The following is a 72,089-nucleotide window of genomic DNA, read 5'->3' on the forward strand; positions in this document are numbered from 1 at the left end:
TTTGTACACAAATGTGCATATTTAAAAAAATTTGTTTGCAAAATTGGGATAATGCTATGTACGTAATTATATCTTGTTTTTTTAACCTAGTATATCATGAGCATTTCCAATGTTGCTATTTTTAAAATGTTTTTGAATGGCCATATGCAGTTCCATTTTATGGATGTGCCAAAATTTAATCACTCCTCTTCCTGCACATTTAAGCTTTTTTGGGTTTTCCATGAGTATAAATAATGCCACGTTGACCAAGTTCATACAAAAATCTCTGGCCCTCTTGCTTATAATTATCTTAGTATAGACTCTTAGAAGTAGGATTGCTGAGTCAACAAATACACACATTTTAAGAGTATTGCTAGGTATTACCAGGTTGCTTCCAGAGGAATTGTATCATTATACCCTTCCAGCAACAGTTTGAGGGTGCCTATTGCCCCCTCACCAACACTAGAACTATTCTTTTGTTCTATCAGACATGTTGCCTCGTAGTTATCACTTATATTTTTTCATTTTCAGGGAGGTTAAACGTTTTTTAATGCCTTCAACTAATTAGATTTCTTCTCTAACTTGTACCTTTTTGGGTTCCTTTCTCTGTTTGCTTTTGGGGGATTAAATTATTTTTAGTGATTTTTTTAAGCTCCCTTGATTGACATACTAAAAATGTTAACCTGCTGTGTTACTTGAAACTGTTTTTTTCCCAGTTTGTCCATGTTCATTATTGTTTTAAAGAACAGAAGTTTTTCAACTTCTAAGCAGTCAAACCTAGTCATCTTCCCTCAGGAATAGAAAGTCCTTTCTCACCCTGAAGTTAGTTAAATACTTACCTATATTTTATTATAGGCTTTTTTTTTTTTAACATTGCATTAGTTTTGGTTGACAGTTACTGTTACTGTCAAATCCATCTGGAATTGATTTACATGTGTGACCTGAGGCCGTCCTCTGCCTTGGTATTTTTTTCTGCATTACTTGGCTACTTTCCTTCCTTATTGGGTGGTGACTTTTTTGAACCAGAAATTCTATGAATCTCCTTTTTAGTCTAAAGTGAGATTCAGTTCTTTTAAGTACCGTTTTCTTAACTCTTAGTTTTTTTTAAAGTTTTTAAAATGTTTATTTTTGAGAGAGCAGGGGAGGGGCAGGGTGGGGGGGGGAACACAGAAGATCTGAAGCAGGCTCCTTGCTGACAGCACACAGCCCGATGCTGGGCTGGAACTCATGAACGGTGAAATTATGGCCTGAGCCAAAATCAGACGTTTAACCGACTGAGCCACCTAGGCACCACTTCACTCTCAGTTTTAAAAGTCTTTTCTCAGGGCACCTGGGTGGCTCAGTCAGTTAAGTTTCCGATTCTTGCTTTCAATTCAGGTCATGATCTCACGATTCATGGGTTCGAGCCCCACATGGGGCTCTGTGCTGATGGTGCAGAGCCTGCTTGGGATTCGGTCTTCCTCTCTATCTCTCTCTCTCAAAATAAATAAATAACATTTAAAAAATAAATACATAAATAAAAATCTTTTCTTTAGTCCTGAGTGACTCTGTTTAGAAAGACTTGCAATTTCTAGCTCTTTTCTCCATAACAAGAAGGAACCCGAAGAGTCAGGCAGGAAAGGGTCCTGGGAAGAGGCTAGGATTGAGGGATAGCTGGAGACTGTTTACTCAATTCAAGCTTAGCCACTTAACCAACTATATCAAATACTTACATTAGGTAACTTGGAGAAGTAAATTAACCTTCCTGAGTCTTACTTTCCTCATCTGTAATATGAGAAGAATAATTCCTTCCCCACTACATTGTTTTGAGGCTTAAATAAAATAACATGAGATGTGCCTAACACCCTGCCTGATAAACTGTAAGTGCCTGCCAAAGTTTTCCCCTCAGTTACTGCTCAGCTGTGTCATCACAGGCAAGGACTCTAACTTCTGTCACAGTTTCAACTGTAAAATGGTGATAATAGTACTGTGCTGACTTACAAGGTGGATATAAGGATCAAATGAGGTAAAATCTTTTAAATGGTTCTTTGAAAAATTTAAACCACACAACTTGCTGTTAGCCTGTTATACAGATTGGGGCTTTTCTAAACTCTAGCCCTGAATTATTGTGTGCATTCGGTGTAAACCACCCTAATCTCAGGGGCGCCTGTGTGGCTCAGTCAGTTAAGCGTCCGACTTCGGCTCAGGTCATGATCTCGTGAGTCTGTGGGTTCGAGCCCCACATGGGGCTCTGTGCTGACAGCTTGGAGCCTGCTTCAGATTCTGTGTCTCCCTCTGTCTCGGTACCTCCCCCGCTTGTGCTCACTCTCTGTCTCTGAAAGATGAATAAAACTTAAAAAACATTAAAAAACTAAATAAAAAGTTAAAAATTAGAAAATTAAAAAACACCCTAATCTCCATAAAACATGGAAGTTGCTCTTAGGCTGGCATTTCGATCCCTTCTTGTTCTGTAATGTGTCCAGAATTATGATTTATGATCGGGTATTACAAGGCCGTTCCACTGAATTTTAATTTACGAGCGGTCCTTCCCAGGCAAATTGATTTTCCTTTCCTGATTAAATACCCTGGTACTATACTCCCTAATAATGTGCAGTTCAGACCATGTATCAGGAAATCCTCATCGTTACATGGAGTTGGTAGGGAGTAATCAGTCTTTGTGGTCTTCAATTCCAGACACTTAGCCTGCGACGAAGAGAGAGTGGAAGAAGCAAAACTGCTGGTGTCCCAAGGAGCAAGTATTTACATTGAGAATAAAGAAGAAAAGACACCACTGCAAGTGGCCAAAGGTGGCCTGGGTTTAATACTCAAGAGGATGGTGGAAAGTTAAGCAGCTCAGATTCATTCTTCCTGTGTGCGTCTTGTGCTTGTCCCCAGTGCCCTGGAAGCTAATGTACTCGTGCCCAAGGCACCATCTGAAGATGATGGAGGTTTTTCTCTCATCTTCAGTGTCCTATAAATCTGTCAAGTATCGTTCCTGCTGAGGTGTTTGGTCCAAGCTTGCAACTTGCTTTCCAGGCATAGATTAATTGTTGAGATTGTTTTACTCTTGTTGTGTATGATTCTGTACTGAATCTTGGTTAATTTTGAGTAAGCGATTCTGTGGCTGTTGTGAGTCTTTGGCACCCTCCCGCATACCCTCGAGTCCCCTGTGAGGCCGAACAACCCCAGTAGCACCAGGCCATTTGTCCCACCACGAGTTCCTAGGGAGGTTTTCGAATGTTCCCCCTGTCTGGTCAAAACACATCCTGACTTGTCTCTCAAGCTCACTCAGAAGCCTATACCAAATATTTGGTTTTCTCAACAGTACACTGCAACTTTATTTTTGTTACAGGAGAAATACATATATATTTTAAAGGACCAATTTTCCATTGGAAGGCATGCTACCCAAGTTCGGAATTCATAAACTCTAAAATATAATGAAAAATAACAGCCTGTGTACCCATGCATCTTTTTTTTTTTTTAATTTTTTTTTTTCAACGTTTATTTTATTTTTGGGACAGAGAGAGACAGAGCATGAATGGGGGAGGGGCAGAGAGAGAGGGAGACACAGAATCGGAAACAGGCTCCAGGCTCTGAGCCATCAGCCCAGAGCCTGACGTGGGGCTCGAACTCACAGACCGCGAGATCGTGACCTGGCTGAAGTCGGACGCTTAACCGACTGCGCCACCCAGGCGCCCCCCCATGCATCTTTTTAATAAGCCCTTTTCTTCCAAAATAAAATGTGTTGTTTTTAAAAAGGGAGTTTCAAAGTACCTATATTAAGTCACCGTCCTGTACTGCAAAGAAATGTCAAGCTTGTTACATGTAACAAAAATGAGTTCTGATTTGTATTTCAAAAACCAAAAATAAAATGTTAGAATCTTCCAGTTTTTCTTTCAAATCTGTTAGAAACTCATGCAAGCCTTAAAATCCTTCATAAAGACATTTCTCGCTTTTGCCGACTCCAAAGTCCATAAAATTCGTGAAGCTTGAACTGCCACTAAAAATCTTTAAAAATACTCATCTTCTGAATTGCTAATTAAATGTGGAGCAAAAGAAAGTAAGTGGAACCTTGAGTTCAATTTAGGGAAACAACTCAAATGGTTACCAGTCGTAAACTCTAATGGACTCCCAAGTGGCTCTTCAAATTATTTTTTTAATTTAAATCTTATGCTGCAAATATTGCTTAAAGTAAGTGATCCAGGTGAGCCCACAAACTTGGATTAATTTGGGGTCAGAGACTTAACAACCCAGTAGCTAAAATGAGTTTTGTAAGCGTGAACCATGTCGTTGATAAGCAAAACTTTTACATAAATATTGTGAGCACTGATCTTTACAAATATTAATCAGGGAGGCATCTTCTTAAGGAATTAAACTTCTGTTTATTGAATGCCAGGGTTAAAAATGATGACAGGGGAAATCATTTCTTTCCAATCCTTTTTAGCGTGATCAGAGAGTTAAGCTGTGTCTAATTGGGCCTGTCAGTCTGAAGGCGTTTACTTTTCGTAAACGCTGACTTTATTAGTCTGAGGTAATAGGCTTTGTGGGTGTGAAAGAAAACTGATCTTTGATCTTCTTTAATAAGAAACAGATGGAACCAAGCCTCAGTTAAGTTGTGGGCTATTGGCATTTTCAGTGAAGTGGTTTGTTAACAATAAATCACAGATTTGTATAAACTAAGGATGTTAGGGGCACTGGATATTGATCAGATTGTTATCTGTTCATAAAGGAAACCCAATAGAGATGAAGCTGATTTAATGTCAGCAGGTTTTATAGTCACTTCCAAATGAACTGAAGAAAAAGAATTTTAATTGCAAAGCTTAACTGGAAAGAAGTTGAAAGATGTGAGTAAACAGAACAATGGAAAAAATTCTAAGTACCTTGGACGGAACCCGCAATTTGAGTTTTATGATCTTCAGGGTAAATCAGCATTTTACTTCATAATTTTAGACACAGCAATGTAACTGTATGACCCCCATGTTTTGATTTCCCAGTTTCTTAACTATACCGACTACAATAAATTCATTACATGGCTGTGCCTGCTGCTTTCTGTTTCTGTGTCCTATTAACACTATATAGCCGCCAGGTCAATCTGTGAGCAAATCTGATACAGAGTGGGGGCTCCTTGTTTTGGGTTCTATGGCTCCAGGCTCACAGTTCTACTGCAGAAATTTGTATGTGCATTTTTCTGCGAAAAGGGCTCTGTAGCTTTCATCAGATCCTCGAAGGGATCTGTGACTCGCCAAAAGGTTAAGAGTACCCAGTCAAGAGAAAAAAAAGAATACTGAGTCAGTTTTCAGGGGATGTGGTTTCTACAACAGTATAGTTCTCCCACATTATATAGTTTATAAATATTTATAATCCCTTCTCCACTGCAGCCTTTAAGAAAGCAAAAATCATCTCCACTGTATAGTTGAGAAGATACCCAGAGCTAGAGGAATCTAGCTTTCCTCGATCCTGGTCCATTTTCTTTTGACCTCTATTCAAAAAATGGACCAAATGGAAAGTACTATGACATTTTGATAATAACCTGTTAGTTGTAACACCTCCCCCCTGCTCCCCCGCCCCCGTGCTTTGCTTTTAGTTATGTTGGTGGTTTGTTTTTGGTTTCCTGGAACCCTAACATTAACATCTCTAATTCTTTGTTTTGCCTTGTTTTGAAACCAAAGCTCCAAAGACAAGATTATTGACTACTGATTGATTTAAACCTTTCATAAGACCCTCTAACTTGTTTTCCCGCACATAGACATTGTGAAATGATCTTTTCATTACTAAAACTTACGGTTTGGGGACGCCTGGGTGGCTCAGTCATTTAGGCGTCTGACTTCCGCTCAGGTCATGATCTCACGAACCGTGAGAAGTCGGAGGCTTAACCGACTGAACCACCCAGGCGTCCCAGAATGATCCAGCTTTTTAAAACTACATTTACCCCTTCCTGCCTCCCCAAGAAGGTAATTCTGTATTATCTCCCACCTCTACCCCATAATAGGCCATCACAATAACACACATGGTGTGTGTTATTACCCTCAGAGGTGCTGCAGTTGAAAAAGGTCAAGTGCTATTACCTCAAAGCTCCCTTCTAGCTCTTCCACCTTTCCTTACTGAAAGTTCATCAAACTTGAGTTACACAGCGGCCAGTGTAAGAGCTGCAAATATTGGGGCGCCTTGGTGGCTCGTTAGGTTAAACGTGTGACTTCAGCTCAGGTCATGATCTCGTGGTTCATGAATTGGAGCCCAGGGTCGGGCTCTGTGCTGATGTCGCAGAGCCTGGAGCCTGCTTCAGATTCTGTGTCTCCCTCTCTCTCTGCCCCTCCCCTGCTTGCTCTCTCTCAAAATAAATAAACATTTAGGGGCGCCTGGGTGGCGTAGTCGGTTAAGCATCCGACTTCAGCCAGGTCACGATCTCGCGGTCCGTGAGTTCGAGCCCCGCGTCGGGCTCTGGGCTGATGGCTCAGAGCCTGGAGCCTGTTTCCGATTCTGTGTCTCCCTCTCTCTCTGCCCCTCCCCCGTTCATGCTCTGTCTCTCTCTGTCCCAAAAATAAATAAATGTTAAAAAAAAAAAATTAAAAAAAAAATAATAAAAAAAAATAAACATTTAAAAAAATTTTTTAAAGAGCTGCAAATATTAACTTCTCAGCATACAATATTGGGGGTAAATTTCACCTGGTACTCTGAAGGACATTGAAGATATCCATATACATGATTTCTTAGCCATTTGGGCAAGAATTACTATGTTTTAGTCCCTTTTTCATAGACCACTGTGATTTGGAGGCCCTCCCCAGTGCAGCACCAAAGCCCAGGCTTCCTCGCCTGCAGTCAGCACACTACTGTTGATCACATGCACGATTTGTCATAGTTAGCCAAGCTGTAACTCCTCAGGGACAAGAGCTTGCTCTGCTTCTGCTCACCGTTATATCACCTGTCACCGTATCTGGTTCATAGTAGCCATTCAATAAATATCCAGTAGATGACTGAATAAACATGAATTCAAGGAGAATAAGGGCCTATAACCAAAAAGCTTTTCTGGTGACTTGAGCGTATCCTAGTTGCTAAATACAGAAACAGAGAAGTCCCTGGAAGTCTTTTTGGGTAGTGCAAAGCTAATGATTATGAAACCCAAGGCTGTTTTGGGATTTGATTGGAACCACCCACTTAAATTTTAACGACCTACAGCAAAATAAATCTGGTAGTACCCTCTCTGAGAATTAGGCTGACATGTAATCAGAATGTTTGGGTAATGATCTAGTCCATTACTTATTTTCTGATTCACTTTTGTTCTGTTCCCTTATTGGAAAGCTCTTCAACATGAGCCCATTTTCCTGCCCAAGTAAAATTTAGTGAAAATTTTGTTGTGATTTAATATTTTATAGGGTCTCAGGACTGATCACAAACAAATACATGGTGTGTTATGGAAATGCTAATAGGAGATTAAGGACACTGAAATGAAAGTTGCACTTATCCAGAGTGGCCTTGTGCATAGGTAGTGTAGATGGTTAACCCATATGGTTTAATGTGAGAAGAGCTGAGAAGGGTCCTTTTCCCGGAAATCTCTCCCCTCTGGATTGTTCCAGTGCGTGAAATTCCACCATTTAGACTCTTTTCCCACCATTTAGACTCTTTTTTTAAGCTTATTTATTTATTTTGAGAGACACAGAGACAGAGCAGTGGGGAGGGGCAGAGAGAGAGGGGGAGAGAGAGAATCCCAAGCAGGCTCCACGCTACCAGTGCAGAGCCTGATGTGGGGCTCAAACCCATGAAACCACGAGATCATGACCTGAGCTGAAACCAAGAATCCAACACTCAACCAACTGAGCCACCCAAGAGCCCCCACCATTTAGACTCTGGATTAAGTAATTATCTGTATTCAAGAATCTCCTTCTAAAAGGTAAATACTCAAAAGAGAGCTAACTCATTATCAATCCAAGTGACATCACTGGGTGATAAAAGATCATGTTCACTAGACAAGAACAGGTCACAGAACAAACAGCTGCTTTTTTTTTAAAATGGTGTCAAGGGTAGAGGTAGGTCCTGAGCAATGAATTCTGCCTGAGCGATGCAAAACTGAGTGGGTCACTGAGCTAGTAGTTGCATGAGAGTCCTGGGTGTTTGGAAAATAAGACACCAGATGGCTAGGAAGGGTACTGAAAGGAGAGATCCAAAGATACCACTTCAAATTAACCTCACCTACATCCCAACTTTGCCCAGCTAAGGTTTCTGCATGGACAGCATGCAGTCTCTATATTTTTTTAAAGTTTATTTATTTTGAGAGAGAGAGAGAGAGAGAGAGAGAGAGAGAGAGGACATGAGCAGGGGAAGGGCAGAGAGAGAGAGAGAAACCCAAGCAGGCTTCGCACCATCAGCACAGGGCGAGACGTGGGGCTCAAACTCACAAACCATGAGATCATGACCTGAGCCGAAATCAAGAGTCAGAAGCTTAACTGAGCTACCCAGGCACCCCTGTACTCTATATTTTTAAATCCAGTCTTTCCCCTGCATTCTTGTTGATTTCAACTCAGCTTCCAGGCTATGGAGATCATTTTGAGTCACACAGCATCATAACCATTCCCCCACAGGAGGAAGGCATCCACAGATTTATTAAGTGTGCCTTTTGTGTTTTTATCTAAGTTACTAGCTCTTAATCTTGGATCCAGGGAGTCTTAATTCATCTAAAACTGTACATGACACTTTGTGTATATAAATGTTTTTCTATGGAGAGGGGTCCAGAATTTTCAGCAGATTGTTGAGGTGATCCGTGACCTCAAAAAAAGTTGAAAACCACTGATCCAACCATTCACCAGTATTTTGAACAGAACAGTGCTATTAAGGAAAGAGCTCTAAAAGACCACCAAGAGTGACTTCTTTCCTGCTCAGCACTGATCCATCAGAAATTTGGGGGTGTAGTAATTATTATGTATTAGTCTTTTTTCTTCTGATTTGCCTCTATTATAAAAGTGGAAGAGATAGGTGAATTACAGCTACCTTGGTGTTCTGGTCATTGAGATTTTTACACACAGCTGGTGTTTTAGTTTTTAATCTTTAAATATTAGATCATTCTTAAAATCTTCATTATTTTGCTTCCTGGACCCATCAGATACTACTGTATACCATAATATTATATTTAATACAAATGGAATTATATATTTTTTTAAGTTTATTTTAATTTATTTTGAGAGAGAGCACACAGAAGGGGCAGAGAGAGAGGAAAAGAGAGAGAATCCCAGGCAGGCTCCGTGCTGTCAGCACAGAGCCTGATGTGGGACTCAAACCCACTGACTGTGAGGTCATGACCAAGCTGAAGTCAGATGCTTAACTGACTGAGCCACACAGGCACCCCTTTTAAAAAATTTTTTTTAATGTTATTTATTTTTGCGAGAGCAAGAGTGCACATGCGAGTGGGGGTAGCTGAAAATTGACACATTAAAGAAAACACCTAAGTAAAAGCTGTTATTTCTCTCCATGGCTCTGGACATGTGTAATGTTAATTTTAAGTTCAACCTACCCTAAAACAAAAGACTCTACATGAGTTAATGTACAAGTATGATCTCTACATAAAGGGCTTCACAGGGGTGCCTGGGTGGCTCAGTTGGTTAAGCCTCCAAATTTGGCTCAGGTCATGATCTCACAGTTCCTGGGTTCAAGCCCTGTGTTGAACTCCATGCTGACAGCTCAGGGCCTGGAGACTGTTTCAGATTCTGTGTCCCCCTCTCTATTAGCCCCTTCCCCGCTCATGCTCTCTCTCTGTCTCAAAAATAAATAAACATTAAAGAAAATGTTTTAAGTAAGTAAAGGGCTTCACAGCTTAAGAAAATTCTCTACATGAAAATCTGGATGTGGTAAGTTAGAGATTCATTACTTCATTTAAAAACGATTCACCTTGGAAAGAAGTCAGATACAAAAAAAGTACATACTGTATGATCCAATTTGTACAAAGGTCAAGAAAAGGCAAAGCTAATCTCTAATGATCGAAAGCAAATCAGTGGTTGCCTAGGTCCAGTGTGATGGGGGGATTGCACAAAATCGTATAGGAAACATTTTGGATTGATGGAAATGCACTATTTATTATTACTTTTGTTTATTTATTTTTGAGAGAGAGAGTGTTGTGAGCAGGGGAGGGGCAGAGAGAGGGAGACACAGAATCTGAAGCAGACTCCAGGCTCCGAGCTGTCAGCACAGAGCCCGATGCGAGGCCCGAACTCACAAAAGGTGAGATCATGACTTGAGCTGAAGTCGGACACCTAACCAACTAAGCCACCCAGATGCCCCTGGAAATTCCCTATTTAAATTGTGGTTTCATGGGTGTATCTACATCTGTCAAAACTCATCAAATTATACACTGGAAATAGGTGTGGTTTATTGTATGTAAAGTATATGTCAATAATGTTAATAAAACATTCACCTGAGGAGCATTAAAGTAAGATTTTATTAGTATTATTTATTGAACTTCAAAATAAGATAGAAACTCTGATTACAGATGAAAAAGTCTACCTATAAATTTCTTCAAGGTAGGACGTGGGTAAAATATGATCAATGGAAAAGACATTTTAACAGGTGGAGAAGAGGTGACATCAATGCACTTTAGTTAATATTTAGTATTTATACAAGAATAGTATCTATTCACGTGGAATATCCCAAAAGCGAAACAGATCAAATAATTAGTTCATATTATCTAAAATAGATCTTAGGTGTTCATTTAAAACAGTTTCCCATTTCTGGCCCTTCCAAAGTAGATAGCATCGGACACAGTAGTAACGTAATATCTCATTAAAAGTGAAAGTGTACATCCCCTATGATGTGTATTCACCAAAGGAAAATACTATTTGGAATTGTCTACTACCTGGAATGTAATACCTGTACATTATTTTCAATTTAAAATTTAGGTTATTTAAAAATGTTGCTATGCTCAAGATATTGTATAGCAGGGTGGGTCCTTGGGAAATCTAATGTGATAAATGAAACACTGATTTCAAGATCTAGTTTTAAATGCTATGTACCAATTAAGATGTACCCTTTACTTATTCTCCTCCGGAATTTTTGAGGATTGTTTTTTCTAATCTATGACAGAATGCTGGTAAACTCTTGTCTTTGGGGCCAATGTGAAATGTGAAAATGAATAGGGAAGCCTGGACGGCTGATCATAGAAATAATATGGACCCCAGTTAATGCCACCTTGTCATGTGTGCATGTGGAATGTAACAAAGTGTAGCTAAAAATAGAGAAATACGGTTTTTTGAAATACAAAGTAGATGTTGCTACAAAACACTTTCAACTGAATTAGAAATCACATGCCTTATACTTAGTTATGCTTACATGTTAGTAAAATGGTAAGTAATGCAGGAACCCTTGTGCTTATTTAGTAGTTATCTTGACCTGTTTATTTAGGATTGATGGTGGGAGCACCTTGTTAGAAGAGGGTTGGTTAGAATGGAGGGAGGTGGTGGGAGATTGGTTATGTCAGCTGAATTCCAAATCCCAATTATGGGTTCCTTAGTGATAAACACTACTTAGGCTACCGGCCTATGGCTTATTCGCTCCCTTTTCCTTGCCACTCAAGGGCTGGATGCCAATCCTGGGCTCAGGCTCCGGCTCCTGCTCCTGCTCTATCTCAACCTCAGGCACCAGAACAGGCTCAGGACCCGAGGCAGGCTGTGGAGCAGGCTCCTGGACAGGCTCAGGCTTGGGGTTAGGCTCACAATCTGGTCCCAGGATGGTATCAGGTTCATTCTCATGGATGGAAGGTGGCAGAGGCGCTTCTAGGTGGGTAACGTCTTCAGCTGGTATGACCTCGCACTCTGTACTTTGTTTTATCTTTGCCATTGGTCTGCAGGAAGAAGGCCCAAGGGAGGAGGAGTTAGGGTATGCCATTTCACAAGGAACCACAGATTGTGTCGCTTCAGTGACCATGGGTTCCAATCTGTTCAAGACCTCTGTGATTTCTAATATTCTGACTCATTGTCAGACCACAAGTTCATTTTGTCTCCTGACCAGAAAGGATAGATCTCAACAATATAAAGAGAGTTCAAGAGAGAAAAGCCAGTATTCAAAAGGTAGGAAAACTAATGTCAGGACGAAAGGGTCTAAATAATGTGTTTGAGGGCCAAATCCATGGCTCTGAGCCACCGCTAGCTCTCACTCTATCTAGCACAATACATACATAGTTGTGCACAATACAATACATAGTTGTGGAAGCATAGAAATGGAGAGAGAAACAAAGGAACGAGTGTGATACACATTCAAGAAGAAATAGCAGAGTGGTCAAGAGAGTGGGCTGTGGGCAGAGCCACATGCCGATTTCCATGGGCCACAGGCACTCTTGCCTTCATGGTCCTCTTGTTCCAGGAAAAATGTGAAAAATTATTTTTTTATGACCATGTTGGTAGAAAGACGAGTATATCAGCATGATATATTAACACATTTTCTTAGACCTAAAATGGTTGTTGCAGTGGTTCAATGAGTTGATACACATAAAGCACTTAGAACGGAGTCTGGCACACAGGTCTCAAGAAATGGTGGCCATCATCGTTCTCCATATAAGCAGTGAGAGTGAGCAGAAAGATACCCCCGACATGTTAAGCTAAAAAGAGCAATTAGGAAGAGCTGACTGTCAAGTAAAGGCAACAAAATAAGATCTTACTCAAGTTCTGTGGTGGTTTTCGAATTTCTCCTCCTTCCTTTCCCCTTTGCCTTCGCCTTTGCCTTGCTCTTTGCGAAGCACACAACAGAGATGATAATGGTGGCACCTACTACGGTGCCCACCAATGCCCCCAAAATGATTCCAACTTCTGGATCTGGAAGATATAAGCTGCTGGTTGGTAAAGTGGAATGTAGTCTGCCTTTTACATGTGCATTTGTGACCAGTGCAGAATATCTACAGCATTCATACAGTGGGAAAATGACTTGTAGAGCTCGGAAACCCCGAGAACTCGGCCAGACTCATAGGGGGAGAAGAAAGATGACTGGCTTGACTATGTTGCTTACCCATTCACATTGATACACATAAGAAGACATATGCCTACGGGGGGGAGGGGGGTCACTTTCAAAATGGGGCTTAGAGAAGTGGGTTTTCAATGGGCATCTTCTCTTGTTTTTGCTTTTTTTTTATGCTTATATTGATAATTTCTCTTTATTTTGTTTTTGCTTTTTTAAAATGTTTATTTAGAGAGAGAGCGTGCATGGGCACATGCGCATGCGCATGCACACACACACAGGGGAGGGGCAGAGAGAGACAGAGAGAGAGAATCCCAAGCAGGTTCCACACTCAGCATGGAGACCAATGTGGGACTTGATCCCCCGACCCTGGGATCATGACCTGAGCCAAAACCAAGAGTCAGACACTCAACCAACTGAACCACCCAGGCACCCCATCAATGGGCATCTTCTTGACCAATGAAAACCTGTGGAGCTACAATCTGGTAGCCAGAGAAATGACCTCTGTTACAGGCAGGGACGTTTCACCAGGCTTATTCAGAGCATAGGTGAAGTAGTTCCCTAAAAACCTCTCCCACAGATTCCATGCTCACCAAGGAGCCTCGTGCATTCCGACCACTGGAAAAAGATGTGCCCCTTTCCATGAACAGGCATCTGGTTTATTAGATCAGTCTATGGAACAACCCAACAAATGTGAGATGACCCAGCTGAGCACCAGACCTTCCAGCACTAAAGTTCTGTCCCTGGGGGACCCTGTCTGAGCTCCAGGGGGCCCGTCCCCATCTGCCTCCCTTCAAACAAGACTGGACATCTTATACTTTGAGATAAGAGGCTAGTTGAGTTCGTTGATCATTATTTCGACTTTTTATGGTTAAAGGAATCCATGCGTGTAAATTGCAAAGTGAAATGAATGATTTGACTAGACTTCTAGCAAAGAAACAGCAGTCCCTTCCTTCTCCTCTCCCCATCTCTGTGTCCCATTCACTAGAGGCAACCACTCATCTCTCTCTCTTTTTTTTAAATCATCTTGATATTTGCCCCCATGTTTCTATTATGCTTGTTCTAATTCTCCAATTTTTGTCCTTTTTTGATGACTTCCTACCCTGGAAGTTGAAGATTGTATTCTTATACCCACCCCCCACCCACATTCTCCTGATAATATCTATAGCACAAGTTGTTGTTATATCAAAGTTTGCAGTATGCAAATGTTCACAGCTGTGGAACATAGTATATATATTATGATTCTGGTACATTTACAATTTTTCATTGAAGTTCATTATTACTTCATTTGGGGATTTTTTTTAATGTATTACTACTAACCCCCCAAATTTCCACCAAAACTATTAAAAGTCCTTTTCTTAGATTTAAATAGGTCAGATAATCTATCGGTTTCTTTTTTGTTGTGGGGGGGTGCAGAAAGAGAGAGAAGCGGGGCTCACCAGAAGCAGGGCTCATGTTTACCTGAAGCGGGGCTTGAACTCACAAAGCATGAGATCATGACCTGAGTCAAAGTCAGAAGCTTAAGTAACTGAGCTACCCAGGTGCCCTTTATTGGTTTCTTATGTTTTTCCCCCTTGGAGACGTCCCTTCTGGAGCCCTCCATCCTCCTCCCCCAGCATGGACTGTTCGCTCTCCTAAGCCTGCTGCTGTACTGTCATCCCTCTCCTGCCTTTCACCTTCATCCCTATTTTCTAGATAAAGAAACAGGTTTTGCAAGTTCTTTCAAGATCCAGCTCAAGTAGCACTTTTTTTGGTAGAGTTGCCTGGGTTCTATAAGCATAATTGTTTCTTCTTTGGTGTCCTAGAGACCCTGTACAGACCACTATTATAGCATTTAAGACATTTTACTGTGTCCTTCTAGTTAAACTGTGAGTTCTTGAGTGTAAGACATGTATCTTACTAACCTCTGTATCTCTATCACCTATGATAGTTCCTGGCAAATAGTAGATATCCAATTAATTTTTGAGGGAGGAAGATAGGGAAGCAGGGAGGGAAGAGAAGGGAAGGGAAGGGAAGGGAAGGGAAGGGAAGGGAAGGAGAAGTGAGCAGGCAGTCAAATGCCAAAATCATTTAAAAAAGTATTTGAGTGGAAGCAAGGTTCAAGTACAACTGCTGAGTCTCTACATGTGCAGTATAACTGTACCCTTGGAAAAGCAAAACAGGATTGGGAAAGATATAGAGACACACAGAAGAAATGATCAAGGGACTGTGGTAGAATGAGAACACAGACAAAGACCAAAAAGATGTCCCTTCACCTTTGAATAGAAATTAGCTGAATGAAGAAGCAACCTGGAATTGCAAAATGTTTTTGTTTTTTCTTAAGTTTATTTATTTATTTTTAGAGAGAGAGAGAGAGCACAAGCAAGGAAGGAATAGAGAAAGAGAGAGAGAGAGAGAGAGAATCCCAAGTAGGCTCTGCACTGTCAGCGCAGAGCCCAACACAGGGCTCAAACTCAAGAACCGTGAGATCATGACCTGAACTGAAATTAAGAGTCGGATGCTTAAGGGACTCGGCCCCCCAGGCGCCCTTGTAAAACTCTCGCCTCTTTGTTTTCAAGTCTCTTTATTTATTTTGAGAGAGAGTGGGGGGAGGGGCAGAGAGAAAGTGTTCGATTCAGGACAAGTGGAAGGAAGAAACCTTAGCTTCACAGGAGAGCAATGGTCCAAGGGAACTGGCCACCTGGATACGGTATATGCTTAAGTCACAGATCCAAGTGAGTTAGAAATAATGAATAGGTGACATGATCCTAAGTGTTATTAAGTGACCATTCAAAGGTGTGGCAAGATAGCCCTTGTGACAGCTTGCCCCCCGATTGGCCCAATTTTACAACTCCGGGCCCTCAACTCTGTGCTTAGTAACTGAGCACTTTTGAACTGGAAGGTTGTGTTTGTTTTGGGTGTTTTGTTTTGTTTTGATAGAAAGAGAGCATGTGGACGTGCACCTATAAGTGGGGGAGGGGCAGAGAGAAAGAGAGAGAGAGAGAGAGAGATTGAGAATCCCAAGCAGGTTCCACGACCAGGACAGAGCCCAGTGGAGGGCTGGATCTCATGACTGTGAGGTCATAACCTGAGCCAAAATCAGGAGTTGGAAGCTGAACAGACTGAGCCACCCAGGCACCCCTGAGAGGTTGTGGTTTAAAGGCATCCTGGCTGTGCCAGTCACTAACTGGATGACCTTGGGCAAGTCACTTACCTCCTTGAGTTTCAGTCTCCTTTTCAGTAAAATTAGGCTAACAGTACATTGTGCCTCCTCAGCAGGGTGGTTGGAGGATTGAGTGAGATAACGCTCACCACACCTGGCCATGTATCTGGCACACCATTTGTGCTCCACAAATATTAGCTGTAGGTACAAGTGCTATTATTGCTATTATTATTATTAGAGACAGATCTTAACAAATTACTGATGAACTGGAAAGTTTGTGAGCTCCATATGTGACACAGATTGCTAGTTTCACCAGGATTCACCAACAGCATCACAAAGAAAATTCGTTCTGGTAATATCAATGGGGCTGCTGTTTTATTTACTAAATAGTAATATCTACTTTCTAGAAATGTTATGAGGGCTAAACAAAATTTTTGTAAATGACTTAGGGCAGATTACAGCACATATTAAGTTATTAGATTTTAGGATAGTAATTCATCATATCAACCTATAAATAAACCACCAAAATCTCCAGAAAGGCAGGAAGGACTAACCAGGGATCCTAATTCATTTACTGGGTTGGCAGGCCCAGGATACTTGACCTAAGGAGAAACTATTGAAGTTGGATGATCAACTCACGTGAAGAAGTTAGATCAATTTCGCAGGAACTGTTGCCAAGGTTGTTGATAGCAGTGCACAGGTAATAACCTTGTTCAAAATTGGTCAGATTTCCAATAACCAAAATCCCGGTGGCTGGGTCTGTCAGAAACAGGAAACAGACTTTTGAAATCTCTTATGTGGCTACAGATCATACCAATGTAGCAGAATTGCTCAATTCCCACCCACATCCCTACATTGGCCTCCCTTCCTGGAGATGTTCTGGATCCAACTAGACCCCGTGGGACTATTCCAAAGGTAGCCCATCTGGAACCATCCCTATTCTCTCCATACCCACCGCCTCCGAGCCAAAAACAGGCTTGACTTCTACAGGCTGGGGATAAGACCAGACCATAGCCATCTTGTTAGGAGACCTTTTGGCATCCCCTTTCCAGAAAAATTGAAGACTGAGCTCTAAAGATGAGCAACCAGCCCCACACACATACTATCAGCCAACCACACACACCACACCTTGCCAGGGGCTGTGGAGGACGGTACTTTTTTTAAAAGTTTATTTATTTATCCTGAGAGAGAGAAAGAGACAGCAGGAGTAAGGGAGGGCAGAGAGGGAGGGAGACAGAGAATTCCAAGCAGGCTCCGTGCTGTCAGCACAGAGCCCGACCCGGGACTCAAACTCATGAAACTGCGAGATCATGACCTGAGCTGAAACCAAGAGTCAGAAGCTTAACTGACTAAGCCACCCAGGGTCCACAGAGGGCTGTACTTACTGAAGTTTTCTTTCACTGGGACGATGTCTCCTCCTTCAACTTTATACCAGTAGTACACAGGGGAAGGTGTCCCAAGGACCGAGAGGCAAGAAAGAGATATAGGATGGCCAGTTTCTGGTAGTCCTTGGATGCTGCAAAGGGGCTTAGAAGGTTTGACTGTAAGGCAACGACAAAGAGTAAACATCCTGAGGGGGGAATTTGCACTCTGTAACAACTGCAGTCACCTCCTCACTGTCATTTTGTAGAATGTGCGCGCTCCATTTTTAAAGCTTTGAAACGTTAGTTTGACAGTTTTCTGATTGTACCACCAGGTGGGGGTAGAGCACTTCAGGTTCAAGGGCCTTCCAGTCACCAGGCCATTAAGATTCTAACAGCATCTCTTCTGTCGGCCTCCTCCCCAGATTCATAACCATGAATCTCGCATTGTCTTAAAATATGCCTTTATTAAATCTGCCAAATGTAAGCAAACACTAAACGACTAAGGACAGAGTTTACACTTTTGAAGCACAGTTTTAAAGGAAAATAGGACCCTTAAATACGTTGCAATAAGTTGTTAATTATTCTTTTTACAAAATTTGTTTTACTAATGCTATATTTTTCCTTTCCTTTATAAGTCTTTTTTGACATTAATTTCTCTGGGGATGGGTGACACAAAACTATTGGAGGGTTTGAATTTGCCTGTGTCCCTCATCGGTAGGGGAAGCCCATTTTGAGAGGATGTGTTACGTGATGCTGAGATCTTTATTTATCTTTCACTCCACGTGCATTTACTTGTTTGCCTTCTATGTGCCTGGCACTGGACAAGGCACCAAAAATTCAAGAGTAACCCTGAAACACTTCCGAAGTGGGGTGGGGGGAGTAGTGAGAGATGAGGCCAGAGAGCAGCAGAGGCCATAGCTTGGAGAGCTTTGTATTTCGTGTATTTGTCTTAAGTTTATTTATTTATTTTGAGAGAGAGAAAGCACAAGTGGGGGAGGGGCAGGGAGAGAATCCCAAGTAGGGTCCACACTGTCAGCGTAGAGCCCGACACAGGGCTCCAACCCACGAACCATGAGATCATGATCTGAGCCAAAGTCAGACACTTAACCGACTGAGCCACCCAGGTACCCCTCATGTGTTTTATACAGAGAGCAGGAGCATCATGGAAGGAATTTAAATAGGGGAAGGACAATGGTCATTTTTAATGCTTTAGTTGGTTTGCTTGCTCTCTGGGGGTGCGAGGAGGGAAAATCGTCACAAGGTATCAAGGAAGTAGAATCGACAGGACATGGTGACCAGACGAATAGGGGGCATGAAGAAGAAAGTGTAGGCAATGATGATTCCTAGGTTTCTGATTTGGACAGCTGGGTACATGAGTTTGTCATCCTGAGATAAAGAATACAGAAGGAGCAGGTTTTCAGGGAAGGAGGGCAGAGGAGGAAGGGGTGACGATAAGGTCAGTTTGGGACATACTGAGTTCTAGCTGTTTATGAAAACATCTCCGTGGAGAAGTCCCATGGGAAAGTGAGAATCTGAATTTCCTCATTCATCTTGCTGCTCACAGCTTATTCGAAGCCTCGTGTTACATGTAGATAATAATCTAAATTCCAGTACTTACCAACTCACCTTCCTTCTCTTCACCTAGGCCTGAAACCCTCCAAAGACACAGCTTCTCTAGCTCAGGCCAGTTATACCTTGAATGCTCTGGACTCCCCCAGCTCTCCAGCTCTCAGTTTGGAGGCAGCAGTTAAGAGCACAGTTCTGGATCTGCATAGACTGCTCGCTCTGCAGTTTTACTCTAGATGGTGTTTAGGCAAGTAACCTAACATAACCACCCCTCAGCTGACTCATCTGTAATCCAAACCATCCAAACATATTGGATACTATATATCCTAATATATTGACTTTATCTCTGACTAATCCAAATATATTGAATTTATGCAAGTAAAATAATTCCTATAAATGCCTTGCACATGGACTTGCTGTTGGGCATGGTCTCCTACATTTTGTGGCCTGCTACTGAAGTTAAGCTTCCAGTTTCGGACTCTAACCCACTCTACACATGAGTGAGAAGACGGATGCAGCTGTAGCTCTTTGACACCTTTCACTAGCCCCATTGTTTAAACAGGTGTTTTTTAAATTAAAGTAAGTATTTTTCTATTTAGCTCTTTATTCTCTTTTCCTTACCCCATGGCAACCGTCACTAGATTTAGAAACTGATTATCACCATGATGATTTGATCGGATCGCCTTTACAGCAGAATAGAGCATTATGAGCATAAAATTAAATGGGGAGTGTTTCTAGAGCCCAGAACCAAACCCAGATAGGCTTTTTTCCCCCCGCTGGACACATTTCTCTCATTTTATTTTTTTATTAGCAAAACACTTAGCGAATCACTTTGAACCACATCCCAAACCTATATATTTTCTAAAGCTACTGAATCAGGATGGGATTGCCATTTCAACCAGTTAACATCCCCAGTAGAACTTGGATGTTTCACTGGCATAGCCATTGATCTACCATTTAGCATTATTGCTTTCAACAGAACTGGGTTGGGAGGAAGAGGCTTACCTCACAAAGTAAATGAAAATGCTTCATTGTGTTCTCAAGCCTTCTCTAAATTCATCGTTTTCTTTTTATGTGCCAAATCACAGAAGGAATAGGGTGCTTATTCCAAATGTATACAAAATAATTATTCAAACTTCTATCTGGGTATTTTTCAAAGCTTCATTTTCCAAGGCTGTCATACCTAATGGATATCTCTCAAATGAATGGTCGTCCAAACCACCTGCGCCTTTGCTCACTGCTGTTTCCTTTACCTAAAGCGTGTCCTGCCACCCCAGCCCCTATTTTCTAAACTTTTGGAGGGCTGAAACCCTGTCTTTTCTATCTTTCCATCACCATTGTGTAACACAGTAACTGAACACGTGTTCAGGATTTGTTGAATGAATTTATGCACGAATGAGCAAAAGCATGGGATCTACGTCCATCACTGGGTAATGGAATGTCTCTGGGAAATTCATTGCTAGGAAGAGTGATCTCTAAGGAAATATCAACACCTCTCCCCACAGTTGGCCTCCTTACTCCCCACGGCCCCCACCATGCCCAACTCCTCAGACAGAGGCTTGGCTTCTTTAGGTTGTTTCTGGTCAGAAGGACAAGCCAGAGCCAGGGAGCAGTAGAAAAACTTTAGAGGGCTAATTCCCCCAAATGCTTTGAAAGTTGAATCTCCAGTATATCATTTGATCCTCAAACCTGTAAAGACAGGGCAGAGATTACAACCCCATCTCCAAATGGCCAGAGAAAAGTGGACTGACTTGCCTGAGGCTACTGAGTAGTGGAGTATGAGCCAGAACCTAAGCCTTCTGACCCCCAGCATATATACCACACTGTTTAGTTCCCATGTACATGACTAGTCTTCCAAACTGGAGCACCAACTCTCCCAGGAAAGGGCTTGTAATTCTCTTGTCTTCCCCCTGTACCCCAATGCCTAACAAGGGGCTCAGCAAAATAAAAGCATGATTGAGCTACCCCACTCTTAAAAATCAGCTCCTGATGACCTTTCCCTCTTTTCCAGTTGGGTAGATGTGGGCAAACCTCACAATTCATTTTGGGCATCACCTGGGAGGCAAGCTCAGATGATTCTGGATGGTTCTCCTGGATGTGCACCTTGTTACCAACTACTGCTTTTCCAAGCTAGTCAATTATCAAGTCACTGGTTGGATCTAGTTCCTTCTTTCCTGTGATGGATGTACACAGCTCAAGAGGAACAATGACTGGATCAGCTCCATTTGGGATTACTTAGAAATGGGAGATCCCTTAGCTCAAATGGTTGATTGGTGAGGTTTGACAGCCCTTTCGTTTCTCCCTTCAGTACTTCCACAGGCCCGCAACAGGAGCAAAACTCTCATTGTCCTTTTAGAGACTGGAAGGAGTGCTAGAAACCACCAAAAATTGTGAACTCTCCAAGAGCAGAAACTATGCCTCCATCACTGTAAACCTCATGGGTCCTGGCACAAAATAGGCACTCAATAAATACTGTATAAATGAACCACTCCAAATGCATTTGAAAAGCAGATATGACTTGCTGAGTGCCACATAACGAATATCTGTATATAAATAAATTCTCACTATGGCTTAACATGTGGTCCTTTCTCCAAATAGTGCTAACTTTTTTTTTTTTAAATATAATTTAGTGTCAAGTTGGCTAACGTACAGTGTATACAGTGTGCTCTTGGTTTCGGGAGTGGAATCCCATGATTCATCACTTACATACAACACCCAGTACTCATCCCAGGAAGTGCCCTCCTCAATGCCCATCACCCATTTTCCCCTCTCCCCCGCCCCCACATTTTAAAAGGGACTCTCCCGCCTTGATTCAAAAGAATGGTTTAATGGTGGGAATTGTGCCCGGCTTAGGAGAGATAATAAATTGACAGTTCTCTCCCCCAGGTAGGACTGGCTCCATTTGGAGGTTCCCTCTGAAGGAGTTGCTAGTGATCATTTAGTGGCAACTGTGCATTGTCCCTCTGTTCCCATTCTACCCATCAGAGATACAGATCCCGGAGGTTGGGTTATCTTCTGCTTTCTGCCATTTTGGCAACACGGTTTCAACGTGTTTTGTGAGTGATTTCTCAGTGTTACTATGAAGGTTGGGATGGTGGTGTGCTTCTCTTTCCCTGCTAATAAAAGGAGCCGGGAGGATATTTACCCCCTGGGACTTAATTAGCACCATAACTCACTGCTCATTTAAGGTCTTAGTTGTTCCAAGAAGAGAAAAAAACAAACAAAAAAAATTGCCCGTACCTAACACATTGACTTTGAGGATGCCTTGATTTTTTCCAACAAAGTCAGGGGGGTTGTTAACATCACAGACGTAGACACCACTATCTGTTGGTTGCATATGTGAAATAGTGATAGATGCGTTATCTGGGTCGTTGGACCCTACAATCCGACCTTTAAATTGCCCGATGGCTGTAGCTTGTCCACCTTCAGAATAGTAAATCTAGGACATAAAAATGACAGAAATGAGAATTGGAGAGTGGCCAAGGCTAAGGTAAGCTACCCAGAAGCACCCTTTATCCAATGTCACCTTTGTTGGTAAGAGGCAACATCCCCACCCATCCTCTTCCGCAGGGAACAGATCCCACGGCAAAAGTTGCCCAAGCCAGTAGGGTGCTTTAGCTTTCTCACAGGTGTGCGCAGCCACCTCCTCACTTGTGCACAAAGCAGTTCTGTGATGTCATCAGAGCAGTGATGCATGCCCATCTGACAGATGATAAACAGCTGGAGTTGACAGGATTCAACTCCTACGCTTTGGCTAGATCAAGATGCTCACCTGATGACCCTACCTGGAGGAAACTCACTGCCTAAAACACAATTGCCCTGATGGGAAACCAAAACCATCATTCCCCCCCGCCCCCGCGCCCCAGACTATAGACAGTGTGTGATTTGAGTTTACTTTACTCAGTGGGACTGCAAGAATATCTGGTTTTCCTAAAGTTAGAGTATTCATACACACATACTCCTTTGGAGAAGCGAACTTGGGTTTATCCTGTTTATCCCATCCCCTCATAGTGGCCTAGGAAGTGCTTCGCCAATGGCAGCGAGTACCATTCTCCTCACGTGGAAGGAGGCAGAACTGGAGTTATTCTTTCATTTAGACAAATAAGGGCACTCAAATCCAGAAAGATTAAATGGCTCACCCGAAGTCACAGGATTCATTTATTATTATTATAATTTACCACAGTCAAGGAAGACCTGGATTCTAGTCTCATCTCTAGTAGAGATATGAATAGTTAGATCATAATGGCAACCGTGGGAGCGGCATGGTGAGGTGGAAAGAGGCCTGATCTAGGAATCAGATGGTCTGGGCTTTAGCCACAGCTCTGCCTCTGACTGTGACATAGTCAGGGAAGGTGGCCTCTGGTTATGCCTCCATGGCAACCTGTGATAAGAAACTTTGTGATAAGAAACTCTGTTATTTAATCATCTTTCCAACCTTGAGTTTCCACATCTGAAGGAGGAGCCCAAGCAAGATCGTCCAAATTATGAGATGTATTCCCCAAGTCTAGGCACATAAGTTGATTTTAGGTGGCACATAAATGAAAACTTATTACAAAGACACATATCTAGCACATCAAGTCTGTGACTTCATGGATATTATTGCTTAGGGTGACACTAAGATATTTTTAAAATTTGAAGAAACCAAGTCAATATAGAAAATGACATTAAATAATACTGCTGGGGGCGCACAATTATGACAAAAATCATAAAGACATAAGGGGTTGAAGCTTGGGTATCATGGGACTAGGTGATCCCTAAGATTTCTTCATTGTACACAGTCTATGCACACACTTTGTTAGTTTTATATAAATGTGTGTTCAAGTGATTGTTTATTATTTAATAAACTGGTATTGCGCTAGTCCAGAACTAATTAATGTTTTCATAAAATGTACTTAAAGAGCCTTATTCATTGAATTCACTCTTCTAACATTTTAGAAGAAACTGAAGCCCAGAGAGGGGGAAAAAAAAAAGACACACACAAAGTTTCCAGCGGGGAAAGATCTAGCACCCAGTTCTTCTAATTCCTTGTCCAGTGCTATTTACCTTAATAGGATGAGGGAGGGAAGGCAATCAGCAAACCAAAAAATATTATCAAGATAAATTCAGATATATTCCCCTTCAAATAGAAAGCCAATATATTTTTAAACTAAAGCAGAAAGGTAGATTCTGAGGGAAAATTCAAAGAGCATATTGAAGGAGAAAAAAACCCGTTTCTCTCCCTGAGTTCTCTAATATCAACTAGCTTTTTTTCCTGCTACAAATGAGCCATTTATAATTCAATTTGTCCACTCACACCTACTGAAATCACTAACTTTTGTCCCAAAGGAGTCTTGTTGGACTTACAAACTGGAAAGTCAACATTAACACAAGGTATCCCAGTGGTCCAGGAGGAGGTTCAGCTCATCAAAGGTCTATTACCTTAATCTGGGTTAACACCCAAGCTATCCGGCTTTCCATTTCACTAGCCAGCATTGGGCTTATTTACTTTCTAGTCAACAATTTGAGGTCCTGTGGACTTTTACCTGGAACACATCCTGCGGTCCCTCAAGGAAGCCCTTCTACACCTTAGACATCTGGCTGCTACCCCTGCTCCTGGGAAGACTGGGGGAGGGGTGAGTCAGCCTGTCTTATGCTGTGGCCTGGCGACATCACAACAAGATACATCAGTCCTGCCTAAAGCCCTCAGCCAGTGCCAGAGGGTAGGGAGAAAATATCTGGTTTCTGCAGAGAGCAGAGACCCAAGAAAGCATGTTTTAGGCCAGGACTAGAACATTCAAAGAAGCCACTGTAAAAGTCACAGTGTTGGTTATGAAGCAAGGTGCAATGAGCAGGTAAGTCATGAGGCCCTGGACTTGTAACTTCCCTGTAAAAGGACCTTCACTGGAGTGCCTGGTGGCTCAGTCGGTTAGATGTCCAACTTCTGCTCAGGTCATGATCATGCAGTTTGTGAGTTCAGGCCCCGCGTTGGGCTTTGTGCTGATGGCTCAGAGACTGGAGCCTGCTTCAGATTCTGTGTCTCCTCCTCTCTCTGCCCCTCCCATGCTCATGCTCTGTCTGCCTCTGTCTCTCAATAATAAAATAAAACGTTAAACATTTTTTTTTAAAAAAAAGGACCTTCACCAACGCTTCTACCCAAGCTCCTCACACTGTAACCTCATATATATATCTTGCCCTTTCACAAATAATACTAAAAGGTGTCAGGGATAGGAACGGAGGTGAGGAGGGATAACAATGGGCACCTAAAAGGGAAAAGCCTTGGCCTGAGAAGGAAAGTCCCCAGGGCTAGCCAGTGGGCCAGACACAGAGATGGAGGGACTTTTCTGTTAGGGGAAGTCCATGCTGTCACACTGTCCTTGTAAAGAAAAAAAAAAAAAAGGAATGTTTTCCTGAAACTGCTTATCTAATCACACAGGAAGTACTGAAACGAGGTTCCATTTGCCACAAAAGAATAACTCTTTTAAAAATCAAAGCTGAACAATGGCCAAGACCCAGCCCATGATCCTGTGAGGCTTGTACCTTTTCAAAGAAAGTATATTGTCAGTTTAGAGATCAAAGCAACTGAGGTCCAGGAAAAGCCATGGATGTTCAACAGGCCATATCCTTTGGGAGGTAGGGGAGAGAAAATCTGCTTAAAGAAAATCACACCTATCCAAGTGTTCCCTTAAGTGGTACTTGTTAGTTTTTGGCCTACTTGTGCTTCATGGATGCCCTACTTTTCTCCCAAGGTCCTCTCTGCTCCTTGTGATGTTCGAGGCTGATATGGAGACACATTAGTTATAAGACCCCTTTAGAGATCACTTCGTTTATGGTTTCTAAAGTTGATGACCCTTCAGGAGCCAGATGGATATTGGGGTTATGGGGTTATGGGAAACAGCTGAGAGGGGATGGTGGCTACTGGTAATATCATAGAGGAGAGTGGGGAATGTGGTGAACTGGGGAGCCAATGCACACAAGGCTTTCAAACTATGGAAACACACACAATCCCGGGCCGGTCAAGAACATGCATCCACTGGCCAAATTGGGCCCAGAGGCCTCCAATTTGCAACCTCTGATTCATCTTCTATAACAGAAAAGGACACTGGAGGCTCCAAAAGAGAAAGTGATTTTTCCAAGATCACTCAATTTATAAGCAGATCTGGAATCCGGACCTCCTGACTCTCCCTGAATACGTGAAAATGGCACTCATAGTCCTGCCTTAGGCGAGGAAGATGATTCTTAGGTAATCTTTCCCTTTTGGGGCCATTCCATCCCTTACTCCAGCCCAACCCTTTTCCTGCCAATTGCTGCTATTCATTGGCACGATGCTTCCCATGCCGAGCAGTCTCACCACCTGATGCCTTAGACATCTGCCAGCTGCAATAACAGCCTTTCCCCTCCTACTGTGCCAAGTTCCTATTCACATGACACCATGCAGCTGGGAGCCAGATTTGTCCAAAAAGATTTTTTTTTCCCTCAGCTTTGTGATATTGTTCTCTAACTAGAGGCAGGAGTATAAACAAGAAGGGTTGAAAGAATTCAGTCTGCTTTCTGTTTGAGGCTGAGTTGGAATTTATAAATGCACTTAGCCTCCAGAGCTGCTTTTGTGGGTTCCTTTTGGAAATGTGGAGGGTGTGGAAGTCCACAGCAAGCCACCCTTTCTTTCCCTTCAGCTTTTTGCTTTCCCGCACGACTCATAAAGGGGCTAGCCTTGGGAAGGGAAGAGTGTGGAGTGGCAATGGCCTCAAGCCCAGCACTTTTTCTGGACTGTCCTTGTGGACAGGTTGCACAGGGGAGGGAAAGAACACCAATAGAAAGATATCCCTGTATTCAAACTACTACTTGCCCAGCCTGACAGTTGCCCTAGATCCCACCATTTGAATGGCTTCCTTTGGGTGAAGGCGCAGAAAGTCTATGCTTACACGATTTTCTTTGGAAGAGAACAAAATTAAATATCAGTAGGGGTGCTTGGCTCAGTGGTTAAGCGTCTAACTTCAGCTCAGGTCATGATCTCCCAGTACATGGGTTTGAGCTCCGAGTCGGGCTTTGTGCTGACAGTGCAGAGCCTGGAGCCTGCTACGAGTTTTGTGTCTCCCTCTCTCTCTCCCCCTCTGACACTCATGCTCTGTCTCTGTCTCTCAAAAATAAATAAATACTAACAATTTTTTAAATAAAAAATAATAAAATAATAAAATATCACCAGTCCCTAACACCTTAGCATTAGGTTAATTGATCAGATTTAGCAAGAGTATACAACTGAGGCAATGAGATATAGAATAGATAAACTTTGATGGGAGGGGTGGTGGGAAGGGAAGAACTTGGAGTGTTTCTCAATGGGAGTGACACTGGTATTTTGGGCAGACAATTCTTTCTCACGTAGGTTTATCCTACATACAGCAAGATATTCAATATCTCTAGCCACCACCTACTAACTGCCCGTTATAGATCTCATTTATAACAATTAAACCAACACACCCTTCGTTTTCAAGTGCATGTGAGGAAATGATACACCCCCACCCTGCCAACATTTAAAAAGCATTTGATATAATGGTATTTGTTAAGGAGAGGCCAGGTGGGGAGAATCTGAACATCCACAGAATATGATGACATTAGGTTCTGGAAGGAAGTTGTCCACATTAAATGTATGTTGGGGAGATGAAAATGGCAAAGGGTTCCATCCAGTATGGATGTTATAGAAGAGTTAGTACTGTCTGTGAGACCTATGCTAAGTAAGATCAATGCCTGTTCTGTTCATGGGCAGGTGAGATCTCTTTAGTTTTACCAGTTAGTGTCTGGGTGGAAGAGGAGGAAATTGGTGTGATCAGAGGGGCACAAAACCGCCCCAGATTTCCATGCTAACTTGCCTGTTCCAGGGCCTAGAGTCTTCAACTAAGTGTCCTTGATGAAGGATTGATCATCTAAAACTGTCCATGTCTTCCAAGAGGAAGGCTTCTCTAAAAGGAGGGACTTGCTAATAAATATCCTGGCCCTCCTGGTCGGAAGACTTATGGGATACCTTTGCAGTCCCCATTCACCAAAGGAACCCCTTGGAGGGGATAGTCAGTAAGAGATAACACCCTCCCCTGGGTGCTGAGAAACACTATAGCTTGGAGTCAACTGATCCTTTAACACAATGATGTTGGGGTAGGAGAAGAATATGAGCCTATGGCAAGAGTTGGCCACTTCCGTGATCAAGGCAGCAGTATATCCCTGAGCCTTTTGGAGGAGGCTAAAAAGAATTCCAGACATGGGCACGAGAAGGCAAACTCAAGACTATCCCAGTTTTGCCAAGAGCTTGTGCTGATTTGGACCGTTATCAAATTTGAACCATACCATCCCACTCCTAAAGGCTGGTGTCATTGCCCTAGGTATTCCAAACAATGAAGGGGTCCAGTAGTACACCAATAGGTGTTCTTACCTGAGAGGTCCAGCTACATCTTCCCCGAGCGTCTCTTGCATGCGCCATATTTAGACACTGACTGACTGCCTTTTCCTCCATACCCTCAGTATTGAGGCACGGGCTGTGCTGTGTTTGAGCAGAAATGGGTGGATCTGAGAGCTGAATGCTACATGGTAAACTGCCACATCAACCCAGGAGTTGAATTGAATCACTCAGTGATCAGTCTGGCAACATCTTACGCCCATAAATCATAGAATTGTCTAATGGCACAGCTGTCTCTTTTTATCATCCCCCAAATGTTCACCAGCCCTTCCTAGATTAACATACTACATGCTTTACTGAATTCTGGATGCATGGACGTACTCACAGAAGAAATGAATTTGAAATAGAGGCCAAATGCCATTTTGAAAAATACCATCTCAACTGAAGAGGTCTACAACTTCATTGTTGAGCAGACTTTCTGTTCAGCAATAGGAGCAGGCAGAGAAGCCTGACCCTTGTCTTTAGACACACGGACCTGGCAGTCAGTGGAACAGGAAACTAATCCTGGGCCAGGATTCCCCCAAGAGCTCTGCCCCAGCTGTTAAGCTATACTAAATGTTTCTTGTAGGGCTGGATTCCCTAGTGCCTATGATTCAGAGGGTATTGATGGGATGGGGATTTTGCAAAATCACCATTTTGTAAGTAATGATACACTTTGAATTGAATTCATTGAATTACACATTCAATTACTACACATTCATTGAATGGCTACTACATGGAAGGCTTCTCAGTGCTTTACAAGCATCGTCTCATTTAATCTTCACAGTAAACCTATGAGGTAGGTAAGTAGCGCCATTACACAGATGGGAAAACTGACCCTCTGAAGAGTCAACTGAATTGCCTAAGGTCACCCAGCCAGCAAGTAAGTAGCAAAGCAAGGAGTAGAACCAATATCCATCAGGAGGTTTCCACTGGTGCTCCAAAATTACTCATGTGGAAAAGCAGAGAGAAGCACATGCTTGCCAGGATGCGAAAAGAGGGGAGGGACTCCAGTTCTCTGGAAGTCGACCCCCAAGGATGGTTGAAATGTGGATCTCACTGGAATAAGCTGAAGCAAGATGGAAAAAGAGAAAGAAGTGAAAGCTTGACTTTATAGAGGTGTTTTTCACTGTATCTAAGCCAAGTGTTAGACCTACTCTACCCTGTCTTCTATGCAGCTGAGGCACAGGCATAGCACAGGTCTCATGCACTTGGAGAAGCATCTAAAATGTTTTTTTTTTTTTTTTTATTTATTTTTGGGACAGAGAGAGACAGAGCATGAATGGGCAAGGGGCAGAGAGAGAGGGAGACACAGAATCGGAAACAGGCTCCAGGCTCTGAGCCATCAGCCCAGAGCCCGACGCGGGGCTCGAACTCACGGACCGCAAGATCGTGACCTGGCTGAAGTCGGACGCTTAACCGACTGCGCCACCCAGGCGCCCCACATCTAAAATGTTTTAAGATCAATGGGGCACCTGGGTGGCTCAGTCGGTTGAGCGTCTGGCTTCGGTTCAGGTCACGATCTTCCAGTACACGAATCTGTGCCCCTCATCAGGCTCTGTGCTGATGGCTCAGAACCTGAAGCCTGCTTTGGATTCTGTGTCTCCCTCTCTCTCTGCCCCTTCCCTGCCCACAGCCTCTCTCTCTTTCTCTCTCTCTCTTCAAAAATAAATAAACATTAAATTTTTTTTTTTAATGTTTTAAGATCAAGAAACATGTTCTCACTGAATCAGTGGCTCAGCCCAGAGGACCTCCTTTGATTTGGACATCCCCAAACCCTAGATAGCTTAAATTCCTTGCCTAGCCTGTACTTGCCATTTTGAAGAAGGAGGCAAATGGCAAGGAAATAATCTACTCAACAAATAACATTTTAATAGTTTCTTTCCAAAGTGCCCCGAAGAGATGCCCTGAGTTTAAGCCATGTTCAGTTCAATCACCTGCACCTTCTGTGTATCTCCAGGCCTACAAAAAACTCACTGCTGGTCACAAGATCCTCCTGCCTGCGGCTCCCAACCCATAACTACATAGTTCAACCAAGAGGCGGCCTTGTAAATTCCAGTGTCAGAAAAGGCGTAAAGAACGATTTGTATTTTTGACCTCAAATTGGCCCCGGCCTCACTTCCAGGCAGTTGAGGACATCTGGATTTGAGTACCAAGCATATATAAAAACAAACAAACAAACAAACAAAAAAAAAAACTAAAAATACATTGGCAAGGCCTCTCTAAATTCGGCCTCTACTGGCAAAATGGGAAAGCCTTCAAGCCTGCAGATAAAGAATGTATTGAAAAGACTATTTAGGAAACTGAATTTTCAAAAGGAAGAAATTTCACATGATTATCACCATCCACAATCTGAGAGAGCAACCTGCAAAGGAAAGGGATGTTTTCTCAGTTGATTGCAATATGTGAGGTCTTGGGTCAGGGCATTTGGGTGACAAAAAGTGGTAAAATTACTGTTGTTGCTGCTACTGCTAATTAAGGTGATAAAGCTGTTTACAAGGGAGAAAACTTACAGGACTTTATATTTTTTCCAAGCATTTTCACATGCATTATGTTAGCGGATTCCCCATGAAATTGCAGGAGAGAGTTAGTGCTCCACCACATTTTGAAGAGAGGCACAGAGTGATTCAGACACTTGTCTGAGGTAACCAGTACTGGGCAAAAATGTTGAAAGTTGATTGGAGAGTGGCATTAATGAGATCACATGTTGAACTGTGTCTCCTGCTACAAAAGTCCAGGCCCTCTGTTGAAGAGAGAACTTAGCACCTCCAAAAGACCAGATATGGCTGAAGTGACAAGGGCCAAGGTGTGGCTCCTCCCAGCTAGCACCCTCCTTCTTCTCTACCTCTGCCCTTAAAACTCCTCTAGCCCACTCAACTCACCCTCCATTTTTCTACTAATAAAAACCCTTCCTTTTTTTCAAGGCCCAATTCAACTACATCCGACTATTCCAAACCATACTGATTTGTTTCTTCTCTGAAATCCTTGTTTTGGACCATATATCCTTTTTGAAAATCTGATGAAAGCTATAGGCCTTTTCTCTCAAGAGTTATGTATTGGCAGACATGTTGCACACTCATGCAGATTGTTACATATGCTCTCTCTTTCTCTCCTCTCTCTCTCTCACACACACACACGCATGCACACACACACTTTTGAGTATACAATTTTAGTCCTTGGGATAATTTAAAAAGGAATTACCCTTAAGGTCAGATGAAGAAAACCTGAGATTAGGCAGCTTACAGGTAGAATGACTCTCCTTTGACTTTCATGCACCCTCTTCTAGCAACCTCTTAGCCCAGACCCTAGCCTACTTTCCCTATCCTGTATCCTCTAGCTTCCTGTTGCCCTTGATTACCCACGGTTCATCACTACCTTGGCCCTTGTCTACCCATCTGGGAGTCTCATTCCATCAGGACTCAGTCAGGCACAATGACTTAGCTCACTTGACAGGCAGATCCCAGATACTACATCTGCCAGAGATCTGCAGATCAAGTAGGACATGTATTTGAACTGGGGTCTTCTAGAAATAATAGAGAGATTATCCGAGGGGAATGAGAACCCTTTCAGAACTACTGCTCATTTCACCCATAAGAAGGACCATTCCTGTCTACTCTAGAAAACACAATATATTCAATGTTCACCTACTCAGATTTGAGATAATAGGCTATAACTGAATATGAAGAGAGGACAAAGGCCAAGTCACATAGATGATGGTCTTCCCTAAACAGTTGTCTTCAAGCTCTTTGTATCTGAGGTTCTGCCACTATTGTCACTGGCTTACCACTCCTTCACATACCGACCCCAACAGTTTATGTCAGAACTACCAAAGGGAAATAGTTGAGGAAAAAAGTCCTTACGGAAGTTGGTGGTAAGTCCTTCTTATGAAAGAATGACCACTGGATGGAAAGCTTGTCCCGGGAGACCACAGTGCTGGTGTAGGTACAGACAAGCGTGACATCAGATCCAACAGTCACATTCACGACGCTGTCTGGGATGGTCACCTGTACCATACTACCTTGATCTGAAAAGATAATCATCAAAAAGAAAATGGTACATACTCACATTCTGATGACACTCTTTCATTACAAAGCACTTTCAATGACATCTTATTTGAGGAATCCAAGGGAAGGAAGAGAAGGTACAATGGGCTGTATGGCAAAACTGAGCAAGCAATGGGCATGGGGGTAGGGGAGCATCTAACAAATTACAATGTGACAATACTCAAATCCTATGAGATAATAACACCAAACTGTGCATTTCTTCCGTATAAGAATGGCCTTGCACAGAGGTTCTTAAAATGTTGTCCAGGGACACAAAAAGGTCCATAAGTATGGAGAACAACCCATCCAGTTTGCCCAGGACTAACATATTCCTTGGATGTGGAACTTTTCAGTTTTAAAATCAGGTAAGTCTCAGGCAAACCATACTGGTTTTGCTAGGGCTTTCAGTGCTTAAACCAGGAAAATGCCAGGAAAACCAGGATAAGTTGGTCACCCTACCCCTAAGGCAATTTTGAGAGGCTTCAAGATCAAAATGATATTCATAATAATGCCAAGATGTTATTTTTCTTTTTCACTCTCATTCTCTCATGAATGTACAGTGGAGTGTTCCACTAGCTACATGGCAGGTGACATCATTGCTTTGGCACCTAATGAAATGTGTGCTTGTGGATTTTTGTTCAAATAATTTTTAGTTTTAATTTCTAATTCAGTGAATATAGATGGCAATAACTGACACAGCAAAAACTCTTTGGAAGTCCTCAATAATTTTTAATTGAAAATTTTATTGAGATAATGGTAGATTCATTCACATACAGTTCTAAGAAATCACACAGATATTCCATGTACAATTTACCCAGCCCCCCACAGTGGTAAAATTTTATAAACCTGTACTATAATATCACAATTAGGACACTGGCATTGAGACAATCCACTGACTGTATTGTATTTCTCCAGTTCTACTTGTACTCGTGTGTGTGTATGCATTTAGTGTTATACAATTTTATCACATGGGTGGCTTTATGTATCTACCATCGCAATGAGGATACTGAACAGTACACTGATCCCTGATATTGCCCTTTTATAATCACCCTCTCTTCCCTCCTGCACCCCATCCCTGATTCTAAGCATTGGTAACCACTAATCAATCTGTCTTCGATTTCTAAAATTTTGTCGTTTTGCACATGTTATATAGATGGAAGTATGGTAACCTCTTGGGATGGGCTTTTTTCATTCATCATAATTACCTAGCAGTGAACCCAAGTTGTTGTATGTATCTGTAATTCATTGCCTTTGATTAGCAGCATTCAATTTGTTGAACAATTCACCCATTTAGGAACATTTGGGTTGTTTCCAAGTTTGGGCTATTGAATAAAATGCCAATGAACATTCATGTACAGATTTTTGTGTGAATATAAATTTCCATTTCCCTGGGCTAAATTCCGAAGAGTGCAATTTCTGGGTCAGATGATAGTTACGTGTTTAGTTTTATTAAAAACAAAAACGAAAATCGGCCACACTGTTTTCCAGAGTGGCTATCCCAATATACATCCCCCCCCCAATAACATATGAGTGATCCAGTTTCTCCACATCCTCCTCAGCCTTTGGTGTTGTCACTATTTTCTACTTCAGCCATTATATAAGTGTGTAGTAATATATCACTGTAATTTGAATTTCCATTTCCCTAATGCAAATTAATGATGCTAAACAACTTCTTGTGATAATTTACCATTTGCATATCAAATGGTATGTGAAAGGTCTATTCACATCTCTAGCCCATTTTCTAATTGTACTGTTTAATTTTCAACTGTTGAATTTTGAGAGTTCTCCATATAATCTAGACTCCAGTTGAGACAGTTTTATTTCTTCCTTTCCAATGTATAGGCTTTTAATTTATTTTTATGACTTATTGCAATCACCATAACTTCCGGTACTTTACATGTACAACTTGTACATAACATAATACAAAATATGTTTTTTCTAGGTTATTTGTAGATGCTTTTTTATTAAGTTGAGGTAATTCTCCTCTGTCGTGGGTTGAATTGTGTCCCACCAAAAGATATGTACAAGTTTTAATTCCAGGTGACCTTATTTGGAAATAGGGTCTTTGCACTGTAGTTAAGGATCTTGGGATGAGGTGATTCTGGATTTAGGGTGGGCCTTAAATCCAATGACTGTTGTCCCCATGAGAAAAAAGAGGGAGATTTGACACCAATACACAAAAAGAAAGGCCATATGAAGATAAAATCAGAAATAGGAGCATTGTAGCAGCGCCTGGGTGGCTCAGTCAGTTGGGTTTCCAACTTCAGCTCAGGTCATGATCTCACAGTTTGTGAGTTCAAGCCCCGCATCGGGCTCTGTGCTGACAGATCAGAGCCTGGAGCATGCTTCTGATTGTGTGTCTCCCACTCTCTCTGCCCCTCTCCTGCTCATGCTCTGTCTCTTTCTCTCAAAAATAAATGTTAAAAATTAGGGGCGCCTGGGTGGCGCAGTCGGTTAAGCGTCCGCCTTCAGCCAGCACTGCAACAGAAGCAGTGCTTAGAGAGACATTTGCAGCATTGAATGCGTATATTAGAAAACAAGAAAAGATTTAAAATCAATCATGTAAGCTTGCACCTTAGGAAACTAGAAAAAGAAGAAAAAATTAAATCCAAAGTAAGGAGAAGAAAAGGAAAATTAGAGCAGAAATCAATGGAATTGGAAACAGGAATTCAATACAGAAAACCAATGAAATCAAAACTGGCTATTGGAAAAGATCGATAAAATTGGTAAGACTGTAATTTGTCTAATTAAGAATAAAATAAAGAGAACACAAATTACTAGTATCAGAAAAGAAAGAGGGTCATGACTATAGATACCATGGACATCAAAAGGATAATAAAAAATATTAGGAATAACTCTCTGCCCACAAAGTTGATAACCTGGATAAAATGGACCAATTCCTAGAAAGACACAATCTGGTAAAACTCACACAAGAAGAAGTAGACAATTTTGGTAACCCTATATCTACTGTATATCTATTAAAGAAATTGAATCAATAATTAACAACCTTCCAAAACAGAAAGCACCAGGCCCAGATGAGTTCACTGGTGAATTCTACCAAACATTTAAGGAAGAAATTTTACCAATTCTCTACAATCTCTTTCAGAAGATAGAACAGAGAGAATATTTCCTAACTCATCCTATGATGTCAACATCACCTCAATATTAAAATCAGACAAAGACATTACAAGAAAAAAAAACTATAGACCAATATTTCTCATGAAAATAGATGCAAAAATCCCAACAAAATACTAGTAAATCAACTCCAACAATGTATAAAAAGAATTCCATACCATGGCCAAGTGGAATTTATCTCAGGTATGCAAAACTGGCTCAAAATTTGAAAATGAACTAATGCAATCTATCACATCAACAGGTTTCTTAAAATCACATGATCATATCAGCATATGCAGAAGTATCAGACAAAGTCACATGATCATATCAGCATATGCAGAAGAAGTAGACAAAGTCCAACGTCCATTTGTGATAAAAAAAAAAAAAACTCCAGGAATATAGGGGAACTTCCTCAACTTGATAAAGAACATCTACAAAAAACCTGCAGCTAATATCATCCTTAATGATGAGAAACTAGATGCTTTCCTACTAAGATCAGGAGCAAGACAAGGATGTTCCCTGTCATTAATCCTTTTCAACCTTATTCTGGAAGTTATAGCTAATGCAATAATATACAAAAAGGAAACAAAAAGTATACAGGTTGTGAAGGAAATGACAAATGACATGATTGCCTATGTAGAAAATCCAAAAGAATCAACAAAAAAACCTTCTGGAACTAATAGTGATTAAAGCAAGGTTTCACGATGCAAGGTTAATGCACAAAAGTACATTGCTTTCCTACATACCAACAATGAACAAGTGGAATTTGAAATTAAAAACACAATACCATTTATATTAGCAACCCCCCCCAATGAAATGAAATACTTTGAGTATAAATGTAACAAAATCTGTATAAGAGCTGTAGGAGGAAAACTAGAAAACTCTGATGAAAGAAATAAAACAAAATAAATGGAGAGATATTCTATGTCTCAATAGAATAGGAAGACTCAATATTTTCAAGATGTCAGTTCCTCTCAACTCGATCTATAGAGTCAGTGTTATTCCAGTCAAAATACCGGCAAGTTAGGTGTGCCTGGGTGGCTCAGTTGATAAGGTGCCCGACTTCGATTCAGGTCATGATCTTGTGGTTCGTGGGTTCCAGCCTTGTGTCGGGCTCTGTGCTGACAGCCTGGAGCCTGCTTCAGATTCTGTGTCTCCCTCTCTTTCGGCCCCTCCCCCTGCTCGCACTTTGTCTCTGTCTCTCTCTCCCAAAAATAAATAAACATTAAATTTTTTTTCTAAATCCCAGCAAGTTATTTTGTGGATATTGACAAAGTTATTCTAAAGTTTGTATGGAAAAGCAAAAGACCTGGAATAGCTAACACAATACTGAGGGAGAAGAACAAATTTGAAAGACTGACTTCCAAATTTGGAAAAACAAATTTCAAGACTTCCTGTAAAGCCATAGTAATCAAGACTGTATAGTATTGGTGAAAACAAATAGACAAATAGATCAATGGAACAGAATAGAGAGCCCTGAAACAGACCCACCTGCATATAAAAGAGTCAACTGATCTTTTTTTTTTAATTTATTTACTTATTTTTAGAGAGACAGGCAACGAGAGAGAAAGGCAGAGAGAGGGAGAGATAGAGATCCTAAGCAGGCTCTCCACTGCCAGCACGGAGCAGGACGCAGGGCTCGAACTCATGAACCATGAGATCATGACCTGAGCAGAAACCAAGAGTCAGACATTTAACCTACTGAGCCACCCAGGTGCCCCCAGCTGATCTTTGACAAAGGAGCAAAGGCAGTACAGTGGAGCAAAGATGATCTTTTCAACAAATGGTGCTGGAATAACTGGCTGCCTATGTACAAAAAAATGAATCGAGACTCAGATTTTATACCCTTCACAAAAATAATCTCAAAATGGATCATAGAAATTAAAAAAGCAAAATATAAAAATTCTAAAACATAATATGAGAAAATCTAGATGACCTTAAGTATAGTAATGAATTTTTTAGATACAACACCAAAAGCACAATCCATGAAAGAAATAATTGATAATCTAGACTTTATTAAAACTAAAATATTCTGCTCTGCAAAAGACACTGTCAAGAGAATGAGAAAACAAGCTACAGACTAAAAGAAACCATTTGCAAAAGACATGTCTGATAATGGTCTGCTATCTAAAATATACAAAGAACTCTTAAAACTCAATAATAAAACAAACAACTGGATAAAAAAATATCTGTATTAGGGGTACCTGGGTGGCTCAGTCAGTTAAGTGTCCAACTTTGGCTCAGGTCATGATCTCACGGTTTGTGAGTTCAAGCCCCGCATGGGGCTTTGTGCTGACAGCCCAGAGCCTGGAGCCTGCTTCAGATTCTGTGTCTCCCTCTCTCTCTGCCCCTCCCCTGCTTGAGCCCTGTCTTGCTCTCTCTCAAAAATAAATAAATACATTAAAAAATATATCCGGATTAAAGACCTTAACAGACATCTCACCAAAGATGATATATAGATGGCAAATAAGCATATGAAAAGATGCTTCACATCATATGTCATCAGGAGGATGCAAGTTAAAACAATGAGATACTACCTCACACATATCGGAATGACCAAATTCCAGAACACTGACAACACCAAATGCTGGTGAAGATGTGGAGCAACAGGAACTCTCATTCATTAATGGTGGGAATGCAAAATAGTACAGGCACTTTGGAAGACAAGTTTGGTGTTTGTTTTTACAAAACTAAACACAATCCCACCACATTATCCAGCAATTATGCTTCTTGGTATTTACCCCCCAAAAGTTTAAAATTTATACCCATGCAAAAATCTGCATGTGAATTTTTTGTAGCAACCTTATTTATAATTGCCCAAACTTTGAAGCAATCAAGATGCCCTTCAGTAGGTGAGTGGATCAATAAACTGTGGTATATACAAACAATGGAATATTATTCAGTGCTAAAAAGAAGAGCTATTAAGCAATGAAGAGTTATGGAGGGACATTAAATGTTTATTACTAGATGAAAAAACCAATCTGGAAAGTATATATCCTATATGATTTCAATTTTCATATTCTGGAAAAGGCAAAACTATGGAGACAATATAAAGATCATTGGATTCAAGGGGTGAGTAGTGAGGAAAGCATAAATAGGTGGAGCACAGAGGATTTTTAGGGCAGTGAATATACTCTATGTGATAATATAATAGCACATACATGCCGTTATACATTTGTCCAAACCCATAGAAATTTTGTCTATTTTATTATGGAACTCCTATTTAAATCTGTCGTTTTAGCAGACAGTCTCTTTTATTTTGTTTTATTTATGTTTTACACACATGTCTCAGCCTACTTTTGTGAGCTGTGGTTCTAATGCTAGTTTAATTTTTAGAATCTCTGCAGTATTGTTTTGGTCTCTTTGGTTTATCTGCTGTCACTAGGGCTTCTGTTTGTCCCTCATCCTATTGCCTGAGAGGGTGGAAGTGTTTCTCTAGGTCAGGCTGCTGGGTGTCTCTCAGTGGGGGATTGATATGGTGGGACACTCCTACTGGTACCCCTGACTGCTCCTGTGTCTCTGGGGGCAGGGGAGTCTCAGACACACACAAAGAGCCTTCCAGAACTGAACATTTGCTGTGACTTCATTCCTTTTGTCTGTTCTACCCTCCCACCTCAATATCTCTAGATGAAAGTGAGTTCTCAGGCCTAGTGAGGAAAGAAAATGCTTCCTTTGTCTACGATTGTTAGTGTGGCTTCTGATGACTCACCCAGTGGTGTTGGGCTCACATGATGTCAAAGGAACTTTCATTAGATCTGGTGGAAGAATAATCCTCCCTGGGCTGCCCTCTGTGGCTAGGTTGGGATCTGGAAATGCCAGAACTGGCTACCCTTCTTCTGTTGGGTAGAAAGACATAAAACACCTTGCCACTGTGTTATTTCCAAGGCTCCACACCATTTTGCTTTCTTCTTACTGTCTTTCAGAGTTCTCCCTTGGTTGTCTCTTACATTATTTCCAGGGAGGGTTTACACTTGTGTTTAACAGAAAGAAGCAAGGAGAAGCATGATCTATGCCCTTTTATCCAGACCAGAAATTTCCCTCAAGTTTTTTTTTTTAAATATAATTTATTGTCAAATTGGCTAATATACAGTCTTCGTTTTGGGGGTCCCTCAAGTTTTAAGAGTGTAAAAAGGTCCTCATACCACAAAGTTTGAAAACAGTTGGCCTTCCAAAAGAGTGAGCTGCCCCTATTATTTGGAGGACCACGCAAGAGCCCCCTACCCAAAAACCTAGCCCACCACCGTACTTGAAATTCTTGGTACTATACAAGCATCTTCCAAAGGGCTATGATAAGGGACAATACTTTGGGGAATACTATAGAGGCATTGGCTCACTCGATTAACTGGTTATTACCCATTGCAAAGTCAGAGAGTATAGAAGTTCTCCAGGATGGAACAGAAGACTGTCAGATAAGTATTAGAAGAAAAGGTCAAGTTTAAGAGATGTTCTTCATGCTGCAGGGGAACTAGAGTGAGAGTTCTAGCTGCTTGCAGGGTTACAGACAAGGAGTAGGAGTAGAATGAAGATACAGAGATCATGGGAAGATCAGAGGAAATAGTACAGAAAGCCAAATCCTGGCCCCCTTCCTAATTCTGCACACCCAAAGACTTCTTTCATTTTATTTTTCATACTTAATGACAGGCAAAAGGAATCAGGGAATTGACAAACATTTTGAAAAATTAGAAGAAAAAGCACACCATTGTCCTGAGACCCCTGGTTTTCTGTACTCAATAGCCAAGTTCTCTGTCACAGCCAGGCCACCTGGTCCAGCTGCTTCTGTGCCAGAGGTTGGCTGTTTAGAGAGAGGGCAATTGATACTGTGATAAATTGAGATACGTGATTTAGGATAGACACAATGCAGCACCTTCTAACTCAATGCAGTTTCCTTCTTCCCAGTGCTCTATATCCATGCTGTCCTGGTTCTGGTCATGCCTTTCCAAAAATTAAAATTTGCATACAGAAAATAGCTACTCTTTCCGATGGAAACTTTATTGGGGAAGGCTAAGTGGCTCTCTCCTGCCCTCAAAGGCCCCATTTCATTTCTCCTGGAAGTTAGACACATCTCTGGCTATGCTTAAATGATGACTTCCAAATGTCTTTAAAGTGTTCAAAATAAAAAGGACAACATGGGGATTTGGTGGCCATTAAATTTCCCAGAAACTTTTCCCCCCAAACAGAGATTTTTCAGGTTTTATTTGGCCATGATTTTCGCCATCATTTTTTGTCTTCTAGTTTGGGTCTCAATATCTGTTATGGGATGGGCTCATGGTGGGAGCTTATGACAACGTAAGCACGCTGCTCCCGCCCCCTCCCCCCCCCGCCCCAAACCTTTTAAAAGCTGCTCTCGGTATAAGTGCTTGAAGGCAGAGTAAGCATTAATTCTCACACAAGGCAAGCCATGGAAGAGGCCATGGTGCCTACCGACAAATACACAAATAGAGCCTATTTTGTGCCACATATAGTGCTAACCACTGGGGAAGCAATAATGAACAAGACAGACACAATCTCTGCCTTCCCTATCAACACAGTGGGAAGTCATTTTGAGCACAGACCAGAATGAGGACAAACGAAAATCAAGGATTGGGGAACTATAAACGTGATTTAAACATTTTCAACATTTTTTAAAATAGGAGACATATAAATGCCCAAAGAAGTTGAGATCTGTAGAAGCTCAACAATATCACCATAGAATAAGAATGGCAACCTCCAAATCTAGTGTGAGACAGTATTTTCTAGGACTACAACACAGTGTCCTGTAAATAAGTAACAGTTGGCAAGACAATACTTCCAGACCATTTTATTGCCCAGATTTCCAATACTCAGCACCATAATCAATCCTTAAATTGTAAAGAAAAGATGGTGCTCAGAAATTGTCCATCCCTAATACAGCAACAATACACTTCAGAGCCAAAAGCTACATATTTACAGATGAACTTTAAAAAAAAAATGTCCCATGAGTCTGGGTGGCTCAGTCGGTTGAGTGTCCCACTCTTGATTTCAGCTCAGGTCACGATCCCAGGGTCTTGGGGCCCCAAGTCATGCTCCATGGAGCTTGCTCAAGATTTTCTCTCTCTCCCTCTGCCCCTCCCCCACTCATGTTTTTTCTCTCTCTCTTTCAAAAAAATTAAAAAATATATATGTACAAGATATGTCACATGTTTCCATTACCATACATTACTTAAACCTTTGAGATCATTCTCTAGCCCATTCAATAGAATTTCCTGTAAACTGAAAGTGATTCTGTGAGAAGCAGATAAAAATAAAAGTTCCCTTCCTTTGGATAAATTTACTCTACTTTGGGAAATTATTTTAAAACTGAAAAAGTCAGGGAAAAAATCTCTATATTAACAAGACTGTGAATAAATAGCAACATGAAGATTAGTACCTGATTTAAACAAAACTCAGAACTGCAATTCCCCTCACTACCCTGGTTGGATTAAAAAGCAAAACAAGGGACGCCAACTCTTGATTTCGGCTCAGGTCGGGATCTCACGGTTGGTGAGTTCAAGTCCCACGTCAGGCCCTACACTGACAGCACTGAGTCTTCTTGGGATTCTCTCTCTCTCAAAATGAATAAATAAACATTTTTAAAAAATAAATAAAAATCAAAACAAGCAACACATATGTGGTTGAAATATGTGTAATAGCTGTTAAAAATCAGTGCTTATTATTAAAAAAAGCTAATCCAAAGTGTATGTTTTTACTTAAATTAACCAATGTTTTTAAGAGATTTTTTTAGTGCCTCATGTTTTGGTCGTGGTTTTTCACTCCAGTACTTAATGCCTACAACATGGCAGGCACTTTGCTTATAAGGAATTATTCTTTTAATATACCACAGCAAAAATATTCCTTTAAATAAGGAATTTATTTATGCATTTGCAGTGATTTAATTTTCAGCAACTTCACATATAATTGCCTCATTTTTGACTTATAATATAACCAAATTATCATTTACTTTTTGGATTTGACTGTGAAACCGAAGTTCAATTATATTACTGCTGTAAAATGCATAGCACATACCTCCAGAAAATGAAAACATTAACATATCTTCTTAAAAGGTGACTAATATATATTACAAGTATCTGAAATGATATGGGTGAACTTTTTTCAGAAGACGTTTTTTATGAAAATGATTTTCCTGCAATGGAATTTAACCTAAGACTTCCTAAGAAGTCGTAAGAAAGATTTTGATTAAATCAAATTTTAATGGAGTGTAATTGACATATAACATTATACAGAAAGATTCTGATTAAAATCTGTCTTGCTTAGTTGTACAGAAAACTGATTTTAAATATGTATGTGAAAATTATTTCTGAATGCTTGAGGTTTGAGAAGTTAATTCATTCTTTTATTTTTCCAGCTTTACTGACATATAATTGACATATAATAATGTGTAAGTGTAAGGTGTACAATGTGTTGATTTGATACACTTCTATATTGTGAAATGATTACCACCATAGTGTTACCTAACACCTCCATCACATCACATAATTACCATTTCTTTTTTTGTGGTGAGAACATTTAAGATCTGCTCCCTTAGCAAGTCTCAAGTATGTATCCAGTATTATTAACTTGAGTCACCACGCTGTACATTAGATCCCCCAGAACTTATTCATCTTCTAACTGGAAATTTGTAACTTTTGACAAACACCCCCCAGCTCCTGGTAGCCATCATTCTACTCTGTTTCTATGAGTTTGGATTTTGTAGATTCCACTTATAAGTGATACTCTACAGTATTTGTCTTTCTCTGTCTGACTTATTTCACTTAGCAGAATGCTCTCAAGGTCCATCCATGTTGTTCCAAATGGCAGCATTTCAGATGATTCATTCTTCCAACAAACATTTACTATGAGCCCACTATGTGCCAGGCACCAGGCTTGACACCAAAAAACGGGACATTCTTTCTGCCCAAGAAATAAGTCCAGGTAGCACATCAAATTTCACATTGATAAAAACAGTATCAATCATTTCACAGCCACATCTGGATCAACTGAGGGGCACTACCAATGACAAGTACAGATTACTGAAATCTCCCTCTCTCGGACTTCTATACGTATGTAAGCACAGGAAGCAATATATTATACCATATTTCCATTCCATCTGCTAGACTGACACCATCATATTTTGCTATGGGCCAGCTAGATTATCTGTGTACAGATATGCAGTATACACTATATGCCAGCAAAACCAGTTATGTAGTCATTTAAGAACAAAGGCTCTGAAGTATTTATTGGTCACTCTGATTGGGCCTTGTTCTAAAAGTCACAATCAAATAAAACCTTAACATCATCCAAGTTATTTTTTAAACAATGGGAAATTGTATACAAGGTATAAACCCAATTTTGTAATGTGATATATATACTTGCAAAGGAAATATATATATATAAGAAATTATATATATATAAATTATATATATATATATATATATATATATATATATATATATATAAAAGAAATTCAACCAAATCTTTGAGTGGTAGAATTGTTGGTGATTTTTATTTTCTTATTTATATGTTTTTATAGTTTCAACCTTTCCACAATGACCATACACTACACTTGTAATCAGTAAATTATATATATATACTATTAAATTATATATATAATATATATATTACATATATAAACTAGCTAACTAATTAACTACTATTAGTTAGTTAGCTAGTTAGTTACAGTAAAAACCATTCTTGTAACTATTCCAAAACTGCTGTCTAGTATAGGCCTGCATAAGGCCTCGCACAAGGAAATAGCTATTGACTACATGTGTGATTTTAGGGGGCTGGTGCAGAAGACCCAGGGATAACCAAATTAGCTAATGACTGGAAGCTCTTTAAGAAGGAACAAAGACTTTCACTGTCTAAAGTTAAGGTTTAAAATGAATATTCCTGGGGGAAGGGAAAATTGTGACATGACATAGTCCCATTGGCACAGAAGCTGAGAAAGGTGTTCTAGCTGTTCCAGCTCTGAGTCCTGGTTAGATCACAGGATAAATGCAATATTGCCTTCTGGTGATTCCATAGAACACACGTGTTTAAACATTTAGTAATGAACATCTAGAGAACTATTACTAACTACCATATAGTTTCGAAAAGTAGCACTTTTAATTATACAACTTGTCTAATATTCTTTGTAGGAACCCCGGAAAATATGGAAATGCTGGGGAATACATGACAATCATCTATAATCCCATCAGCCAGAGGTAATCACCATGAGCACTTTGGTATATAACCTTCTAGCAATTTATTCTAGTCAAATGTGTGGATCTTCTCTTTCACTTAATATCTTATCCTGGACATTTTCTTATGTCATTAAATATGCTGAGTAAACCTCATCCTAATGACTGCCTAATACTGCCAATGGCTTGACAATATCAGCATGACTGTAAATAATATTATTGTACCTAGCTAACATCATAAAAACAGATTCAAATGTATCTGGTACTTGAGAAAATGAGCCAAGAGATTTTCTGAATTAGTGATCTCTCCTGGGTCTAACCAACATCAGGATTTTGACTTTAAAAATTATTTTGTTTTGCTTGGATCCCTAAAAACACCCATGCCATGTACAACAATAAATCACTCGCGGATTTTCCAAAGTACAGTCTTAGGCTTGGAAAACAGCAACACCTAAAGAAATCTTAGAGAGTGAAGCATAGTAGGCCCTCCAAGCCCAGCTCTGCCTGTTGTAACAACGCAAGTTGATCACAGTGAGTTCCCTTAAAGGAAACACTAAACTGAAACAGAAAAAAACACAACTGTCCCTAGTGCAAACTTCAGCTTATGAGTAAATTAATCTGTTCACCTTCCCAATCAAGAAAAGGAAAGCTACTGTGATTTTTCAGAGAAAAATTTTTTAATTCAGATGCTACATAAAACAATTACATTTACGACATGGCCTATATTTGCTAAGCTAGAGTTCTAACATTTATTTTATTCTGCAAACGAATCATAATTCCCTTGAAGTGCAAGAGAAGAACACATGTAAAAATTCATGATTTGAGTTTAAAAGAAAACCGTTCCCAATCATCTTTGATGGTTTGGAGACACTTCCCTTACCTGCAAAGCAGCTTAGGATCAGACAGACCTTCCAAAATGCGAACACCATTGTGTCGAGGTTCCTTGAGCTCAGGCGAGGCCCGGTAGCTTGCCTGGGCTAGGCTGAGTGTCAAACTGGCTTCTTCAATCACACCAAGGTTTGCCAGGCTTATCTGCTGGTATCACGAAGCAAACAGCTTCTTTGGGCTTACTTATTGGGTATACTCCTTTCTCACAGCAGATGTGTGTTTCTTTGAAACACTTTTCATGGGGCGTGTTTCTTGATATATTTGCTACTGTGTTAATAATAAACCCATGTATTTAAATTCTTCAAGCTCTTTGTACACAGATTCTCTAAGTTTTATTGTTTAAAATCATACTTATTAAAAAGTTAAATTTGGGGGGACTATACAGTTGGAAGTGAACCTATGCAAATAAAAGCTGACAAGGCTAATTAATTTCAAATATTTCCATAAAAGTCTTATAGTATGGATCCACTAACCTCCTTTTACAAATTAAGTTAGTAAATTCGTGCTCTGAGATTTTCTCAGGAGACAGGGTTCACAGGAAGGACACAGGAGTTATGAAGCAAAAAGTATTCATTACTTGTGTGAACCAACTGTGGACACATCACACTTTTTTTTGAAGACCTGGTGGTTCTCACTACCTCGGCAGTGGAATGAATAGTATGCTTTGGCCTCCCTGGTCAGAAACCCTGTAGTATTTATCCACCCACCTAACTTTGTAAAATCAGGTGAGTGAATAAACGCTTTAAGACTTCCATTGGAGGGGCTCCTGGGTTGCTTGGTGGGTTAAGCATCCAACTCTAGATTTCAGCTCAGGTCACAACCTCACGGTTCAAGAGTTCAAGCCCCACATGATCTCATGGTTCAAGAGTTCAAACCCCACACCTGGCTCTGTGCTGAATGTGTAGATCCTGCTTGGGATTCTCTCATTCCCTCTCTCTCTCTCTCTCTCTGCCCCTCCCCCACTCATCCTCGCTGTCTCTCAAAAATAAATAAACTTAAATAATAATAAAAATAATAAAGACTTTCATCGGATAAATCTGAATTTTTGCAGAATTAGGTTACTGAGTAGGTGCAATAGGGTTTCTTGGGAAAGGGAGTTCCCTAGGAGAGCATGACAGGCTGCATAGGTGAGAAGCCTTCATAACAGTTCCTCTTGTGTTTAAATTCAGATGCAGGAAGGCCTCCTCTGGCTCTTCTTTCACAATATCTAAGTCCTGTTGTTTTTACCTGTGCAATGGCTCTCACATTTGTCCTTTCACAAATTTGCCGCTTCCACCCTGGGTCAGGTAGTTAGCTCTTTACTCCTGGCCTACTGTGGCAGCTTCCTAAATGGTCTCCCTGACTCCCTCCTCCTTCATCCTGTGTACCAGCCACATCCTGATGTTTCAACCCTGACTAAGCATCTTCAATTAACACCATTATGGATGCCTTCCAACAAGACCAAAGTCCTTCATCTGGATTCCCTAACTTTCCAAGATCTGACCCTCACCTCCTTTGAACTTTAGTCATGTTAAATCACCCACCTGAAACACGCTGTCATGATTTATTGCCTCAATCACTCTGAAACATGTACGCACTGCACTGATATGTTCTGTGAACTTTAATTTACAGGGAATGTTTGAGCCCAGCTCAGTGGAGCCGGGCCAATTTCCCACTGCTTCCATCAGGCCTGATTCCTTCCCACAGCCTTTCTTGTCCATGCTCATGGTTGGTGCCAAACCTTGGCTCCAGGTGAATTCCAGCATTACTTAGAATTTTCTCCTCCATCCTCTTGCTGTCTATGCATATTCTTAGGGCAGATCAGTAATGCCGTCTTATGTGAAAATTTTGACGAACCTGCATACAACCCCTGTCTGGGCCCCACCTTGGAAAGATTTGCACTGTACTTAGAGCCAATACCTTATGGTTGGCACTTGCTTTCCAGTAGTTTCTTATTTATTAACTGGGTCTCCCCTAAATCCAATAGCTGAGCCACTCAAGGGCAGAGACAAGGTCTTATACAGGCAGGTCCCAAATTAAGAAAGGGCATATACTAGGGTGCCTGGGTGGCTCAGTTGGTTAAGGATACAACTTCAGCTCAGGTCATGTTCTCACGGTTCATGAGTTTGAGCCCTGCATTGAGCTCCACACTAACAGTGTGGAGCCTGCTTGGAATTCTCTCTCTCTCTCTCTCTCTCTCTCTCTCTCTCTGAAAATAAATAAATAAACTTAAAAAGATACGTAAGGAAAGAAAGGGCATATACAAAAATGTATTGGTAAGCCCATTGACTGAATCCAAGAACACATTCCTGTCAAAGCAGGATGCTTTAAATGGAAGTCTCATTCCCAGACTCATGTGGCACATAGGCCATTGGTGTGAATTCTGGGTGCTGGGCCATATAGAGCAGGGGAAGAGGAGAAGGAGCAGTAGGTGGCCAAGTAAGAACATTCCTTTCCCTTCCTAAGACATGGGTTGAGCACAAAACAACATAACAACATTTTTCCCCAAATAACTATTGCATATTTTTGACACCCACCTTCCTTTCTGCTCCCAACTTTCATGGCCCCCTGGCCTCTTGATTTCCTTGGTTGCCCTGAGGGAGGGTCTAATTCACCAGCCATAACTCATGCTCCAAGACTACCTTTTCCTTTCCAACCTTATTCCTCCAGTCCCCTTCCTCCATAGAAGCAGACCATCAATCAGCTCTGTGTTAGGAGGGGAAAAAATCAATTGCCATAAACGTTCCCCAACCTGTTTACACTATAGAAAATGGAATGCTTGCTCCCCCCTCCCACCCCAAATAAATCTCTGGCCAGGAGTATGAAACAATGCAATAAAGAGAAATGGTCTGAGGGAGGAGGTTTTGCAGAGGAGGGCAACTTGTGGGGCAGCCCTCTGGAGGTCCACAGCAGGTCTTCTCAGCCTTGGTTCTGAGTCCATTAAGTCTCCAAAAGATCCATGAAAGTAATACTGGCTTTTCCAGTGGTGAAGAGCTGGGACTGGGAAAGAAATTTCTAAGACTGGTGTTTGAAGCCAGGGGCTTCCTGTGTTTCCTTCCATGCCCCATAGGTGACAAGACACTTTTGAGAGTGAATAGGCTGCTATTAGCCATTACGGAACGGGACAGTGTAAAACGTAACAGTCCCAGGCAAACTTGGATATCTGGCTACCTGCTTACAGTGGAATTTTAAGCACAAAGTCGGTGCTAAGTAAAAGCTTTCTAATTAATTCACTATGACCAAGCTAGCTGGCCCTGAAATGGGTGGCATGAAGAGTATGAATGACATAAGGCTATTGCCCAAACCCATCTGCACCAGAATGTCTCATACAAACACATAACTCTCTAGAACATTGACGTACAATGCCTACATTGCTTCTATAGGTAAGACCTAATCAGGACAGGAAGAATTCTGTTAAAACCAATTCAAAGAGATCATCTAAATTCTCTTCTTGGTATTGAATTTTGATGTTATTGACAAAGAACTAGCACATGAAGTATTATTAAGTATGCTTCATATTTTTACAAGGCTTTATAATTTTTCAACTGCTTTTCCATTTTTTCTTTGCAACTGATGAAAACACACAGGGCAGGTATTATCTACATTCTCCATAAAAAAAAAAAAAACCAGAGGCTCAGAAACGTTGTGTCCTTCCCAAGGCCACATAGCACGCATTAGATGCTGTTCTTCCTGTCACAGTGGCACAGTGTGAATTTAATGTAACAAACATGTTACCGCTTCCAGGATTCTTCTTTGGGAACTTTCAGAAATCTGCAGTATCTGACATATTTCTCATTTTTTTAACTTAAAAATTACAAAAATAACACATTTTGATTGTAAAGGGGTTTCAAAGAACAAAGGAGTATACAGAGAATAAGAAGAAAGTCTCTATTCTCTCACCTACATGTGTAAGCCCGTGCCACGCTCACAATAGGATTTTCACATTTTTCTCAGAACGTCTATGAATTTACACACACACACACATACACACACACACACACACACACATGCATGGTGGCTGTTTTTTAAATCACAAAGGTCATCATACTACACATTAGTGTTCTATAGTTTGTTTCTTCCCTTGAAAAAGCATTTTTATTGTCTCTTTAGGCCAGCATGTCCAACTACATCTATAGAGCTGCCTTATATGCCTGAAGGCTGGATGATATTTCACAGTACGGATGTACCACAACTTACTTAGCCATTCTTTTGTTGGCCAATTCTTATGCCTAATAGTTTTTCACTATTATTAACAATGGTGAAATGGACATCCCTTTGCCTACATCTCCGTCTGCTTGTGTGATTATTTCTGTAGATTAGGTACTTAGAAATTGAACTGCTGGACCAAAGGATATGAACGCTTTAAATCTTGGTAGATGCTGCAATATTATCCATCAGAAATTCTTTACAAATCTACACCTTCACTAAGACTGCATATGTGGAATTTAAGAAACAAAGCAGATGAAGGGGGGGAGAGGGAAACAAACCATGAGAGACTCTTAACAATAGAGAACAAACTGAGGGTTAATGGAGGGAGGTGGGTGGGGGATGGGCTAGAAGGGTGATGGGTATTAAGGAGGGCACTTGTGATGAGCACTGGGTGTTGTATGTAAGTAATGAATCACTGAATTCTACTAAAACCAATATTTGCACTGGGTTAACTAGAATTTATTTGTTCATTTATTTCAGAGAGAGAGGGACAGAGAGAGACAGAGCACAGAGGAGGGGCAGAGCAAGAGAGAATCTTAAGCAGGCTCAACGACCAGTGCAGAGCCAGACACGAGGCTCGATCTCACTGTGAGATCATGACCTGAGCCAAATCAAGAGATGGATGCTCAACAGACTGAGCCACCCAGGTGTCCCAACTAACCAGAATTTGAATAAAAAATTTGTAAAGAAAAAAAAGAGAGTGCCTGTTTCCCACAGCCTTGTCAACAACGAAAATTATCAGTCATATATTTTACTGGTAACGTGGGCAAAAGCTGGTATTACGTTGCTGTTTTAATATTCATTTCTCTAACGAGGCTGAGCCTTTTTTCATAGGTTTACTGGCCTAGTTGGTATTCCTTTCCCTGTGAATTGCCTGTTTATGACCTTAGGACACTTTCCATTGAATTATCTGTCTTTTAATATCATAGAAGTGCTCTTTATACCTTAGGAATCTTAATTCATATCCCTTAATTAAGGATTAATTAATTGATTGATAATTAAGAACTAATTCAAGAGGAACTAAGTTTGGTATATATATTATCAATATTTTCTTCCAGTCTGTCACTTTTTTTTTTAATTTCACATCTTCTCCCATAAAGAAGGTTTGCATTTTGTCTTTTTTTTAAATTTCATGTCTTCTGTTGTAGTTAATCTGGGAATTTTTTCTTCACAGCTTGTGAGTTTCATGTCTTCCTTAAGAAAGCCTCCCCTAATTAGGGGCACCTGGGTGGCTTAGTTGCTTAAGCATCTGATTTTATCTCAGGTCATGATCTTATGGTTCATGAGTTCAAGCCCCATGTTGGGCTCTGTGCTGACAGGTTGGAGCCTGGAATCTGCCTCAGATTCTGTGTGTCCCTCTCTCTGCCCCTCCCTTTCTTGCACTCTCTCTCTCTTTCTCAAAAATAAATAAACTTTAAAAAAAAGAAAGCCTTCCCCAATCCAAGACTATAGAAATTTTATTATGTATTATTATACAATATTAATATATATTTTCTCTTAATGCTTCTATAATTTTGTTCCGCCTTTCAGTTATGGCAGCTCTGTCCTCCCAGTTGCTCAGGCCAAAGACTTTGCATCATCTTTGCTTCTCTTCCCTCATGTACCACATCAATTGTCTACAAATCTTTTTGAATCCATGCTCAAAATATAACTGGACTCTGATGACTTTGCCCACCTTCACTGATACCACCCTGGTGTGAGCCATCAGCATCAATTGCCTGGCTCACTGCAATGGCGTCCTAACTGATCTCCCTGCTTCTTCTTTGTCTCCTTACATTCTATTTTCATCACAGCAGCCAGAATGATCCTTTCACATGTAAGTCAGATCACATCTCACTTTTGCTCAAGATCCTCCTATAGTTCCCGATTTCTCTGAGTACAAGCTGAAGTCTTTAAAGTAGCTGAGAAGATGCTATAAAATGATCCGCCTCACCCCCTCCACCTCAGCTCCTACCATTCCTCCCTGCTCACCCTGCTCCAGTCACACTGTTCTTGTTGACTCTTGAAGAAGCCAGGCACGTTCCCACTTTTCTAGGCATTTGCCCTGGCAGTTTCCTCTGTCTGTGACCCTTTAACCCCAGGTATCAGCAGGGCCAACTCTCTCATCTTCTTTAGGTCTTCACCCAAATTTCAGTTTTCAACCACACCTCCCTTGCTCACACAACGTAAAACTGCAGATTTTTCCACTCCAGCCCTCCCAATTCCTCACTGCCTTTTCCTTTTTAGGTAGCAGTCATTACCTTCTAACACACTATGCAGTTTACTTATTGTTAACTTTTCCACCCAGCTAAAATGTAAGTTTCAAGAGGGCAGGAATTTCTCTCCGTTTCATTTACTACTTATTCCAAGGGTCTAGAACGAGCACCTTGCCCATAGTAGGTACTCAATCAGTATTTGTTAAATGAATGGATTTGGGAATCTGTATTTAATCCATTTGGAATTGATCTTTGTGTATTGTGTGAGATAGGGAGAAATGGTTTTTTTAGATGTCCTAATGTCCTAAATCAAAGCAAATCATTGCCCTTTGAAAGAATTTGGTCTTTGGAAATAGCTTTGTCATTTGAGATTAATTTTAACAAATAAGGTAAGTGATCAAGTTCAGTGATGCTGTTTTGTGCTCACAAAACAGGACATAATAATAAAGTAATAAGCCTGTTGTACTTGTGTGGCTTGGGAACAGGCTCAGAAGGCTGTCTTGGGTTCCCAAAAGACAGACTGAAGCCATTCTTACTTATGGCACCAGCATGAGATAGAAACAGAGAGACAGATCTAGGAATAAAGATTTTCATATATATATTTTTGATCCTTGAAGTAGTCATCACAGGAAAACCAAAATTTATTGGACTTCCTTCTACATATTTTTATGGTTTTGTAGGATTTTTTAAATTCTAAATACCATCTAGAAGGGCAGAATCTGGTCAGTGCTTAAAGGCTTTAATTCATTCCTGTTGGAATGGTTCCGAAGTGAGTGTTTCAAAAATTCCTTGTGCAATTACAGCACTATTGAGTCTTCATTGCTTTTTCTAACTCCCTGCTAGGCAACTCCACTTACATGGCCCACTGGCACTTCAACATTTACTTCACGCAGATCATCCTCTGGTCTCCAAACATGTGCTACTTCCCAGCTGCTGTGACTGGCACCCCATTAACTCTTATTTGACTCCTACTTTAATCATTCTGCCATTCCAGGAGTACCAAATCCTACTGAGAGCTCTTCAGCCTATCTTCTCTTTTCATCTCCAGAGGCTTTGACCAACAACAGCCTTATCTGTGAGGAGGATGACTGGCAGCCATTTCACAACAGTGAACTGGTAAAGGAAGGTTAAAATGGCTGCTCACTAGATGTGTGCCCTAAAGGATGGGGAGGGGGAGCAGGAGCCAATAGGTACTGCCCAGTGAACAGAACACAAAACTACCTGTGAAATACATAACAGGAATCATTGAGGTCGATTGAGAGAGGTGAGAATATGAGTCCTGTCATCCTCTAGTTTGGTCCTTGTTAGTTCTCATTTAGATAGTTGTGGTTGCCTCCTGGCCCATCTCCTGGCCTCCAATTTTCCTCTGTCTCAAATCCATCCTATATAATCTTGCCAGATAGGTTTTCCTAAAGTTTGATCTAAACGGGTCATTCTCATACTCAAAAATCTTCCATGACTCCCCATAACCTTTTTTCCAAGGCATAAACATTATCCAGCATTTAATAGGTGCCCAACCTACCCCTCCTATTTTCTGCAATTTGTAGCACCAAAGAATGTCAGGGCTGGCCAAGGCCTTACAAGTGGTCACCAAACAAAACTGAATACTTTCTTTTCCCTGAACACATGACTTACTTTTCCATCCCTGTGCCTCTGCAAGCCTATTCCTTCCTTCCTGATCTGCTACCCCACCAAGTTGAATTATCAGAAATCTACTCATCCTGTGAGCCTCATCACAAATGTTAACTCCTCCATAGATTGTCTCCTGATTCCCACATGATGTGATCTCACTGTTATAGCATTAATTTTTGCACAGCACTTAGTGGATATCACAACTATTCTTGTACTGGTCCTCTTCATACCTCTAAGAATGCAAGCTCCCAATGAGGATAAAGACCATGTTTAGGTGATTTTACACACACACACACACACACACGCACACACGCACACACGCATACACACATGCATGCACACATTATTGACCAGGCATTGTGCTAAGTGCTTTATATGCAATATCTCACTTAATCTTCTTCACAGTCTTATGAGGTAAGTAGGATTATTATCCCCATTTTAAAGGTGAAGAAATAGAAGTTTAGGGAAATGAAGCAATTTACATAAATCTCGTGTACAGCAACAGATAGACTCAGGACTCATATTCTCACCTCTCTCAACTGACCTCAACTATTCCTGTTATATAACCCACATCCTGTTACACATGTATTGGGTAGTTTTGTGTTCTCTTCGCTGGGCAGTACCCGTTGGCTCCTGCTCCCCCTCCCCATCCTTTAGGACACACATCTAGTGAGCAGCCATTTTAATCTTCCTTTACCAGTCTGCTGTTGTGAAATGGCTGCCAGTCATCCTCCTCAAGATAGGGCTGTTGCTGGCCAAAGCTTCAGCCCCTGGTAACCATCCTATTGATAAAAATGAGGCTCAGAGAGAATTTTTTTTGAAGATCAGATAAACACCAGAGTCAGGACGTCACCTCAAGTCAGCTGACTCCAGAATATGTGCTCAAAACTTATGGTATACTGTGACTTGAAGGATTGGGCATAGTTATGTTTGGTGAATTCACTTTTCCAAGTTTGTGATATGTCAAAGTGACTATTTGAAAGGGTATCACTCACTTGGATGTGCATGATCCTGGTGTATTTGTTGAAAAACAAACCTAGAATAACATCATTCTCATTAACAACTTCCTTATTCCAGGTTAATACCTACTTGTCTTGAAAACAGTAAAAAGAAGAGGTGGCACATAATTTTACAATTCTCGGAACCAGGAGACTGAGAGTCCCAGACTATGGGTTCTCATGTGAATTCTATGATAGTGTTAAGCAGTGAGTTTCTCTTCTCCTTTCCATCCCTGTAAGGACTGGAATTTCTCTCAACAAACAACCTGGTGTGAACACACAGTCCCTAAATGTGCTCTCTGGACACCTTCCTGGAAGTCCTCCAGAGAACTGCCAAAAGTGACCTCCAATAAGACTGTGAAACAGGACTGTATGTAGGTAGGATCATGGAAGTTCTCTCTTCTTAGATTTGGGAAATCTTTGTTTCATTTCCTGGACGGAAGAATCATGCAAAAAGTTCTCCTTTGGCAAGTCATGTTTTAACAGTAAGTATGAGTCAGCTTGTGTTGAGTAGCCTAGGATTGCTTACCTAGCGATAGTAGGGAGTCTGGAAGGGGTTAGTACCAGGAACTCTATGTTAACTGATAGTGTGACTCAACCTGCTGTGTACATTAAAGTATCTGGGGAAGCCTACTCCTAGGCAATTTGTGTTGACGCACTGTACAAACACATGTCATAGGCTCTGCTTTGAGAAAAATCACATGTATGTGCAGGAGCAAGCTTGCACATGTGTGCACACACATGTACCCACCTATTCAACCCAAAGAGGTGTTAGATCTTCTCATTTCCTTCCAATTCCTTCCAATTAGCAGAGGTCAAACTTGAACAAAAAAAAAAAAGATTACATTCTAATTGTATAATTGTAGAGCCTTGGGTTGTTGTGTTTTTTTTTCCCAACCAGTCCTATTCAACACTTCCTAAAAATGCCATATACCTGAGTGAAGTTAACCCTACGGACTAGAGATCTGTTTAGAGTCAAGTGATTGAAGCCTTCTGCTGCTGCCCAAGCTGATTCAAGGTACCTGGGACATGGTAATAAGAGTTGTCAAATGCTAAGGCTTCCCAGATGATAGTCAGGCCCCAGGTTAAGCATTCTGTATGCATTATGTTTCAAAATAATACTATGAAGGAGATTCAGAGAGGTCAAGTGAGTTTTCATTGGTCACAGAGTTTGTAAGTGGCAAAGCCAAGGCTTGGGTCCAAGTGCGACTTCTCCAAAGCTCATGCCTTTGCCGATTATGTGATGTGACTTCCTGGCACTGCAAAAGGGACAGTAGAATACAAAACAGCCCCTGCTTTCCTGGCTTCCACTCTTGCTGGAAAGATAAGACAAATACACACAAAACAGGGATTGGTACTAAGAAGTACATGTCTATAAAAGACTGCATTTTGCGACACAGCAAATAATACCAGTATAGAAAGAGAAATGTGGGCCATTACAAGGGGTGGCTGTGAGCCCCCAAATACTCATTGCAAAATAAGTTCCAGGGCATCCGCCTGGCAGGAGACAGGGATTCTGGAAGGATTTGAGTAGAATTTTTGAAGGGAAAGAGAATGAACCATGAAAAGTGAGAGGTAGCATTTCAGAGAGCAAACATGACAAGGCTGAGAGGCCAGGTTGCTTTATGAAAGGGCTGAAGACAAATCAACGTTGGGAATATCTAAGAAAGAGTGTTGTTAAGATGGGGGTCGGGCATGAAGAAACTGACAAAGAAGACCAATGACAAAAGCAGAGGAAAACAGCAAAGGTGTCCAATTGTGCCAGATCGGGTTTCAAGCAGAGGAGGCAAATGAAGGGCTTGTTTTTGCATCTGCTCGCCTGCTTGGTTTTTGTCCTGCATGGTGTTTGTTTTTGCTGTTTTGTGTTTGCTCATTTGCTAGTTTTAATGAGGCAGCAGAATATAGCGTCAGAGAGCATGGACTACAGTCAGGCTGCTTGGCTTTAAGCCCGGCTCTGCCACTTACCAGCTGAGGAAGGACTGGGAGCAAATTACTTAATTTTTTGTGCCTCATTTTTCTCAATAAATGAGGTAAAGGAAGATCTACCTCGTGAGGTTGTTATTGTCCTAAGAATTGTCTGACTTATTATTTGCCGCATGCTTAGAACAGTGTCTGCATATAGTAAGCAGTATTAGATGTGCTTGCTGTATAAATACGAATGCAATTCCTTATCAACATTGAAACATGTGGGCAGTTTCTAAAATCATTGTGTGAAGCTCTTTCTCTTGGAAACAATTGGTAGAGGGGCACCTGGGTGGCTCAGTCGGTTGGGTGTCTGACTCTTGGTTTTGGCTCAGGTCATGATCTCACGGTTCATGAGTTTGAGCCCCACATCAGGCTCTGCACCGGCAGTGTGGAGCCTGCTTGGGATTCTGTCTCCCTCTCTCTCTGACACTCCCACTTGTTTTCTCCCTCTTTCTCTCTTGCTAAAAATAAATAAAAATAAACGTAAAACAACTGGTAGGGAGAGCCATCCAGGCAGATTTCAGCATGGCAACTGAGAGGACCTTAAGAGTGGCTGCTGCCTTCAGATTGGGCTCTCTCAGTCCCCACCACCAACTGCTTGTACCTGGCTCACTTCATGTGATCTTGTTTATTTATTTATTTAATGTTTATTTTTGAGAAAGAGAGAGAGAGAGAGAGAGAGAGAGAGAATGAGCTGGGGAGGGGCAGAGAGAGGGAGACACAGAATCTGAAGCAGGCTCCAGGCTCTGAGTTGTCAGCACTGAGCACAACTCGGGCCTCGAACTCACAAACGGTGAGATCATGACCTGAGCCTCAGTCAGACGCTCAACCGACTAAGCCATCCAAGCGCCCCTTGTGGCTCCTAGTTTAAAGTGAAGGGATGTCCAGGTTCCTAATATGCCCCTAAATTTACAAAGAGAGCTCATAAAAGAAACAGTTTGGGCCAGGAATCCAGGCCTGTCTGAGCTCACAGCATGTTCTAACCTTTAGAGTCTAAGGGAAGTATCTGTCCCCCTCACCTAGCTGGGGTCCCTCCCTCTTCCCGGAGGGTTGGGCCACTGGGGTACAGCAGCTCCCCTATCCTCATAGCCTCCTTTATTGCTTCAAGCCTTCCTGTACTAGAAGTACTAGACAGTTCTGTACTTCTGATGAGTAGGAAGACTTAGGGTTCCCACAATCCTTTGCAACAGCAACTCTGGGGGAAGCACAGAGCTGAAATCAGCAAAGCAGGAATGTGCAAGCTTCCTCTGAGTTACCAGCCCTTGACAAATTGTGTCCTCCTCCTTGTGCTCATTTAGGGGGTTAAACTGTGCCTCAAAGTATGAAAATGTCACAGCTCAGGAAGAATTTATGCAGCAAGTAGCCCCAGACCAAGCTCCAAGGATGACCAAGTTTTTCTTCAGAACTACCATCCATTACAGCATTCCCAAGCACTGACCTTCCTGTGGTCCCTTATTCCTCATATTGTGGATCTGCTCAGGGCTACTCAGCAGGGAGCCTGGCCTGAGTCTTTCCCAGTGGTTTTCTGACAGTCCTGGATGGAACCTTGTGTCTCTCCCTCAGAGGAGATGCTCTTTCATTCTGCACCCCAGGAAGATGATGAGTCCCACTTGGGCATGGTGGGTTTACAAGCCTGCTGGCACCCAGGTGTCATCCCTGGAGATGGCCTCACACCTTTGCTTGTGAAGAAGGATTAATGGTAAGAATGTCAGGGCATGCAGGAAAAGCAAGGACCTTGAGGCTTCAGTCCAACCTCACCACTACCACTGCTTTTGAATAGGTAGTATAGCTATACTCCCACCCAGGTGCAGCTACCAGAAGATAGCTATAGAAGGCCCACTTCCAAAGTTAGAAATCAAGTGGCCCATCAGGCAGAAAGGGTCAAGGCACAGATGTGACATATAGCATTAGACCAAGTCTTGATCCTTCATTGCACAGAGCACCAGACCTGTCCTGGCTCTCACAACCCATTGTGGAGGTCAAGCAGGAAGTAGAACATAGGTCTTCTCTTTTGGTATGACTTCCTGGGAGGGGAAAAGGTGTAAAAGTGGGAAACTCAGGACTTGTTCTAAACAGTAACGTATCTGATGAATAACGACTCTAGAGCCCTTTCCAACTGGGCGGAGGTGCGCAGCCTGGTCCCAACCCCAATTAGCAGGAAGTAACTTTGGCCAATCTCCACCATTTCATGACCCTCCCAAGGCAAACAGTGCCTGGTCTCAGGTGGGACCTGCATCTGAGAGCCCTGTGGTAAAGACTTTGGGTAGAGAAGGCGCTACGCAAAGCATGTATCTGTGGGGAGAACTGTTTTTGACCTATGCATATCTCCCTGGCACTGCCACCACACATCCCACCAAGACTCATATTCCTTACTCCATTATTCGGCAAGGTGTGTGTTCAATGAATGAGAGGTGTGATGATAAGACAGTCTAGCCCTCCATTGCCTCTCTGACCTCAACTCTCACCACTTTCCCCCTTGCTCACTCCTCTGTAGCCACTCTGGCCTCCTTGCTATTCCTCAAATATGCTAATCATGGTCCTACCCCAGGGTCTTTGCACTTACTGTTCCTTCTGCCTGCATGTTCTTTTCTGTCTATTTGTATGGTTTGCTCCTGCCCTTCCCACAAGCCTTTCCTCAAAAGTACCTTCCCAGAGATCCCTGTCAGAAAGTATACCTGTCACCCTCTAAGCCCTTTCTCTGCCTTTATTTTCTTCTCATAGCATTTATCCCCATCTTCCATTAGATTAAATATTTTGCTTAGTGTCTTCCCACACTAAAATATGAGATATGTGAAAGCAGGGACTTTGTCTGGCATGTTCATTCTTGTATCTCCATCACTTAGAACAGTTCCTGGCATAAAATAAGTGTTCAATAAGTATTTGCTGGAAAAATGGATGAGTGGATACAGAAGTGTACTTATATATTTTTCTTGGTGCATATTTACATATAGTAAGTGACATTGGAAACATATATTTATTCCATTCATTCTTTTACCAAACACATATCTACTGCATGCGCTTATGTCCCACGCATAATATACTCAGACTCATGGAAAAGAAAGACAAGTAGACAAGGAATGGCCATAGGATGCAGCTAATAGTGTCCAGGGGTTTTGGAAGCATGGGGAAGGAGTTAGTGAAGGCTTCTGAAAGGAGATGGTTCTTGAAGAATAGGAGATGTTAGTCCAGAGAAGAAAATTGAAGTGGGCAGATGGAGAAAAGCTCTTCAGCGACCTCTACCTGAACACAAAGGTTCATCTGGGCAAGAATTTTACTATGTGGGGCCACAGAGTGGCAGAGAAGGAGAGATGTAGGGGGAAAGCAAGGCTGGAAATGAAGCAGAAGTGCTTATTGGAGGGTCTTGTTTGTTCTACTAAGTACAGAGTTAAGCCTTTAATTTTTTAAATGTTTATTTTTGAGAGAGAGAGAGAGAGACAGAGACAGAGAGAGAGAGACAGAGAATGAGTGGGGAAAAGGCAGAGAGAGAGGGAGACAGAATCTGAAGCAGGCTTCAGGCTCTGAGCTGTCAGAACAAGGCCTGATGAGGGGCTCGAACTCACAAGCTGTGAGATCATGACCTGAGCTGAAGTCAACCGCTTAACCGACTGAGCCACCCAGGCACCCCCAAGAGTTAAGCCTTTAAGTCAGAGTGGGACAACTTGCCATCCATGAAGAGAACCAGCCTACAGATATGTGCAGTGTAACTTGTAAATGTATCTTTTTAAATTTAATGGCCAGTATTTTAAAAATAAAAATATTTCACATAAAAATCCAGAATTTCAGTTTTCTTGAACTATCTGAATATCACACCCAACTAGACCACATGGCTATGACTGCCAGCATCTGCGCAAGAGTTGTCCTTGTTAAACAGGACTTTTGCTCTCTAATTTGTCAACCTCCACCCAGCCTGCTTCATTGATTATGTTATGGCTGATCACAACCCCTCGTATGGCCAGGAAGTGGCAAGCCTTGGGGTTTGAGTCTTTGTCCTCAAAACCCACACTCTTACTCAGAACACAATTAATGCCTGACACAAAGAAAGTCCTCCATAATATTCTTTTTGAAGAATTAACAAACTCATACCATTGTATGTTTCTGGAAGTTTTTTCCCTCTGCCTCTACCCAGGCAGATCTTGTCCAATCTCAAGGCCTAACTCAGATACAGCCTCTCCATGATTCTTCTCCCTGATTTCAGTCTCCCCACCCAACAAGATGTGACCTTTCCTGTAACTATGGGGCAGAGGATACAAAGGCAATAAAACTGGAGTGCAGGGGAGTATTAGGGGGAGCAGTGGGATGTATAGAGCTAAGCCGCAGGGGGAGGGGAAAATTTGAGGTTTGAACTTGAGAATTTGTGTACCTGAGTGAAGGGTGCATAGAAATGGTGAAAGCTGAGGCAACTGTAAAAGAACTACTGGGACCTCATCAAAATAAAAAGCTTCTGCACATGAAGGAAACAATCAGCAAAACTAAAAGGCAACCGACAGAATGGGAGAAGATATTTGCAAATGACATAGCAGATAAAGGGTTAGTATCCAAAATCTACAAAGAACTTATCAAACTCAACACCCAAAAAACAAATAATCCAGTGAAGAAATGGGCAAAAGACATGAATAGACACTTCTCCAAAGAAGACATCCAGATGGCCAACCGACACATGAAAAAATGCTCAACATCACTCATCATCAGGGAAATACAAATCAAAACCACAATGAGATACCACCTTACACCTGTCAGAATAGCTAACATTAACAACTCAGGCAACAACAGTTATTGGCGAGGATGTGGAGAGAGGATCTCTTTTGCATTGTTGGTGGGAATGCAAGCTGGTGCGGCCACTCTGGAAAACAGTATGGAGGTTCCTCAAAAAACTAAAAATAGAACTACCCTACGACCCAGCAATTGCACTACTAGGCATTTATCCAAAGGATACAGGTGTGCTGTTTCGAAGGGACACATGGACCCCATGTTTATAGCAGCACTATCAACAATAGCCAAAGTATGGAAAGAGCCTAAATGTCCATCGATGGATGAATGGATAAAGAAGATGTGGTATATATATATATATATATATATATATATATATATGCACACACACGCACACACACACAATGGAGTATTACTTGGCAATCAGAAAGAATGAAATCTTGCCATTTGCAACTACGTGGATGGAACTGGAGGGTATTATGCTAAGTGAAATTAGTCAGTCAGAGAAAGACAAAAATCATATGACTTCACTTATATGAGAACTTTAAGAGACAAAACAAATGAACATAAGGGAAGGGAAACAAAAATAATATAAAAACAGGGAGGAGGACAAAACAGAAGAGACTCATAAATATGGAGAACAAACTGAGGGTTGCTGGAGGGGTTGTGGGAGGGTGGATGGGCTAAATGGGTAAGGGGCATTAAGGAATCTACTCCTGAAATCATTGCTTCACTATATGCTAACTAATTTGGATGTAAATTTTAAAACATAAAAAATAAAGTTAAAAAAAAGTAAAAAAAAAATTTAAAACAAACCCCAGTTTTTCCTTGCTTGGAATATTGTCACCTTTCTTTTTATTTCTTCTTGTTGTTCTCTTTCTTTTCTAGCTCTCTGTTTCTGTACCTCAACTGCCATTAAACTGTTAATAGACAACCCACAGGCTAACAAAGATCACTTTCAGAAGAACTGCTCTGACAGCAGCCAAAATGAGATTGCACCAACAATCCCGAGAGAGCTGTAATAAACTAGAACAATCTCCAACCATGTCGACAGCAAGTTGTGTGGCACTTACAGATAAAGAATACTGCATCCTGGGGCAAGACCACAGTTCTATACTCCTCTCTTCTCATCCTATGAAAACCCCAACCCTACTTTGGCTCAGGAAGTTATCTGATGTCAGGCATTCCCAGATGTGCCTGAACTGAATAAAGCCTGTAACCTCTATTTCAGTCACTTTAACTATTTTGTATGTGACAGTCCGGTGCAATGACTCCAGTTGGGTCTGGATAAGCCCTTGAACCTACTAAGATTTCAGACAAGAACGCAAGTCAAGGCATCTCTCCCTCCATTCTTAGAGGCCCCTATCGGGTAACATGTGATGTCCTGTTCCCACTCACGTGCTCTAGTTCTTTGTAGCATTAAAGTTGCAGGCTTTGATTCTTTGAGAGAGTTAACCTATTGTCTGAATGAAGTCACTGTCTGTATTTTTTTTTGTCTCTGTGAGTTCTCTGGCCATCTATGTTCTCTGGGATCGGAGAATGAGGTGATGATCCTAAGGTAGAATGCCTTTCTTTCTTCTTCTATGATGGAACTTTTATTATGACCTAAGTGGAATAACTTTGAGGAAGACAATTTTGAATGGCAAGGGTTCATTTGGGATTCTTGGGACACATCAAGACTTCTGCCTTAGAACAAAAAACAAACACATAAACAAACAAAGAAACAAACAAACAAATAAATAAAATGGCTAACAACAAGCAGCTTTCTTTAACTGGTAAGGTGATGCTGAGAAAAGAATAAGATCAGAAAGATTCCAATCTCTTGATTCTTCATTTAAAACAACCTCAGCCTTCTCCTTCCCTAAAGAATTCCTTCTTTCTAATTCTGTGTCTTCCCCTGATAACCCAAACCCCTCCTGGATTTCTACCTCTCCATTCTATGTCCTTTGCTCTGACCTCTTTCTCATCCTTTTTCTCTTTCTCAGCTCTCTCTAACTTCTAAATCCCCACCTTCAGAACTCTCCAGACATGCAAAAGCCATAGAGATAGAAGGCTGCATGGAGGAGGTGGTATCTGAGCTAGGCTTTGAAAAATGGGACAGGATCTTCCTGAGCAGAGACAGAGGGAAAAACTTTCTACACAATCCCTGAAGGTTGTCCCTCTTTCACTGACTGAGGAATAATCCAAACCTGTCAATAAGGGTGTGATAAATCTGTCTCTAATTTTAGGGACCCATTACAAACCACATTTAAAGCATCAAAGCTAACACCCCAACAGCAATCTGCATATTTTTTGTTAATTGCCTTGAGCCTGAAATATCAGATGGCATTCAGAAGCTTAAATTGTCTGGCAGACCACGCCCATTCATGAGTTATAACACTTTGAATCCAGTGCTTTTTAGTTCAGCATTTTGCAGGGAGCATAATAAGCAAAGAAAAAATCCACACACCACAAATTTATGTCATTATAACTTGAACAGCAACCACAAATCAAAAATGAGTAATAGATATGCAAAAACTAAAGAGGAAGGAATCCAAGTATATCGCTAAAGAAAGCCAACTAGTCCTAAGAGAAGAGAGCAAGGGAAGGAAGGAACAGAGAAGAAATACAAAACAACCATAAAACAAGTAACAAAATGGCAGTAAATACATACCTATCAATAATTACTTTGACTGTAAATGCACTAAATGCTCAAATCAAAATACATAGGGTGATGGAATGGATTTTAAGAAAAAGACCCATCTAGGGGTGCCTGGGTGGCTCAGTTGGTTAAGCATCCAACTTTTGCTCAGTTAATGATCTCACGGTCCATGGGTTCAAGCCTCACGTCAGGCTCTATGCTGACAGCTCAGAGCCTGGAGACTGCTTTGGATTCTGTGTCTTCCTGTCTTTCTCCCCACCCCCACCCCCACTCATGCTCTGTCTCTCTCTGTCTCTCAAGCATAAATAAACATTAAAAATTTTTTAAAAAGAAAAAGATCCATCTATATGCCGCATACAAGAGACTTATTTCAGACCTAAAGAAATATGCATATTGAAAATGAAAGGATGGAGAAGTATTTATCATGCAAATGGATTTTAAAAAAAAGCTGGGGTAGCAATACTTACATCCTATGAAACATACTTGAAAACAAAGACTGTTAGAAGACACAAAGAAGGACACTCTGTAATCAAAAAGGGAACAATCCAGCAAGAAGATATAACAATTGTAAATATTTATGCACCCAACATGAGAGTACCAAAATACATAAAACAGTTAATAACAAACATAAGGGAATTTATTGATAGTAATACAATAATAGCAGGGACTTTAACACTCCATTTATATCAATGGACAGATCATCCAAACAGAAAATCAACAAGGAAACGCTGGCTGTGAATGACACATTGGACCAGATGGATTTAACAGATATATTCAGAACATTCCATCTTAAAACAGCAGAATACACATTCTTTTCAAGTGCACATGGAATATTCTCCAGAATAGATCACATATTAGCCACAAAACAAGTTTCAACAAATCCAAAAAGATCAAAGTCGAGCCATGCATCGTTTCTGACTTCGGTTCTATGAAGCTAGATATCAACCAAAAGAAAAAAATCTGGAAAGCACAAATACATGGAGGTTAAATAACATGCTAGTAAACAATGAATGTGTCAACCAAGGAATCAAAGAGGAAATCAAAATATACATGGAGACAAATAAAAATAAAACAGAACAGTCCAAAATCTTTGGGATGCAGCAAAAGCTATTCTAAGTGGGAAGTTTAGAGCAATACATGGAACTAGAAAAAAAAAACAGTAGAAGGAAAGAAATAACAAAGATTAGAGAAGAAATAAATGAAATAAAAACAACAACAACAACAACAAAAAACAATAGAACAATGAAACAAGGAGCTGATTCTGTGAAAGGATCAAAAAAAAATTTATAAACCTTTATCCAGTCTCATTGAGAGACAGAGAGAGAGAGAGAGAGAGGACTCAAACAAAATTAGAAGTGAAAGAGGAGAAAGAAAAACCAACACCACAGAAATGCCAAAGATTATAAGAGAATACTATGAAAAATTATATGCCAACAAGTTAGACAACCTACAAGAAATGGATAAATTCCTAGAAACAGATAACCTCCCAAAACTGAATCAGAAAGAAATAGAAAACTTGAACAGACCTATTACCAGGAAGAAAATTTGAACAGACCTATTACCAGGAATGAAATTGAATCAATAATCAAAAAACTTCCAACAAACAAATGTCGAGGATGGAACAGCTTCACAGGTGATTTCTACTGAACATTTAAAGAAGAGTTAATACCTAGTTTTCTCAAACTATTATTCCAAGAAATTGAAGAAGGAAAACTTCCAAATTCATCTGATGAGGCCATAATTACCCTGATAACAAAACCAGATAAAGATACTACAAAAAGAGAACTACAGGCCAATATCTCTGATGAACATGATGCAAAATTCTCAACAAAATATTACCAAACTGAATCCAACAATACATCTAAAAAAAAAGTTCACAACAATTAAATGGGATTCATTCCTGAGATGCAAGGGTGATACAGTGTTCACAAATCAATGTGACACATCACATCAATAAAAGAGAGGATAAAAACTATATGATCATTTCAGCAGATGCAGAAAAAGCATTTGACAAAGCACAACATACATTCATGATAAAAACTCTCAGCAAAGTAGGCTTAAAGGGAACTACCTCAACATAATGCAGGCCATATATGAAAAACCCACAACTACCATTATACTCAATGGGGAAAAACTGAGAGCTTGCAACCTAAAAACAGGAACAAGACAAGGATGTCCACTCTCACCACTTTTATTCAACATAGTACTGGAAGTCCTATCCGTAGCAATCCGACAACTAAAAGGAATAAAGGGCCTTCAAATTGATAAGGAAAATTTAAAACTTTCACTATTTGCAGATGACATGATATTATATATAGAAAATACTAAACACCCCACCAAAAACTACTAGAACTGATAAATGAGTTCAGTAAAGTTGTAGGATACAAGATCAATGCACGTAAATCTGTTGCATTTCTATACATTAATAATAAAGCAGAATAAATAAATATTAAGACAATAATCCCATTTACAGTTGCATCAAAAATAATAAAATACCTAGAAATAAACTTAACTAAAGAGGTGAGAAGGCCTGTACCCTGAAAACTAGAATTCATTGATGACACCAACAATTGGAAAGACATTCCATGCTCATGGATTGGAAGAACAAATATTGTTAAAATGTCCATACAACTAAAGCAATCTACAGATTTAATTCAATTCCCATCAAAATACCAAAAGCATTTTTCACATAACTAAAACAAACAATCTCCAAATTTGTGTGGAACCACAAAAGACCTTGAGTAGCCAAAGCAATCTTGAAAAAGAAAAACAAAGCTGGATGTGTCACAATTGCAGACTTAAAGTTATATTACAAAGCTCTAGTATTCAAAACAGTATGGTACTTGCACAAACGTGGACACATAGATCAATGTAGCAGAATAGAGAGCCCAGAAATAAACCCATGATTATATGGTCAATTCATCTTCAGTAAAGGAGGCAAGAATACACAATGGGAAAAAGTCTATTCAACAAATGGTGTTGGGAAAAGTGGAAAGCTACATAAAAAAGAAGGACACTGGATTTTTTCTTACACCATACACTGAAATAAATTCAAAATGGATTAAGAAATCTTGTCATGATGAGCACTGGATGATGTATGAAATTGTTGAACCACTGTATTGTACACCTGAAACTAATATAACATTGTATGTTATCTACACTGAAATTAAAATTTTTTAAATGGATTAAGGACCTAAATGTGAGACCTGAAACCATAAAAATCCTAGAAGAGAGCACAAGCAGTATTTGCTCTGACATCAGTCCTAACAATATTTTTCTAAATATGTTTCCTAAGGCAAAGGAAACAAAAGCAAAAATAAACTATTGGGAGTACATCAAAATAAAAAGCTTCTGCACAGCAGAGGAAACAATAAACACAACTAAAAGACAACCTACTGAAGGGGAGAAGATATTTGCAATTGACATATCTGATAAAGGTATCCAAAATATATAAAGAACTTATAAAACTCAACACCAAAAAAAAAAACCCTACAAATAATCCAATTTAAAAATGGGCAGAAGAAGCTTTGCACAGTGGCAGTATCGTAGCCAATGAGGTTTATCCAAGGCGCGATTATTGCTAATTGAAAACTTTTCCCAAATGGGCAGAAGACATGAATATACATTTATCCAAAGACATACAGATGACCACAGACCCATGAAAAGGTGCTCAACATCACTCATCATCAGGGAAATGCAAGTCGAAACCCCAATGGATAAAACCTGTCAGAATGGATAAAACAAAAAACTCAAGAAATGACAAGTGTTGGCAAGAATGTGGGAAAAAAGGAATCCTCATGCACTGCTGGTGGAAATGCAAACTGATGCAGTCACTGTGGAAAATAGTATGGAGGTTCTTCAAAAAAACTAAAAATAGAATTATTACATGATCCAGTAATCGCACTACTCAGTATTTACCCAAAGAATATGTAAACACTAATTTGAAAGGATATATGCACCACTACGTAGCATTATTTACAATAGCCAAATTATGGAAGCAGCTTAAGTGTCCATTGGTAGATGGATAGATAAAAAAGTGATACACACGCAGACACACACACACACACACACACACACACACACACGCGCGCGCATGCATACACATTATTCAGCCACAAAAAAGAATGAAATCTTGCCATTTGCAACAACATGGATGGATCTAGAGACTTCAATGCTAAGTGACATAAGTCAGAGAAAGACAAATACGATATGATTTCACTCATATGTGCTATTTAAGAAGCAATACAAATGAACAAGGGGAAATAAGAAACAAACCAAAGGAGAGACTCTTAACTATAGAGAACAAACTGCTGGTTAGCAGAGGGTAGGTGGTGGGTGGGATGGGTGAAATAAGTGAAGGGGATTAAGAATACACTTATCTTGATGAGCACTGAGTAATACATGGAATCGTTGAATCACTATATTGTACACCTGAAACTAATTAAACACTGTATGTTAGCTATAGTGTAATTAAAGTAAAATCAAAATTAAACATTTTTAAAAAGAGGGGCGCCTGGGTGGCTTGGTCGGTTAAGCGTGCAACTTCGGCTCAGGTCATGATCTCGTGGTCTGTGACTTCGAGCCCCGTGTCGGGCTCTGTGCTGACAGCTCAGAGCCTGGAGCCTGCTTCCGATTCTGTGTCTCCCTCTCTCTGTCCCTCCCCCGTGTGTGCTCTTTCTTGTTCTCAAAAATAAATAAACATAAAAAAATTTTAATTCTTTTAAAAAGAAACAAAGTGATTCTCCTCTCCAAAGAAAGGAATCCTCCAGTTTTCCCAACTGCCTTTGGATCAGCAAGGAGAAATAGCTATATGTATTCATAAATGATTGTTCAATCTCATTCTTAGTAGACACTAGAGTCACACTCAATACCTTAATTGCTTCTAGTTTCCTACCATTCTCTGTCAGGTTAATAAAACACCTCAGGTGGGACCTACCAATTGAACACATTTTCTCCTTCTCTTTTAACCATATGCCTATCTCTTAGGGAGTCTTAACTTCTCAATATGCCTTTAACTGCAGTCCTTCCACACTCCCTAACCTATTCAGAATGGACCTTTGAGCAAAATGGAGAGCTACTATAAGGTATGTACTCAAAGGCTGTTTCTTGATCTCCTAGACTCTGATAACCCAGTATGCCATCTTACTGATAACTTCCCTCAACTACTTGAGTACCACCTATAGATTACTCCTGAGTCCCCTTAAAATTACTTCAGTTTTCTGAATTAATTTCTTCAGTACCCAATGTCCTTTGGGCTCCCTCATCTACAGACAAGGGAAAAATGAAGGACATAGAACCTTTATAAGTCTGTATTGAGCCCACAACGCCTCTGCCTAAATTGGCCAGTATCCCCTAAAACCTGAAATCACTAGAGGGAGTATGACCAATTGTGGCAGATTTCATAGATAGTTTAATCATTCCTTGTACTACTGGCTGCAAAACTCCTGTCCTTCCAGTAAAACCAGACTGATGGACATAGGCACTACTTTGTACAAGACATAAGGGCTATGAATCATATAGTATTGCCCACATTTCCCTACAGTCCCCAACCCAAACACTATCCTGTTTTCTATACTTCCAAATTCAACACACTTCAGAGTAGTAGATGTCTGTTCAGCCTTCTTTAGTGTTCCCTTACATCCTAATTTCCAATACCTTTCACCTTAACATGGGAAAAATAGCAATACGCCTGGACACGGATGCCACAATACCTCAATTGAAGCCCCTTCATACTTATCTTAGGTTCTCAATCACAGTCTCCAAGATTTACAATTTCTCTGCTCCTCTACCTTAATCCAACATGCAGGTGAGTTGCTCTTATATCCACATGATCTAACCTTTTCTCAACAGGGCTCTCTTTATCTCTCAGAAACTTTCGCTATAAAAGGATATACAGATTGTAAAGATAAATTACAATTTTGTTGGACCCAGATTCACCATCTAAGCCCTGATATATCCTAGGAAGGCAAATACCTCTGAGTAGATAGAAGCGTAGCCATTTAAAACTGCCCTCATCCTATTCCAAAAGACAACTTGGTGGATTTGGAAGATTTAGAGAATAGGGCAGTTGGTAGATTCCCAAATTTTCTGAATTAACTGCCGCTTTCTATGACATGACTAAAATTGACATCCCTGAACCTCTGCCTTCAGAGGTCACTGCAGAGTTAGCCTTTGACCAACTCAAAGTTACTATCCACAGCCCTGCCATTCTGACTCACCCCAAAATTATACTATTATTTTTCTGTTTATACATAAAAGAAATGGTTATGTTCTTACAGTTTTATCTCAGAAATACAATGAAAATCAGTGATTCATTGGGTATTACAACCTTTCTCTCTACCCAGTAGTTAAACATAATCTCCTTTGTTTGAGGGCAGTAGCTACAACTACATTTAATCTTGGTCACCTGTCTACCTAATGGTACCTCAAGCAATCCAAACTCTTTTCACCAAAGCACTCAACATTTCTCTGCTTTCAGATTCACTTCCTATTAACACTGCTTCCATCCTCAGTGTATATTACCATCTATAGGAGTCATACTGTTTTTAAAATTTGAGATACAATTTTCATACCATAAAATGTATCCTTTTTCAGTTTACAATTCAGTGGGTTTTAGTATATTCACAAAGTTGTGCAACCGTCACCACTATCTAATTCCCAAAGATTTTCATCATCCCCAAAAGCAAAGCCATACCCACTAGCAGTCACTTCTCAGTCCCTTTTCCTCCCAACCATGGGAAACCATTATTGTACCTTCTATATCTATGGATGTGTATATCCTGGACATTTCATGTCAATAGAATCAAGCAATACGGGCTTTTGTGTCTGACTTTTTTCACCTGTTATGCTTTAAGGGTCATTCATGTTGTAGTATGCATCAGTACTTCATTACTTTTTCTTGCTAAATAATATCCCATTATATGCATATACCACATTTTGTTTAGCCATTCATAAGTTGATGGAGGTTTAGGTTGTTTCCACTTCTTGGCTACTATGAATATGGTTACTATAAACATTCATGCACAAGTTTTTGTGTAGACATATGTTTTTAATTCTCCTGGGTATATCCTTAGGATTGGAATTGCTAGATCAGATGATAACTCTACATTTAACCTTTTAAGAAATTACCAAACTATTCCACAGTGACAATGCCCATTTTACATTCCTACCAGCAATGTGTAGGGTTTCCATTTCCATATCCTCAGAACATTTGTCCTTTTTGATTATTGCCATCTTTGTGGGTGTGAAATAATATCTCAGTGTGGCTTTGATTTGAATTTCCCTGATGACTAATGTTGTTGAGTGTCTTCATGTGTTTATTGGACATTTGTATATTTTGGAATTATATCTTAATTCAGCTTTTTACTTCATCTTCCAAAGAAGGGAAAATAATGATTGTTTAAATTTAACCTAAGAATTTTGCCTGTCTCCATCTTGTTTCCTTGAACAATCTCTACTTAAAAATAAGGCTAAGAATTCTTTGTAGATGAGTCATATCTTGAGACTAACCTAATATTCTCAAGTTGGGTATGTGGTCTTCCCACCAGTTTGTTGACTATAACTCCCTTCCTGAAGTCAAGTTAACTTGACTCTAGCCTACCAATAGCAAGGAATCAAAGGGCTAACATATACACAGAAAGCAGATATGCCTTTGGTGTGGTTTGTTATTTTGGCATGCTACACAAACAACAGGGTTTTCTAACAGCTGGTGATACTTCCAATAAGCAGTGTGAGCATGTTCAAGCTTTACTAGATGCCTTGCTACACTCCATGGAAGTGGCTGTAATTAAAGTTGGAACATACTAAGGAACAAACCCATGAAGCAAAAAGAAATGCCTTGACTGACCAGTATGCTAAACAGGGTACTCTTACCCAAGCTCAATTGGCTCAGCAAATTAAAGATTATCTGATTATTCCAAATTACTTCTATGAAACCTTGAGCAAATTGCAGTTAAAGCATCAGACTGTGAAAAAAAATGATAGTGAGAGAGTTCTGGATGTTCCTACAATCAGGCTATAGAGATACCAACACTGTCCTTTGGTCTCTCCTTCAGCTATGGAGTGGTGGGGGGAAATGGGGAGACACTAATGCTGGGATTGCAGAAGTGTGTTGGGTCCTCTGTAATGGGACAGAGCTGGACTGGAGGGAGAATCTTGAGTTTTACAGATGGAGATTTTTGCACTTGAGTTTGTC

General features: G+C 40.7%; 2 protein-coding genes, 1 long non-coding RNA gene and 1 pseudogene across 5 annotated transcripts in view; 2 read left to right on the forward strand and 2 right to left on the reverse strand.

Moving 5' to 3' along the window:
- PSMD10 (proteasome 26S subunit, non-ATPase 10) overlaps nucleotides 1–3,075 on the forward strand; it is a 7,442-nt gene extending 4,367 nt beyond the window's left edge. Inside the window, exon 5 of one of the 2 annotated variants that reach the window (XM_040468500.1) lies at nucleotides 2,653–2,734. In XM_040468500.1, coding sequence (XP_040324434.1) covers nucleotides 2,653–2,660 — 8 coding nt within the window. In that variant the 3' untranslated portion in view covers nucleotides 2,661–2,734. Of the gene's footprint in view, nucleotides 1–2,652 lie in introns of both variants that reach the window. The other variant, XM_040468498.1, reaches the window with a different exon arrangement.
- Nucleotides 3,076–10,834: 7,759 nt separating this feature from the next.
- VSIG1 (V-set and immunoglobulin domain containing 1) lies at nucleotides 10,835–45,781 on the reverse strand. 2 transcript variants are annotated; one of them, XM_040468437.1, is made up of 8 exons: nucleotides 45,562–45,781; nucleotides 32,212–32,375; nucleotides 28,349–28,456; nucleotides 22,195–22,393; nucleotides 17,410–17,565; nucleotides 16,664–16,783; nucleotides 12,590–12,743; nucleotides 10,835–11,776 (listed from the first exon to the last, which is right to left on the reverse strand). In XM_040468437.1, the coding sequence occupies exons 1-8, from the start codon at nucleotides 45,608–45,610 to the stop codon at nucleotides 11,473–11,475; spliced, it is 1,254 nt and encodes a 417-aa protein (XP_040324371.1). In that variant the 5' UTR covers nucleotides 45,611–45,781; the 3' UTR covers nucleotides 10,835–11,472. The 2 variants fall into 2 exon arrangements, with proteins under 2 accessions (XP_040324371.1, XP_040324372.1); XM_040468438.1 differs by lacking the exon at nucleotides 28,349–28,456 and having other exon boundaries at nucleotides 45,562–45,769.
- An 18,894-nt stretch (nucleotides 45,782–64,675) lies between these two features.
- Nucleotides 64,676–71,830, reverse strand: LOC121025765 (uncharacterized). The gene is made up of 3 exons (XR_005788141.1): nucleotides 71,820–71,830; nucleotides 65,998–66,003; nucleotides 64,676–64,813 (listed from the first exon to the last, which is right to left on the reverse strand). It is a non-coding gene; the product is annotated as an uncharacterized LOC121025765 (long non-coding RNA).
- LOC121025789 (uncharacterized) lies at nucleotides 67,419–67,543 on the forward strand (annotated as a pseudogene).
- Nucleotides 71,831–72,089: the final 259 nt, after the last annotated feature.

The sequence above is a fragment of the Herpailurus yagouaroundi genome, unplaced genomic scaffold (genome assembly GCF_014898765.1).
Source record: "Herpailurus yagouaroundi ecotype Mexico unplaced genomic scaffold, PumYag 67700, whole genome shotgun sequence".
NCBI classification, from domain to species: domain Eukaryota; kingdom Metazoa; phylum Chordata; class Mammalia; order Carnivora; family Felidae; genus Herpailurus; species Herpailurus yagouaroundi.

What these genes read in the sequence shown, in the direction of transcription:
- VSIG1 (XM_040468437.1), bottom strand. Translation starts at nt 45,610, where the DNA reads ATGGTGTTCGCATTTTGGAAGGTCTGTCTGATCCTAAGCTGCTTTGCA. An exon ending in AGGACTTACCACCAACTTCC is followed by an intron (nt 28,457 to 32,211) that starts GTAAGGACTTTT and finishes GCTCAAACACAG; the next exon opens with CACAGCCCGTGCCTCAATAC. An exon ending in CCCAGTGAAAGAAAACTTCA is followed by an intron (nt 16,784 to 17,409) that starts GTAAGTACAGCC and finishes TGTTTCTGACAG; the next exon opens with ACCCAGCCACCGGGATTTTG.